Source organism: Arachis ipaensis, chromosome B3, assembly GCF_059453495.1.
Source record: "Arachis ipaensis isolate K30076 ecotype BB chromosome B3, ASM5945349v1, whole genome shotgun sequence".
Lineage (NCBI taxonomy): Eukaryota > Viridiplantae > Streptophyta > Magnoliopsida > Fabales > Fabaceae > Arachis > Arachis ipaensis.
In genome coordinates, this window is record NC_142438.1 from 42717218 (window position 1) to 42789306 (window position 72089).

The 72089-nt window shown below is 35.9% G+C and overlaps 1 protein-coding gene across 3 annotated transcripts; it reads right to left on the bottom strand.

The window, feature by feature from the left end:
• Positions 1–15298: 15298 nt before the first annotated feature.
• Positions 15299–24539, bottom strand: LOC107630379 (uncharacterized). Of its 3 annotated transcripts, none has more exons than XM_016333484.3 (24): positions 23901–24539; positions 22845–22967; positions 22646–22732; positions 22335–22574; positions 22125–22259; positions 21900–22034; positions 21680–21802; positions 21477–21581; positions 21285–21374; positions 21092–21181; positions 20538–20666; positions 20307–20447; positions 20136–20225; positions 19923–19988; positions 19543–19695; positions 19132–19335; positions 18976–19044; positions 18803–18883; positions 18586–18693; positions 18131–18502; positions 17474–17767; positions 16650–17039; positions 16302–16545; positions 15299–16204 (listed from the first exon to the last, which is right to left on the bottom strand). In XM_016333484.3, exons 1-24 carry the CDS (start codon positions 23986–23988, stop codon positions 15538–15540), a joined length of 4224 nt encoding a protein of 1407 aa, XP_016188970.1. In that variant the 5' UTR covers positions 23989–24539; the 3' UTR covers positions 15299–15537. The 3 variants fall into 3 exon arrangements, with proteins under 3 accessions (XP_016188970.1, XP_016188969.1, XP_020974463.1); XM_016333483.3 differs by having other exon boundaries at positions 21477–21587; XM_021118804.2 differs by lacking the exon at positions 22845–22967 and having other exon boundaries at positions 21477–21587; positions 23901–24434.
• Between the last annotated feature and the right edge of the window lie 47550 nt (positions 24540–72089).

Below are 72089 nucleotides of genomic sequence, written 5' to 3' on the forward strand. Positions count from 1 at the left end.
CTAAAAACAATGCCAAAAAGGGTATAAATTATTCGCTCATCAATATCTAACTGATATGTGTAGCATACATGTTCATGAGCATGCATTTGGGACTCTTAAGCACTAAACTAGAGATATTAAGACTAATCACCTTACTATCAATTGTTTGGTGTGAACAAGGACCAAATGTCATCTCACGGATCTGAGCGAGGTATTCGGAAGGAAAAACTTAGGACCGAACCGATGCAAGGACCTCGAGATGGAAGCTTGGGTGCTGGTACAAGCAACATAGGTCAATACTTTAGGTCTATGACCCTTACTGATTTCCTCAAGAGTGGTCCACCTCAGTTTAATGGAAATGCCAATGCGTTAGAGGCTGATCGGTGGTTTCGAGATGTGAAGAGGTTTTTATACACTTGGCACATACCGGAAGTACAGTCGGTGGAAATAGTGACTTATATGTTGGAGGGAGATGCTCAGAAACGGCGGCAGGAGTTATAACACATTGCAGATGGAGTTAACAGATATCCCTTGGAATAGATTCAAGACTGAATTTTACGGGAAATATTTCTTACATGCACTTCGTATTGCAAAGGAGTTGGAGTTAATGCAGCTGAAGCAAGAGGATATGTCTGTTGCTGACTATACCCGTGAATTTGACAACCTGTGTTGTCTCTCAAAAGCGTGTTAAGAAAATCCATCCGACTATGAGGCGTGAAAGTGTGCTCAGTATGAGAAAGGACTTAGGAGAGACATCTTCAACTACGTGTATCCGCAAAGGTTAACGAATTTCACTGAATTGGTTAAGAAAAGTCAATTCGCAGAAGATTACTCCATAAAGTAGGCAATGCTAGAGGAAGGCTATGCAGAGACAGCTCCAGATAGGAAACACCGGGATGCAGCCGAATCCGATTCACAGACACGAGGTAACCATGAACTAGCAGTTGAGTTTTTAGCTACCTTGCATATCATTAATGTGTAATATCCATTTGCGAAGCATGACAAGTTTTGATGATCGTGGAGTCTGAGCCGATGGTTAGTCAAAGACTATTAGTTGTTAACATGGAGCGATACTTAGCTAACTTAGAGAAGTGACTAGGTTCTTAAAGGATAAGAATCAGAGTGATGTAGTGAAGTGGGTTGGATTACAACTAAAGAATTGGAACTGTCGAGAGCTGTGCGGAGTTACCGTTTGAAACCCAATGACGTTAAGACTTTAAGGAAGAGGAATAGAGCGAATTTAACCTTTAAGTTGCTAATTGATTAAGAGACAAGTAAAGGTGAGACCAAATTTCTATATGAGAGAGTTTTTGAGACCATTCTTGAAGATGTACCAAAATTTCCACCTTAGAGAGAGAACGTGAGTTTGCGATAGAATTAATGCCAAAAGCCGGATCAGTGTTGTTTGCATCACAAGTGAAGACATCATTATAATCAGTAGAACTCAGGGCCGAGTGAAGGGAGTATTGGAAGAGAGAACCTTCCAACTAAGTGTTTCCTTGCGAGAGTGCGCCAACTAATTTTCACAACTTAATCTAATATTTCTTCTACGGCTTACCTTGAAAACTCTATCTTGAATCTTTTCCTGTAAAAGCCCAATTCATCGTTCTCCTGATTTTATTCCTTACTTGTATAAAGCTTGCCTCTCTTGGAATAAGCTTGAACTCATCCTAATATAATCACGTAATCTTTGAATTCTGGAGACCTGCGGTGCGTGGAGTTGTTCTCTTGTAGAAACTCGCATTCCTTTAAAGCCAACTAGAACCTATTTAATTTGACATGCCTTATTCTTTCTATGCAAGCTTTGATTCGAACTTCTCTCCTGAGATGCCACTAGGTTTCTCTTCTTGTGCACTCCATTAGTTTCGTACAACTCTAGTTAACTGTATGCAAGACTTTCTTTTTGAATTCTCGTGAACACCGTTCGTGTTACTCGTTCGTCCCTTTGAACATAACATTTCTCGGAGAAAATCAACTCGTATTGGATGTTGCGTCACGCATAATTCTTAGATGCAATTATTAGTGTCAATTCTTTAAGGCAAGACTATTGAACATGAAAATAAACCATTTAGGGAATGACTATGATGTATTATTGGAGGACTTAAGATGCGTGTTGATGCAACACCGTGAGTTTGTGGTAGACGCCCTAAGCAAGAAGTTCCTAAGAGATTCTTGGACGATAATTCCCAAGGAGAAAATGTTAGATGAGTTAAATTTCTAAGTTGAAAGAGTGAGAGTGCGGTTGGAAGTGTCGGTCTAAATCCATTGCTAGGTTACAACGTGGTATCGATGAAGTACGAAACACATAACGAGACTATACATCAGGGAGAAAGTGAGACTTTACAGTACGCAAATTTGAGTTAGGATTCTCACCATGTAAGCCGACAAAAGAATTAGGTAGATTTAAGAAGAAGATTTCTCAAGTTGGAAGAAAAGAGAATACCTATCTCTGAAGATTACCTCAACGAACTGGAATCGGATGAGCAATCAAAAATTAAGAAGTTAAACTCTGCTATGTTGGCCCATTCCAGTTTTTGGAGAGTTTGGTCGTCAGGGGCGTGCCAAGTAGTCTTCTGCCGTACCTTTTGAACCTATTCGACATACTCCATATTTCATAACTTCTGAAACACGCTTCTAAAATAAATTCATGTCTTACAACCTAAACCAGTTTAAATGAAAGGAGATGGATGTTTCGAGTAACGGGATCAGCTTCAAGAAATTTTGAATATGCTGAAGGACTACCCACACCTCTTTTCAGATAACTGAATCTGAATTTTGAGGGCAAAATTTCTAATTAGGTGGGTAGGATGTAAACCCCGTAAAATTAGCGAATAATTGTCAATAAATTAAATTTTAATGAAATAAATTGGAAAAGTAAATTTTATAGCAAAATAGGATAGAGCAAATTAAAATAAGAATTTTGACACTAATTTCAAAGAATTTGGACCAAGGCCCAACCCAACTCAGCCCAATTAAGCAAAACAGCACCCTCCTCACTTGTGACATTCATTTTCACGCTGAAACTCAGCATGAAGGGGGAAGGAACTCTCTCACAAACATAAACCGAGGTTGATCTTCAAACAAAGATAATTTTTTATCCGGAGCTCCGATTGACGAACTGTTTGCGACTACGCGTTCATCACGACGAGCTCTATGAAACCCGTGGAACAATTTGGTATGTAAACCACTATTTTCTTCTCAACCAGCTTCCCCCAATTTCGAAAATTCATGAACAATTATGTTGAAAATTGTTCAATTTTGGTGTTCTAGGTTCGATTTAGCTTGCGGAGCTTATTGGGTTTGAGTTGCTATGCGTGTGGATATGGTAAAGATCACTTAAACCCTAATCCAATTTTGATTTTATTATGTAAAATCTGAATTTAGAATATATATGTGAATTAGGTGTGAATTAAGTTTGTATATAAGCATTGGAATTGAAAAGTGAGCATTTGGAAGCTTGGTGGTGATTGAGGCTAAGCTTGTGGCTGGTTTCTCTAAGTTTGAGGGGCTGTGTTGTGACCTTGAGGGACTGCCTTGGACTAAATAAAGTGATTGGCTAAGGTATGGTTTAGGTTTCGTGCGTTTAATATGTAAGGTTGTGTGAAAACTTAGGCTAGAGAACTATAAGATAAGTTGTAATGGTTTTAAGCATTAAATGGTTAGTTTTGTGATGTTGATGGTAACTTGATGATTAGGCTTGTGTTGGAATTAATGGTCATAAGATGAATGGAATTAATGAGAATGTGTTATTGGAATTAATAATGGTGAATTGATGATGTTGTTTGTATATGTCAATGAGATTTTGTGGTTATGACTTGTTACGTAATTAAAACTTTAATTCTAGTAATTCATAAGTAATAAAAATTATATGTATATTTTAATTTAAGTAATTGATATTTTTAATTTAAAAATAGAGTTTAATTATTATTATTATTATTATTATTATTATTATTATTATTATTATTATTATTATTATTATTATTATTATTATTATTATTATTATTATTATTATTATTATTATTATTATTATTATTATTATTATCATCAAGTTTCAAATTTGTCGATATGAGTAAATATAACGGTATTTTTCGGTGAGTTTAGCTTCGCTAATGCTTCATCAAATATCTTTTATCGTTAAGTTACTAATGTCATTTATATTAATAATTCATATATATTTAATCTTATATATATTACTATTATTTTATATGATTTAACCTTATATATATTATTTAGCTCATCAAATATCTTTCAATTAGCATCAATATTTAATATATTCATCTTGATTCCTTCTCTTGGCTGAATGCCATAAGGAAACCAAAGGAAATAAAGCCAAACGTGGCTTATATATATATATATATATAAAAACGTATATAAAAACGTGACACCTATTCCTTTATTTCATTAAGCATATCATCATCCTTCATTTGCTTCCTGGAACTACCGAACCAAAAGAAAGAAAAACAAGAGAAAGAAAAGTCCAAAGAGTGAAATGTGAGGCCATGGGACCGTGAAGCTTCCTTTTTCGATTTCTTTTAATTCGCAACTCCAATAAAAAATCTAATCCAGTAAAAGTGTTCATATCCTCCTCCTCTACACGTTGGTGTTACTTTTGTCCGATAGAAGTTGATGGTGACGTAGTTCCTCTTCCCCTCGAGTTCGGCCAGTTGGAGTTCTAGGAGACACAGACGATTCCTGACGTTTTCTTCTTCAGCAATTCGGTGATGACATGTCATCATGTCATATTTTTCTAGGCTTTTTCATACAAGAAATTGATGATTAATGCATAAATATTGCATGCTTTTGTGCTTAAATGATATATTTCCTTGATCTTTTGATTTTATAAACTTTGTAGGAAATAAGAAGAAAAAGAAGCAAAAAAAGCACAAAATAAGCTAAAAAGGAAAAACGAAGAATTTTGGGCACACTTTGAAACTAGACCACACTTTGATGCCTTAAAAGCGTGGCCCATGAAATAAGCAAAGAGAGCGCTCATTTGCAAAGAAAGCGCTATGTTTACTTACCGAGCGTTTTCGGGCAAGTTAAAATTTGGAGGCAAAGTTTTGCAAACGACGCGCACGCGTGCTTGACGCGCACGCATCGATGGTGCATCTAGGACAAGGCATGCGCACGCATGGCTGGCGCTGAAGCGTGGAATTGAGATTTTGCTACCCATGCGCACGCGTACATGACGCGCACGCGTGGGGTAGCGCTCACTAAGCCAACGTAGCGCTCATTAAAAGAACGCTTCAAAGGACGCGTACGCGTCGATGGGCGAAAATGCAAAAAGTGTGTGCACGCACAGAGGACGCGTACACGTGGGTGAATGAACGCTGCGCTCAATTTTAAAACGCTATGTTCTCCTGGGAGCAGAATTTTGGTTCAATTAATTCTAATTCGAGCCCATTGAAGCCCCAAAGCAAGCAGAGTCCAATTGACATCACTCAAAGGCACAAGGATCATCTAGAATAGGATTTTTGCATTTAATTATAATTTGTTTTTAATTTGAATTTCATTTGTAATTTAGGAATGCCTATAAAAAGGCTTTAGTTCTGTTAGAAAAAAGGGAGCGCACAATAGGAGTAGGATTAGAATAGAAGGCTCAGGCTGGAGGATTAGAGACTCCAGATCTCTCTTGGACGATTAGAGACTTCAGAGAGCTTAGTATAGTTGATACACTTCTACATTTCAATTGCATTGAATTCAATTTACTTTTATTGCAATCTTTTGCACTTTTATTTCTCTGCAACTTTACATTTCTGCTCATGATTCGATCTGATTTAATCTTCCTGCAAATTTAAATTTCCTTTTACTTATTCTTGAGTTCTCTTCAATTGCTTGATCTATTGCTTTCTTCAATTTTCCTGCACCCAATTCCCTCTACATTTACTGCAATTTACTTTTCTTGTCATTTAAGCTTCTGCAATTTACATTCTGCACTTTACATTTCATTGCAATTTATTTTCTGCCAGTTCAATTTCATTCAATTAAATACTGTTAGCTTGACTAAACTAATCACCTCACTAAAGTTTCTTGATCCATCAATCCCTGTGGGATCGACCTCACTCTTGTGAGTTATTACTATTTGATGCGACCCAGTACACTTGCCGTTGAGCTTGTGTGGAATCGTTTTTTCCTCATCAAGTTTTTGGCGCCGTTGCCGGGGATTGATCTAGATCGACAATGATTAAGTGGGTGAGAAGTCTAGATTAAGCATTTTCTTTGTTTTTGTTCTTTCAATTTTCTGTTTTCTGCTGAAACCAAGGTGTTTGTGTTATTGCCTCACTAAGAAATTCTTCTCTGTGACATGAATTTCAATTTTCATTGGTGATGTGTTTTACAAAATTCAAATAGAGTTCAACTCATCTTTTGATCAAACAAATTTCATGGGATATTACCCACCATCACCAATTGACTATTCTAATGGTGGCTGAAAATATCACTAAGAAATCACAGATTCTGAGCACTCCAACCAATAGAGATATGCTTCAGAGCCACAAGATGAGCAAGAGAATCATATGGAATATTTTCCACCACCACAAAATGATTCAGGTCATTATACTAATGGAAGATGGGAGTATCAACAAGGAATGAAAGAGTATGAACACCTCCCAGAGCCACAAGATGACTCGTACTGCTATAACAACCACTCATATTGTGACTGGGAGGGGCAAAATCACAGGGATCTTGATTATCCATACTTTGTTCATCAAGAAACATCATCACTGGAGTGTGCTTTCAATAATTTCATGCAAGATTGTTCTCCAATGCCACAAAATGATCTATACTATAATGAATTCAACAATGATTCAAGTTGTGGTTGGGAGGACCAAAATCAGAGAGCATTTAACAATTCATACTCCACTTATCAAGAGCCATCATCACTTGAGTAAACCTTCAATTCATTTATGCAAACTTGTCCAACCTTACCTCCCAGTTCCTCATTTGAAAGTTCTTCATCATTTGACTAGGCATCAACACAAAATTCCCTTCAAGATCTATACGACTCATTTCACCAACCACAAAATTTATTCCACAACTCACAAGATTCATTCCATACCACTCAAAACAACCTCACCATAACACATCTATATCCACAAAATTTCTCTCAACCTTCATCTTTTGAGCTAGTAGCTAAGGATCCCCTTCAAAAGTCCAGAGAATTATTAGAAAGGCAAGAACAATCCTGGAGAGAACAAAAAATCCTTCTTTAAAAGATGGATGAGTACTTGGAGAAAATAAAGAAATACTCAGAACTGCTAAGCAAGGAAGAGGAAGACCAATTGGTGGATGTAAAGGAGGAAGTGGAAGAGCAAAAGGCATCTGTGTCAAGTAAATTTTCAGTGAAGAAAGAGGAGGTGATGGAGGTAATTGAACCTGAACGTGCATATCCACAGAAGCCATTTGAGATGACAAGGGAACATGAAAACTCACAACCCTCACAAACTTTCCTGAACCAAAACGTCTTAGCACTTGAATCCATGATTGAAAGATATGAAGAGGAGATGAAGAAATCTTGGGAAGATCAACAAACATCCTCTATAAAAGTGCTGTTACATCAAATGTTGAGTGCAAAAGAGGAAGTGGAAGAATAAGAAAGTGAGGAAGACAATCAAGGAAGTCCAAACTCAAGTGAAGCAGAAAGTTGCATAGAAGAAGGGCTCATTGAAATACAAATTCAAAAGGCTTTTGATGAAGATAATGCCCCAACCATCACACAACCACCATGTATTGATATCCAAGAAGTGAAGGCAACTAACAAGAGCACCGATCCTACCCTTGATCCAGCAAGCAAGCTCAATCAAGCCATTAACAAAAGGAAGCTTGCTGAGGAGAGACCAAGACAAGGGACAATAGCTGAATCTTCTCCCCCATTGAGGTCATTTCTCTTAACAAACTGGAAGAAGAGGAAGAAAGTGAAGAACAACATGTCAAGCTAATGACAATAAAAGAGCGCTTGTTGGGAGGCAACCCAACCTTAGGTAACATTTCATTCCTTTGCTTAGTTTATTTTCTCTGTATGCTTTGTTTAAATTTTAATAAATTGGCATATGATTACATTCTAAGTTTGGTGTTGCCCTGCAACAATTTGTTTTCAATCTTTCTGGATAAATTGCATCAAATCAAAAATGAAAGTGTCACACTGAGATTCTAAGTTTGGTGTGCCACTTATTTTCTATGCAATTTATTCAACAACACCACTTGTCTGCATAATCATACTGCCTCTGCAGTTTTGTCTTTCTTTTGGTTTGATTTTTTTTATTTTCCTCTTTGCTTTAGTAATTTCTTTGTTTTTAATGCTTTCTTTTATTTTGCTCCCTAACTATTTCTGTTAAATACCTTACCAAGAAATTCTTATTCATGACAGATTCTTCCCTTGGTAATTGTATTTAACATATAACAGTTGCCTTTGTTTTAGTTAAAATAAATTGACATATGGTTGCATTCTAAGTTTGGTATTGCTATGCAACAAAAATTTGCTTCCAATCTTTACTGGATACTTGCATTAATTCCAAGTGGAAGTGTCACACTAAGTTTGGTGTGCCACGTATCTTTTATGCAATGTATCATGCACACCCTCTTATTTTTGCAATCACAATGTCTCTGTTTCCTGTGCCTTCATTGTTATTTTTCATTTTGCTTGCTTAAACACATGTACTACTAAAATTTCATTGTGTAAGACACTTTGCTTGAGGACGAGCAAACACTCTAAGTTGGTATGGGAAGGGGGAAAATAGGAGGAAAATGAAAACAATAGTGAAGATGAACTACAAGGTGGTAAAGTTCTTTTTCCTCTTACTTTCTTCCAGTACTTTAAAGAGCATGATTGTCTTTATCTTCCCTATATGCATGTGTGGTATGAATAAGCATAGCCTGAATCTTGATTTGTAACATCTTGCTGTGACATCATGACTACCAACTTGAATTCTGTGATTTCAAAAGCAATAAAGTATCATGATCATAAACAAACGAGGAATTAAAGAAGAACTTAGCATGTGCATACAAGTATTGGAAGGCTAGTATGATTAACTGTTGCTCAATTGCATTAGATTTTATTTAATTGAAGTTTTCATCTAGGACATTTTATGAAATTTTTGAAATCATGAAAATCTTGAAGAAGCAAATGCAATTAAGGGAAGAAAAGCAAAAAGGAAAGAATGAGAAAGCTGAAGGCTCTGAGTACCAATGACAATCCATTTGTTAAGTACTTGTGGTGTTTATATATCAGGCAAAAAACTTGAAAACAAAACACTTAGAGTCAATGTTAGGCTTAAGTGCAAATGCACTCCCGCAAAGCTCAAGGCTCTGAGCATCAATGATTAGAGAGTCAAGAAAAGAAACAAATGAGCTTAATGAAGTCCTCTAATTAAATGTTTGTGGTACTTATGTATCAAGTGGTAATACTTGAAAACAAAGCATTTAGAATCGTAGTTTTGTTATCAACTCATGGGGCAAAGCACCCAAAAGGAGAAGATAAAAAGAAAATCAAAAGCTTGTCTCAAGGAAGAAATATAAGGAAAAGATTTCATAAAATGAGCTAGATAGAAGCATCAATCATTTACATTTCTTTTATGATTGTAGCATGCATAGAAAACTAGCCAACCATGAACATTGAGTTGCTATTCTTCTCACCTTGGTTTGTCAAAGCAGAAGATTTTCAAGTCGCCAGCTCCACTTGCTCAAGGACCAATCCCATCTAACACACAGCAGGCAGCACCAGTTCAGGAACTTCCCCAAGGACCAACTCCATCTAACACACAACCTGCTGCACAGAATCAGGAGGCTCTACCAACAACTTTACCAAGTGCATTAACATCTAAGGATTCAAAGGAGTGAAGAATCGTGCCATTATGTTATTTTGGGATAAATGTGTGCTGTTGTAATGGTTAATGGCAAATTCTAGATACAGTTTCCCTTTTTTGTTACTTGTTTTTTGGTTACCAGTTATTGGTCAAGTGAAAACTTGTTAATGGTAGCATGCCATACATGTGTTTACATTATTGGCAAACTGGTTTCCTTTTTTTATGTCAGTTCTAAACATGAATGTTTACTAATACAGCTTTAATGTCAGTTTTTGAATGTTTGATTACCTATTATTTTGCCAACTTTAATTTAGACATACATTACAACATACAAGCTAAAAACTGATACAGGGTATTCAAATCATTTATACAAAGGACGTGTTAAATTTTTTGCAAGAAATCACCACATTTATCATTTTCAACCATTGATCAATTCTTACGACTTAAAACACCAACACTCAAGACAATAAAAATAACACAAATATACCATCCTATTGGGTTTTTTTCATCTATAAAACTACTATCCTCTTCTCCAAACATGTAATTCTTCTTTTCAATTGCTTCCCGTGATGCTCTTCAACATCCCCAATTTCCTTCTCTCCCAGATACCTTGTATCAGTCATCCCAAGTCTTGCAATGTGATTATCAAGCCACAAAAAAAACTTGCAATATGGTTGTCTTACCTACAAAAAATCAGTTCACAGAACTCAGAAAAAATCTAGTATTTGAGGATAAGCCCTAACACAAATACAGTTCCACATAGTTGCTTTACATACCTTATAAAACGGACACTCCAGAAATATTCTGTTAAGATTGTTGCTCGTCTACGACATGAACAGGATTGCATTTTCTCCACAGAAGCACTTTGATGAGACGCTATCTTTGTCATCCTTCCCGTTAGGAACCGAGCTCGCAGCGCATTGGTCTTGTCTTCCTCCACCTCTACTTCTTGAGCTTGATGATACTCCATCGGATGCCATGAGATGAAATGTTTCCTTTCTTCGTTCACCCACTTCACCATTTCTGTGCATTCGAAGGATTAGGGCTCAAGAATTTGAAAGATTGGGGGTGGTAGTGAAACAGCGTCATTTTGGTGCATGGGGACTAATATGTCATGTTTTCAAGAGCTACAGATCACGTGTGATCCCGTAACAGGAAGGTCAGTGTTACGGGAGCTACGTCGGACTTTTCCATCGAATCCAACAGAGTGACTTCAATGGATGTGCACATTTGTGCACATTTTGGAAGGGTCAGGACCATGAATGTATTTTTCATTCTTTGAGGACAAAAATGTCCGTAGAAAAAAAGATTAGGGACCTATTTATCTTTTTCTCTGTCTTTAATTATTTTATTTTATTACTTGTTTTAGTTTTATTTGTTAACCATAAAAACTCTGATCTCATGGTCAATTACAATTTGCTTTTTTTGGAGGACCACCTGAATTAAAACTCACGATTTGATTTTGAATTGTAACCATCTTTTTTAGATTTCAAATTTGAGGTGAAATTTCAGTTTGGAAATATTACTACAACAACAAAGAACTTTCAATTTATTTCCCTAGTTGATTTTTATCTCACTTCTGCCTTCACTTCCTCTGAAGTCTGAATACTCACCACAATCTTGCAATGCATCACTAACAACGATAATACCAAGAACAACAACAATCATTCACAAAATAAATTTCAAAATCGATTCAACAATAAAACATAAATAGAAGTGGGTAACGCAAAAGTCGACAATAGTGAGCAAAATGATAGAAAGACAAACGTTGTTATGGCAAGTGATAGAGGAAATCGAAGTGGTTGCAAGTTGCAACATCTGCAAAAAATGTATCTCCCTTATTTAGTTATTTTAATTTTGTCAAATTAATACTAACTTTTAGAACTTCTTTAGCACATTAATATTTCAAATCATTGTTTAAGTTTACGCTTTCTTTATCATTCATGTCCACCATTAAATCATTAGTTGAATCTATTGGTAACTCTAAATGTGTAGATCACATGAAAATGGGAATTACCACAACAAAATATCACCCTTGAGTATAAAAATCAGAGCTTCTTTAGTTGGAACTTTTATGTTTAGCTTTTAATTACATTTTTATTTTTTCTTCTGCAAAATCTTAAAATTAAAAAACGAAAACCAAACAATCCCATATGCTTCACAAGTTTTGAAACACAAATTTAACATCATTACATCATACAAATACCAAATTTAACTAGAACACACAAAACACAAACCAGGCAATTCACGCAACATTAGTAGAATATGTTCTGAGAAATAAGCCATAGTTTAAATAGCAACATAATAGTAGGAAAAACAGAAAGTGATAAAACAATGAAAACATGATAAGCGTATTCTTTATCTAAAATGGCTTTCAAGCAGAAAGTAATGACTTTATCATCCAAACCCCAGAGCACTCGTTAAAGATGCAAGGATATAATTTTCTTTTAGAACTTTTTATGCACTGAATTTTATTGAAAACTTAAAAAATCTAAACTTTCCAATAATGATTTAATTATGTAATGCTTAAAAAGTTAGCTAATCTATCATTTCTTATTCATTGTACCAACTTTAAAAACACTTGGAAGTTGACAGGATGGGTATTAATTAATTTAGACACCACAAAAATTATAACTCAATTTAGAGCTTATTTGAACTCTATTAAGTTGTTAGAAAAAAAATTTTTTAGTATGTTTGACAAAATTTCAGTACCAAAAATAAAAATATTAAAAAAAATAAAAAATGTATATATTTTAGAAATTATAATTTATATTTTTTTAAAAAAAATATTTTTGATTAAAAAAAAAGATGTTTTTAACATAATAAATAAGTAAAAAAATGTTTTTATATTATTGTACCCAAACATAATTGTTACAAACAACAACAACAAAGTCTTGTCCCATTAGATGGGGTCGGCTATATGAATTAAACGACGCCATTGAACTCTATCATGTATCATGTCTACAGCGAGACTTTTTACATGTAGATCTCGTTTGACCACCTCATGGATGGTCTTATTAGATCTTCCTCTACTTTTCACCCCTTGTCCATCCTCCGTCTCATCCATCCTCCTGACTGGGTGTTCTGTCGGTCTTTTTCTCACATGTCCAAACCACTTGAGACGGGATTCTACCATCTTTTCCACAATGGGTGTGACTCTAACTCTCTCCCTTATATCTTCGTTCCTTATTTTATCCAATCGCGTATGACCTACCGCTTATCCATCTCAACATCTTCATCTTTGCCACACTTAGCTTATGTTCGTACTCCCCTTTAGCCGCCCAACACTCTGTACCATAAAGCATAGCCGGTCTTATAGCAGTGCAATAGAATTTACCTTTAACTTTTTAAGGCACTTTTTTGTCACATATAAAACCATATGCACTCCGCTATTTTGACCAATCTGTTTGGATCTTATGATTTACATCTTGTTCAATCTCTCCATTATCCTGTATGATACATCCAAGATACTTAAAACTTTAACTTTTCGTATGATATTTTCTCCAATCTTCACCTTTATTTTAGGATTTTTCCTTCGCAAACCGAACTTACATTCCATATATTTCGTCTTGCTACAGCTTATACACAGACCATACACTTCTAGAGCTTCTCCCCATAAGTCCAACTTCTTATTTAGGTCTTTTCTTGACTCTCCTATAAGAATGATATCATCAGCAAAAAGCATGCACCATGGCGCAGGCTTTTGGATGTGCTCTGAGTACTTCCAAAACTAATGTGAAAATATATGGACTTAAGGAAGATGCCTGGTGTAATCCTATACCAATAGAAAATTCCTCTGTCACACCACCTTGAGTCTTCACACTTGTTGTGGCTCTATCATACATGCTTTAATTGCACAAATATATGCGATTCTTACTCTCTTCTTTTCTAAAACCTTCCATAAGACCTCCCTTGGCACCCTATCGTATGCTTTTTCCAAATCAATAAACATCATATGTAGATCCCTTTTATTACTATGATACCTCTCCATCATCCTTCTTAACAGGTATATTACTTCGACGGTGGATTTGTTTGGCATAAAATTAAATTGGTTCTCTGTTACTTGTGTCTCTTTTCTCAACCTCCGCTTTATCATCATTTCCCATAACTTCATGGTATGGCTCATGAGCTTGATCCCTGTAAAGTTTTTGCAACTTTGTATATCCCCCTTATTCTTGTAGATAGGTATCAATGTGCTCTTTCTCCACTTATCAGACATCTTCTTTGACCTTAAAATCTAATTAAAAAGTTTGGTTGACCAATTGATACCTTTTTCTCCAAGGCCATTCTAAACTTCAATCGAGATATTATCGGGTCCTACCGCCCTGCCATTTTTCATCTGCTTTAGAACCTCTGTTACCTCAAAGTCTCGAATCCTTCGGTAGTAATCAAAGTCTTGATCTTCTTCCTTTGTGTATAACCGACCAAGGCTTGGAAGAGTCTTATGCCCTTTATTAAATAACTCGTAGAAGTAGCTCTTCCACCTTTCATTAATCTTCTCCTCCTGAGCCAACACCTCTCCGTCTTTATCCTTTATGCACTTAACCTGATCCAAATCTCTCGTTCTTCTTTCACGACTCTTTGCGATTCTATATATACCTTTTTCTCCTTCTTTCGTGCCTAGAGACTGGTAGAGACCCTCATATGCTCTTGTTTTACTTCACTTACAATCACTTTTGTCTCTTTCTTCGCCGCCTTATATTTTTTCCAATTATCTGCATTGCGGCACAAAGACCACTCTTTAAAGCACTCCCTTTTTATCTTTATCTTTTCTTGTACACTCGAATTCCACCACCAGGATTCCTTGTCTCTTGGTCATATCCCTTTAGATTCACCAAAACTTTCTTTTCCTATTCTTTTGATAACTTCTGCCATTTCCCTACATATCTCCTTCGCGCTTCCATTCTCATCCCACTTTGCCTCTTCTCCTACCCGTCTTAGGAAGCTTCTTTGTTCTTCACCTTTCATCCGCCACCACCTTATTCTTGGGTTCTTCGTATGATGTCTTTTCCTCAACTTTTGTTCAACGCAAAAATCCATAACGAGCATCCTATGTTGTGTTGTTAAACTCTTCTGAGATAATTTTACAATTAATGCAAAATTTTCGGTCGACTCTCCTCAACAAGAAGAAATTGATTTGAGAGCTTGTCATGCCACTCTTATATGTTATAAGATGTTTGTCTCTCTTTTTAAAACATGTATTTGCAATGAGAAAGTCAAAGGTCGAAGAAAAAAATATTTTATATGAGATATCTAAACATAAAATTACTTTTACTTTTTTAAAAGATCTTTTAAAAAAAATCACTTGAATAAAAAAATCTTTTCGTAAAAACTCACCCAAACAAACCCGTACTTGATTCTGCAACGGCAAGGATTATATTATGTATCATGAAATCCCTTAACGCAAAACTTAAACAGTTAAATAAAAACACAAGAATGATCGTATATTTAACATTATGTATATTGTATCTGTATTTGAGTGATAAGTGTCGCTAAAGAAAAAGAGCCAACTTCACTCATTTATCATCAAACTAAATTAAGTCATTTATATTAATGCTTTCCCTCTTCAGAATCAGTAATAGTTACACAAGATTTTGCAGTTAGAATAAAAAACATGTCACATCCTATTTACAACTTGCTTCTATTCCCATCTCAAACCTCAAAAAGGGTTCAATCAGAGTAGTGAGTGAGTTATGTCGAGTTATGAAACAAAGATTCAAAGGAAAAAAGAAAATGTAATGATTCAATTTGAACCTGGTCATAACTTGGAGATGGTTCTGTGTTCACTTACACTACCCGAAAGCCGGCTAATAACCTGCCACAACTGCTGCTTTCTTCCGGTTCTCAAAGGAGCCGAATAGGAGTGACGTCGAAAAGATCCCGAATCTTGCCTTCCAAATCTTGCTGAGGAGCTGAATATCTCAAATGATGACAAACCTTTTTCGATATCACTTCCAGAAGTATAGTTGGCGGCAGAGAATTGGCGTTGGAATTGGAAATGATCTGGTAGTTGACTAGAAACATTATCCAAATCAAGAGATAAATCCTCCTGGCTAGAATTTCTTGTACCTGCTTCTTTTGCTTCATCACATTCATTACTCACAAGTTTTAGAGCCTGAACAACTTCACCCATGAAAGGACGGTCCGAAACCTCTGGTTGAACACACATTGAAGCAATGGCTGCAACTTTGGCCACACTATCCCAAGGCACATCAGTCCCTAGAGACGGGTCTATTATCGCTTCCAATCCTTCTTTACTTGTGAGTAAGGGACGAGCCCATGCAACGAGATTCTCTTGACCGGGTGCTTGCGACATATCTACTGGTTTTCTTCCTGTTAGAAGCTCAAGAAGAACAACACCATAGCTGTACACATCGCTCTTCACAAGAAGATGGCCAGTCATTGCATACTCCGGAGCCACATATCTTCAAACATTGGAAGAAAATAGATATTACAGAGTGCACAATCGAGTTTCAAGTTTCGAATTCTAGAGAGTAGAATCAAGAAAGAAAAACTTCATACCCAAAAGTTCCCATGACACGGGTTGATATGTGTCTGTTCTCTTCGTCGGCCGCAGTTCTAGCTAATCCAAAATCAGATACTTTTGGTGTAAAATCATCTTCCAACAAGATATTACTAGACTTGAAGTCCCTGTGTATGACAGGGGGGCTTGAATCTTCATGCAGATAAGCCAGACCACGCGCAGCACCGAGAGCAATCTTAATCCTAGCACTCCAATCAAGTGGACTGTTTTCCCTGTCAACACCTACCAAGCATAAAATCAAAGCTAAACAAGTATTTAACCTGAAGAAATAAACAAGCGGCACGTTACTTAAGGCCGAAGGAAGCAAATCAGGAAAAGATAAGTACCATGTAAATGGGATTCCACGCTGCCATTTGGGATGAGTTCATAGACCAGGCAGCGGAAGCTAACCTCGGTGCATATACCAATAAGCTTAACCAAATTTCTGTGGTGAAGGCGGCTAAGCATCTCAACTTCAGCTAAGAATTCACGGTCACCATGATGATCCTCCCTTTTGAGAACCTTGATTGCTGCTTTTGTCCCATCTTCAAAAATACCACTATAAACCCGACCAAAACCACCTTCTCCAAGTATCCTTGAATCGTTAAAGTTATTGCTGGCTTTCTCAATGTCGCTTGCACTGAAAGTCTTAGCGGATCCTTTATAAGCAGCAATGCTAGATCGAAATGATGATGAGGCTGAAGCAATTCCCCCAGCTGCTAATGATTCAGTAGTTCCTGTGAAATTCATATGTTCATTGCATAATCAAGAGGCTGATACATGAAAGTATTAGTACCTTTATCTTAAGAAATTGTGGCTGCTAATTAGGTCTTGCTGTGTTACAACCCTTTTTGTTTTACAACTTTGATTATATATATATATATATATATATATATATATATATATTGATTAAATCAAACATACAAATATATTCGTTGTCTCATCTGCTGGGTTACTATTTGCTTATGTATTTTATTGGTTAATAATGGATTTTAACAATAATGATTAAGTTTTGCATAGAATTCCATTTGCAAAAGCCTGGATTGTAATTTGTACCGTTTCTCTTACTGGAATATTTTGTAGTGTTTAATGATCAAAACCAAGAAATAGTTTATGACAGGACAGTACTGCACTAATTCACCATATAACCAGATCTTACAAGCAGCGTTACCTTGTGTTTTGGTAACAGAACGTGGCGAAACACGCGGGGTTGATGTTGGCTGGCTTACATGATGTCTATACTTGAACAAGGCCCAACCAGCAGCCAATGATAAAACAAGAGCAAGAAAAACCGAGAGAGCAATAATAGCAATGATGCCCCTACTAAGTCCATCTTTGTGATGCCTCTGCTGTATGTCCACCCCAAGGGGCTTTATCATTCTTCCATTGTTGCCATTATTTGAATATGGACCACCGTATATCGACGAAATGCTTGAAGGTGGTAGAGGAGGAGGTGGTGGTAAACCTATAAACAAAGGAACCGATGAAAAATTCTCTAACCAAAATACTCATAAAGAGAAGGTGACAACTCACTCGATGTTGCGTGTGAAGCGAAGTTGATAGTCGAGAATTGTTAGATGACAATTTAGTCAAGTATGTCAAAAAATCTCACAATTCTTAACTATCAACTTCACATAAAGAACTTGAGTTCCACCTAAAAGAGAATGGTGACCGCCTTCATGTGAAATCGATAGTTGAGAATTGTTAGGTGACAATTAAATCACACATGTCAAAATATCTAACTGTCAATTTCAACTGCATGTGAGTTTTCACCTTTAAATGCAAGAATTTGAGAATCCAATCCATATATATATATATAAGTATATACCTGGATAGCTAACATACAAGACTTCATAGCTACCAAAGTAAGAAGATTTTATTGCAACCTTCTTCTGCCAAAATCTCTCAGAATTCAATAAGGCAGTAGTGTGATCAAAGCCTTCCCCAATGGGTACCAAGAAGATGAGAGCATCAGTTTTATCTGGATCTTGGCTTGCCGCTTCGGCTCCCATAATTCGAACTTGACTTTGTGTCATGAAAACCCCTGCAGCAATCTCGGAAGCAAGCTCTGAAACCAAAGGGAAGAAGGTATACAGAGAAACATCAAGGCGAAGACCAACTTTCATGGGAAGGACACATCTGCATGGTGCTCCAGGTGGAGAATTTGTGTAGGGCTCTGAACAAATAGTTGATAAACAATCTGAAACAACATAGAACGTAGGTATTAGTAAATATAATTATATAAACCTTGCAATAAGAAAATATGCAAATAAAAGAGCTAACCTTCATTAGGAGGTGGTGGAGGCAGTGTGTGAATTTGAGGCAGGACTGGCTTCTTAGGACTCTCCGCAGGAGACCGCGAAGGAGATACTTTAGGAGGATGAAATAGAACTTGCAAAGAAACATAACGAATGTTGAAAAGGATAAGTAGATGAGAATGATGAAAATAGAAGATTTTGTTAAGTAGTTCCAGTAAGTATGGAATTTCAGAACTTCTTACTTTTGGTTGGGTGAGGAGATATTATGAACCATGGAGAAGGAGCCGGAGAAACCTGGCTGGCTGGTGAGGAAAGTGTAGAGCCTACCATGTGGAAAAAGGTTCGGTAATTTAAAATTTCTACATATCATTTATTTAGTGAAATATCTTACAAATCACTGTTCTTTGTTAGGAACCTGTGTTTGCTGGTGGCGAAGCATGATGTGTTCGTTCCGTTGTCGGCAGTGGTGGAGGAATTTGGTGATCTACATAAAATAACCAAGAAAGTTATATTAAATTGCAGCTAAAATACTGGCAAAATTCGATAGATCAGGTAAGGTAACACATCAAACCTTGGTGTTCTGAAGTCGGAGGGGAAACCGAATATGATGATGTAGGAGCAGGGCTGGTGGCTATACTCCTAGAGTGATGTTTATAAGATGTGGTTAATGGTGAAGATGCAGGAGAATGATATTCTTTTTCTGATGCAGATTTAGGAGGAGACGCCGGAGGGGCAGGAGCATGATGAAACTGCCTTGAATTATGTACAGCATGGGCTACAACAGAAAGAACAACATAAATAAATGAAGTGAGGTATGTCATATGTGTCTTTATTTATAGAAGTAAAACCGTTTTGTAAATTACTCGAATAATCTGAAGCTTGAATAATATTGTTACAGAAACTTTATGCTGTTAGTATAACTCACCAGCCTCAATTCTAAAAATGCACTATGTCAAAAGTAGATCAATTTTACCATATATACCTTGAACAGGGGGATGTACTACAGCTGGTAGCGGCATAGGTGCTTTGTACAATGGTGCCGAAACTGGTTCTCCCCTACGTTTCCAATCGAAGCTTCTGGAAGGAGTTAGTGCCGGAGAGACAACAACAGGTACTGCCGGAGAGACATCAGGTACTGCACCACAGGTTTAGCACCATTTAAGTATTCACAAGTTGAAAAAGTATAGAAGAATAGACTTTTCAACAGAAAAGAAAGGAAGAAATTACAGCAATCAGATATAATGTTTAAGATTCTAGGACCATTGAATATATGAGAAACCCGTACATTTTTCGTGACAGCAGATATTTCGTTAGAGGCACTATTGAAATAACTAAATAGAATCCTTTTGTCAAACTATGAACCTGGCAATTTTGATGGAGATACTGTTGGTGGTGAAACTGGGTGGAAAGGTGGTGGTGCAACTTGTGCTGCATGAATACAACATAAGAAAAAATAATTAGGCAAATTCAAGTGATCATTCTGATCAAAGAAGAAACGTGGATACTTCAATGATGATGTCTTCACATGAAGATCACATTGTAAACCGTTAGATGGTTTAAGGCAATAAGATTTACCAGGTGATATGGAAGGAGTTATTTCTGGAAAAACAAGACCGCCAACTGATTGGTTATTTTCCATTTTCCATGGTGGGGATGCAAGAAAATCTGTGCTTCAATGAAAACCAGGAAGTTTAGAATAATATAGTTGAATTCAAAGAAGATATGATAGTCGATATATGAACATACTTGGTGATGCTGGCTCTTGGGTGTGAATATGGCCCTTATTTTCAGTTTTGTTATGAACAACAGGAGCTAAACTTCCTTGATGAATAGGTTGGCGAACTGGTGAATTTTCGGGCAAATTCACAGGAGGTGACGCAACTGGGACTGTTCGAAATGCAATTGGAAAATATATTTAGGGTCAATGAATACCAGCTCAAAATTACAAGTCAAGAATTAAAAGTAGCTCTATGTTACCTTGAACAGGGGAGTGTACTATAGCTGGTAATGGCTTTGGTGCTTTGTACAACGGTGCTGAAACTGGTTTGCCGTTACTTTTCCAATCAGATTTTCTGGAAGGTGTTAGTGTGGGAGAGACAGCAGGTGCTGCACCATATGATCATTCTTTTATTGTTACACTTTGTAACTTGTATGGAGTATTAATTAATTAGGAATGTTAAGGAAGAATTTCATATCAGTAACACATGATCATTACTTTTAGTCTCCATTCTATTGTTAGTGAATCTAATTCCATAATGTCTCAACTCAATGGCAAATTGTTACACAACATGTTAAGGATAAAAGATCATATCTCTTTCTGGGTATATCAACACTTGTAATTCAAGCCAGTAACATAGTATATTTAACCTTGTGCTTTATACCTTCATCATTTTAAGTGCTGAGAGAATATAAATTTAAAAATGAATAAATTAAATGACTAAATGAAAAATGTAGTTGTGCAATCCTTGGATACAAATAACTAAATTAGATTGGAAGGATAATTGAACAGAATCTATTGTTGAAATATGCACCTGGTAATTTTGATGGAGATGCTGCTGGTATAACGGGGTGGAAAGGTGGTGGATTTATTGGATATGCACTTTTTGGTGGTGTAACTTGTGCTGCAAGTAAAAAAGCATTTAGAAAAATCCAAGTGATCATTCTGGTCAGAGTATAAATTTAGGTTTCCCTCCTCTTCCATCAAATTAAGGTAATAAGATTTACCAGGAGATATAGATGGAGTTACTTTTGGAAGAACAGGACGGCCTACTGGTTGGTTATTTTCCATTTTTGATGGCGGGGATGCAAAAGAATCTGCACTTGAAGGAAAATGAATGTGTCTAGAAGTCTGGAACTATACAGTTGATTAGTTGAATCCTGATAGATGATAAAGACCAATAAATCGACATAACATACTTGGTGATGCTGGCTCTGCGGTTGGAGTGTGAGCAAGACCCTTATTTACAGTTCTGTTATGAACGTTGGGTGAATTTTCTGGCAAAGTTGCAGGAGATAATGCAACTGGAGCTATTCAAAATGACATAAAAAAATATATTTAGGTTCAATATCATCTGAACAGTGGCAATGAAAAAGAAGTTAGAAGAATCTAGAAGAGTTACCTTGTGAAACTGGATCCTGTTTGTGACTGTCACTGGAATTACTCTTCTGAGTAGTTGGAGGCAAGCTTCCATGTTCAGGTGGCTGACTCGGTGAAAGTTTGGGCAAAATGACTGCAAGAGGAGCTGTTTACAACACAGAATAATACCATACTTTTGGTGAATACCAATTGGAAAGAGGAAATTTCAGAAACATTTAACAAGAGTATCGTTTATCGCATACCCGGTGCAACCGGTTTCAGTGAATGACCCTTCTTTGCACCCTCTGTGTGAATATTAGGGGGGAAACTGCCATTTTCAACTGGTTGACTTACTGGTGAAGATGTAGGCAAGTTGGTAGATGGTACTGCAGTTGGAGCTGTGCATATAATCAATCAAAGAACACAATTTTGGTGAGTACATGCAGTAAAAATTCTGTGAATTACATGACAACACTTTTTTCACATACCTGGTGAAATTGGGTTCGGGGTGTGACTCTTGCTAGCATTCCTATTCTCAACCACAGGGGGAAAACTTCCGGGTTCGATTGGTTGGCTCGCTGGTGAATTATTTGGAAACTTGCCAAAAGATTTTGGAGGTTGAGCTGTTCAAAATGCAATCATGAGGCCAGAGTTTGGTCAATATCATTTGAAAGATGTAGGCAGAAGAGATGTTTTACCTCTAGAAATTGGAGATGATTCAGGAGGCCTAATAGGAGGTGCTTTCCTTTGAGGTGGACTTGGTTGTATTGATTGCAGTGGTGGTGCATTCCCTTGACCAGTTGCCGATATAGGCGCAGCCTTGTTCGATGGTGATAATGTTATGGTGGTTGGACTACTACTGGGAGATATGGATGGTTCAATTCCCTTAATCTTATGAGGAGGAATAGGAGATGAAACTGGAGTAGGCAAGAACGACCCTGGATGTCGAAAAATTCAATATTTTTATCAGATGATCCTAGGATGAATTAATGAACTAAAGTAAGGTTACCATTTGATACTTCTGGAGAGCTCGGAGAAATGGTTCTAGGTGAAGGATTCATGGGCAAAGATGCTGGATTTGGGGATAGGAGAAACCCTGAATGAAGCAATACAAGTGTCAAATAGCACCAGTGACTTGTGAAGAAAGTTAATAATTAAGTTTGAAAAGCTCAAAATTCAAACCAGTTTTGTAATATATTTAGATATACCATCTGGATCCACTGGGGAGCTCGGTGCATTGCTTCTCCAGTGTCCATGATGGATAGGCCCAAGTGTTTCTCCTCTGGGATGAATGACCGGAGCGAATGCCGGAGATGGGGATATAACAGACCCTTTAAGAAGACGGCATCAGTTTGAAAGCCGAAAATCCCATGTGAGGAAAGGAGCTAAATGATTAAATCTTTGTTCAGCTAGTTCAAACTTATCAAAGAGATGACTCAAACAACTTAATAAACCAAGCATATCTACTACTCTCATCAGCAATATTTAACATTTTATAGATAAAGCATCTCCGGCCAATTAAGAGACAAATTTGGAAACAATTTTGAATTCATGTTTTCTACATCTACAACTTCAAATATACCAGATTCATAATAAGAAACAACACTAACTTTTTACATAGGGCTCAAAAAGCAATGAATGCAGGGGTAAAATTACCCTCACTAATTTCGTCTTGCAATGATGGTGGGAAATACAACCATAAATAAATCAGTAAAATCTATACGCATCAAATTGTATTATTAGAGGAGAATATTCCCTCATATTAATCAAGCAATCATAACCTAGCACCTAGCTTAATTAGAAGAGAATTGAAACAACTTTGCCTTAGATTAATGAATTGGTGATTGGTGATCCTAGCCAATTCTTTTTCTTTATTTCAGTATCTGGACCTGATCCCCAAGAACTGGACTAATCCAACTAAAGAAACTACGTCTGATTCTCCCAATACAAGTTTTTTTGCACCCCAAGATTCAAACTCACAAACACCGAGAAGGAAACTTGCCTACCACTCAACCAGCCTGATGTTGGGATGATACAATAAGTTTTTTTTTTTATTTTATATGTTCTTTTTTCTGCTAATAATTTGATATCAAACTCACAATGATAGTTCAGGGTCTCTATAGAATAAATTACAATACCAACAGTGTAAAAGCAGAAAAATTAAGTGAGCTGATCCAGATCAAGTTCTTGTAGCTTAAGCATTACTTTTTGGCTACAAAAAAGAGACTAACTTTAACACTGAGTTCTGAAGATTAAGTTGCTACCTTTGGATCCTTGCAGTGTCACAACAGAGCCAATGATGAAGAGCTTCACCAGCTGAAGAGTCAATGACAAAACTACCCCCACCCCCATTACACCAATCTCCAAAGAGAAACCACCTCAGAAGCAAGTTCAGATAAGGAAAACTAGAGAAAACAAATCAGAGATTTGGAAGGTACCCACTTGAAGCAAGAATAGAAAGGTCTTAAATTGAAGAAGAACCTCATGAAGTTACACCATAGCAATGAGAAGGAAAGTTATGGAGCAACAAAGAAGAAGAAAAAGAAGAGTGTTTGGTGCAAAGGGTAAGAACAAGTGTCTCTTGAGAACAACATGAGAACTGGAATAATTTGCAAAGAGAGTGTTGTTGAGGAAACATTTCCATGGCAGAAGAGAAATATAGATTGGAATTGAAAGCAGAAAAAGAGTTTGAAGTGTTTCCACTTAAGAGCAAAAAAGTTTTGAAACTGAATCAAAGAAAATAAACAAAATTATTAAGTTTGTGTATTGAACAATCCATACACACTTTAAGGTAACTCAAGAAAAGAAAAAATAATAATAAATGAATGATTATATGACCCTCTCTCCCTCCCTCACAGAGGCAGTTGGGGTGGGACACGGATTTCCAGGAGCACAGTACTGTTGGTTTTTATTCTATTTTATTTTATGTTCATGCTCTTATTTTATTATTAACTAGTAATAAACACTTAGAAGAGTTCCAGTGTACCGAAAATACTGTATTAACCGTTGATTTGAATTATAAAAAATATATATAATATATATTAATTAAAATTAACGGTTAAAATAATTGGAACACTGGTGTTTTTGATATACTTAAATTTTTTTCTAAACACTTACCTACCAATTAATTTATATTTTTATTAAAAAATTTGGGTTTAAATTTTAGAAAATATTTAGCAATATAAAAGAGTTTTACACAAATAATTGATCGTGTATTGTCATGTAAGTAAAAATAAGGTTTAATTATTCTATTAGTCTTTATCATTTTACCAAATTTATAATTAAGTCTTTATATATTTTTTTCTTTTAATTTAGTCCTTGTACTTCTTTTAATTTTGTAATAAGATCTTTTTCGTGTCAAAAATTTTAAAATTAACGAAATATTTCTCCTAAAAAAATATAGTCAAAGATTTAATTAGAATCTTAATTGTGAACACCTTCAATTTGCAGAAAAATATTTCGTTAATTCTAATATTTTTTATACTCGCAAGAATCTAATTATAAAATTAAAAGTAGTGTAGAGATCTACTTAAAAAAATATAAGAACCTAATTACAATTATAAAGACCAACAAAAATAATTAAACTTAAAATAATTAATTTTCAAATTCATTAGTTAAAAAGTGTGAAATAAACACGTGAATTTGGTTGTTGATAGTATAAAACTCTTTTAAGATATCAATGCATTAAAATTAAACGTTTTAAAACATAATAAAAGTATTTTTTGTTTATATATATAATAAAAAGTATTCTAGAGATAAAAATTTATATATCAAATCTTTCTTCAATTTGGATTTAATATCTCTGTCTCTGTCTCTGTCTCTGGTACTAAAATTTCTGTCTCTGTCTCTAAAATTTCAGTATTTCAGTACCTTCAAAAAGTAGGGACACAGGGGATTGGAATTTTTAGAGATGGAGACTGAAACTTTAATAACATTTTATACCTAAAATACTTTCATTTCAATTAATTAATTCCAATTTTACCCTTTGTGCAAATTAAATTAGAATTTCATTCTTGTTTCAATTCATGTCTCCCATTTTGCACCAAACTGAGTACTGAGATTTATTTCAATCCCTGTCTTTTAGTCTCTGTCTCTCAGTCTCAGTCTTTCCGTCTCTATCTCTTCACCAAACGCTACAATGGATCATGGATGTCAGATGCACCTATAAAAATGATAAAAAAAAATGTTTTATAAATATTACAAAGTAATCACTATGTATTAATATAATGCATATATTTATATATATTGTTTATATTTAAAAAAAATCAAAGAAATCAATAAAATAATCGAATTAAGATAGAATGATTAAATTTTATATTAATTTTTTTAATTACGATATAACTAAGTATTTTATAAATACAAAAAATGAGCCACTAACTTTATACTTTTATTTTTATTTTTATTTTGACTGTAAACATAAATCTTATTTTCTATGTTCTGATATATCTCCGTATAAGAATGGTTAATTAGTAGTTTATTCTGTCTTTTAACAAGAGATTAGTGGTTTAATCAAGAATATAAATATATAACTAATCCGTATAGTGGGAGAGTAGGATTATTACCAAACTTTGATCTCAATTCAATGGAAGTTGCCTAGTTGCTTTTTTTCCTTCCCTTTTGGCCATCTTCAGATAGTGATTTATCGATGGTAAGCTGTGCCATGTGTCAAAAACTGCTTCTGACACGTCATCAATCACTACTCCCACATGGATTTCATATTTCAATTATTTTTAATTCTTTTAATTAATGGTTTAATTTGACTTTTGTGACATATACATAATATTTAAAGATATTAAATTACTGCATGTTGTTTAAGAGAAAAGCAAAGGATCCTAACCAATCATATTTGCGTGTATATATAGTGATGAAGATTAATACGGTAAAATTGATTAGGCAATTATTCACCCTTCATCCCATTCTTTCCACTCTTTTGGATCAGAAATAAAATTGAAAAGTAACAACATTTGATGCCAATTGGACTAGAGTATACTTTGTAGATAAGTGGAAAATATTACACCAATCAGAAATCTCATTATTTTTTATATAATCGACAAAAAGCAAATCCTTTATAAGATGATGATGATTTTTATCACTTAATAAAGCAATTTTTCTTCTTTTCTTTATATTTGTCATCATACTTTTATTGATTAGAAATATAGACATAATTTAATATAAAGTCATCTAATTTTATACATAAAAATTAATTGTAAAATTCGTTAAATATATAATTATTTATGTACTTTATCTAATAGCTTTAATTTTGATAAGAGATAGATTATTCATGACCTAGTATATAATTTTTTGTAATCAATAAATTGAAAATTCAATACCTAAATTAAATAAAACTTTAAGAGAGTTATTTCGTGAAAATTGGCCCCATTCTTAAGAAATTGAAGGAAGGCCATAATGAAAAAACATTGAATGCCTTTTTTTGAAGGTGAAATTGGCAGTTAATTCGTGAACATTAATGTCGAGTCACCGCACTTATTATAAATCGTGTCCCATGAATTTCCCTTCACTTGTTCCATTATCATAATGGAGAGGAAGAAGGACCGCATCTTGTGAATAATATTTGTAACTTTTTAAACCATTAATATGATTCATTGATTCCTTGGTAAACACTCTTTATTAAATAACTAATAAGTAAATAAAGAGTGTAATTAAATAAATTTTAATATTTTATTTATATTTTATATCAATAATTTATATTTAAAATTTAAATTTAAATTTAAAATATTTTTATTTTTAATAACAAGATCATTTTTAAAAAACACTCCACTCTTTTTTTTTTTTCAAGAGTACATTAGTATTTATCATATTTCTTTTATTCCAATCCCTTAAAATTTTGTGAACGTTACTAATAAAAGCTACTAATTCTATCATGATAAGAGTATTTTACGTTTATATGTCTTTTTTTTTACAGAAGAATATTCTTATAAGTCGAACAAAAATTGTTGCCTTTTTCAAAAGATAATAAATGTAGTTTGGACCAAACAAGACTGCTAACTAATAAGATTTGATGGCGATACTAATTAATCAAAAAAGGTTTATCTACATTTTAAACTTCAGTTCTTGTTTTAAAATATAAAATGTTCTTTTATCAGCTACTATTAGGATGTCAATGGGGCAGGGCGGGGCGAGGGATGCCTTCCTATTCTCCATCCCCGTCCTCAGATTTGCTCTCTATCTCTTCCCCCATTTTTCGCTGTGGAGGAATATTGTTCCTCATTCCCATTTTTCGCGGGAACCTCATTCCCCATCTACGTAATAGTTCTAACTAATTATTAATTTTCATATGAATAGAGTTGTAAGTATTTATCTTATACAAAAACTGCAAGATTTTATACAAAAAAGTCTAAATGACACTATGGTGACTTCTTTTGAAATAACGCAATGGGGGGACGCAACGACGAGCCAAAGGAAAAAGCAGTGGACGAGGTGGGAGATGCGGTAACAGAGAGGTGAATGGACACGACAACAGAGTTACGAAAAGGAACGCCACAAATAGAAATTACGACGCGGTAAGGGTGATGGCACCGTGACGTGTGACGATGCGATGAGAAGTGTGACGAGGGGTGGCTGCAGAGAGATTGGATGGAGTATGGACAGTCTTAGGGTTAGGGATCTCTGAATTGAAGAAGGGTTATGCAAATAAAGATTAGGAGTTTTGGGTTTCTATATATATGTGTGTGAGAAATGACTAAATAACATATATGAGAAATAAACTATTAAGGATAATTCAAGGAATTTATAAATTTTGGGAAATAACGGGGACGGGGTGGGGATGCCCGCTCGGGTCCCCGCGCCTGCTTCGAGGGGATTTTGTCCCCCATCTCCATACCCGCGAAAATTTTTTTTCATAATCGGATCCCCATTCGGAGCAATCCTCTCGAAAAATTTTGCCATCCCTAATATCACATAAACTTGAGTTTATAGATTGATTTGAAGGTGTTTTAATTTGCTAAAAGAAAAAGGAAAATACAATTAGTTGTTTATTTTAAGAAGTATGCTTTAGAAAATTAAGAATGCCTTTGGTTTGTATTATTTTTTATTTTTATTTTTAATATTTTTTATTTTTTAAATTTTGTAAAAAAAATAAAAATAAAAAGTGAAAATAAAAAACAAAATTTTATTATTTTTGTTATAAAATAACTAAATAAATAAATAAAGAAGATGTAACAAATATAAGATAAAGAAATATAAAGAGAGAGGAATAAGTATTGCAACATAAAGAGAGAGAGAGAGAGAGTTGTTTATTGCTTGTGTGTGTTCAAAGGCCTCAATCTATGCTCCTATTTATACATGTGCAAGGCTTTCCTTTTTCAAACTACATTAAATTCATTCATCCTTGGGAAACTCTATCTTATGGAAAATAGGCATCCACATAAGATGTGATAAGCCATTCTTATCACAACACTCCCTCTTGGATGACCATTTAGGATTATTGCCTCATTAAAACCTTACTAAAGAAAACCCAATGGGAAAAAAACTTTAGTAAAGGAAAAAAGAGTACAATATCCTTTGTGATGGGGACTGCCTCATTAAAAACCTTGTCAAGAAAAACCCAATGGAAAAAAACATGACCAAGGAAAAAAGAGTACAGTCTCCCCCTCTTGTCGACATTATTTTATATCTCGAAATCGGCGCATCCCAATCTGATGTACCAATCTTTCAAAAGAAGATTTTGGGAGTGACTTTGTGAATAAATCTGCCAGATTATCACTTGAGCGGATCTGTTGGACATCAATTGTTCCTTGATTTTGAAGATCATGAGTGAAGAAGAATTTGGGAGAAATATGCTTTGTTCTATCACCTTTGATATATCCGCCTTTAAGTTAAGCAATACATGCTGTATTATCTTCAAACAGAACAGTTGGAGCTATCTTCTGATCAATCAGTCCACATGAAGACAGAATATATTGGATCACACTCCTCAGCCAAAAACACTCACGACTAGCTTCATGTATCGCTAGTATTTCAGCATGATTAGAGGAGGTTGCTGCTATCGTCTGTTTCGTGGACCTCCATGATATAGCTGTTCCACCATATGTAAACAGGTATCCTGTTTGAGATCTCCCTTTATGTGGATCAGACAAGTAGCCAGCATCTGCATAACCAACTAGTTGTGACTTGGATCCATAGGGATAAAACAATCCCATATCAACCGTTCCATGAAGATATCGAAAGATCTGTTTGATTCCACTTCAATGTCTTCTGGTTGGAGAGGAACTATATCTTGCTAGTAAATTCACCGCAATGATATGTCAGGTCGCGTATTATTGGCAAGATACATTAGCGCTCCAATGGCACTAAGATATGGTACTTCAGGACCAAGGATATCTTCATTTTCTTCTTTAGGACGGAATTGATCCTTTTTCACGTCCAAAGATCTTACGATCATTGGAGTACTTAATGGATGTGACTTATCCATATAAAATCTCTTCAAGATCTTCTCTGTGTATGACGCTTGATGAATAAAGATCCTATTTTTTGTATGCTCGATCTGCAGTCTGAGACAAAATTTAGTCCTTCCAAGATATTTCATCTCAAACTCTTCTTTTAGAGCTTTTATAATTGTTGGAATCTCTTCAGGAGTCCTAATGATATTTAAATCATCAACGTACACAACAATTATAAGGAATCTAAATGCAGTTTTCTTTATGAAAACACATGGACAAATATCATCATTTTTGAATCCATTTTTGGCCAGATACTCAGTAAGACGATTATACCACATTCGTCCAGATTGCTTTAGACCGTATAAAGATCTTTGCAATTTAACTGAGTATAACCCCTGTGAATATTCATTGGATGGTTTAGATATCTTTAGTCCTTCAGGGACTTTCATATAGATATCCCGATCTAATGAGCCGTATAAATAGGCTGTTACCACATCCATTAAATGCATATGCAATTTATGATATGCACATAAACTGATCAAATAACGCAATGTTATCGCATCCACTATAGGGGAATACGTTTCTTCATAATCTATACCGGGCCTTTGTGAAAAACCTTGTGCCACAAGTCGGGCTTTATAGCGCACAACTTTATTTTTCTCATTTCGTTTTCTCACAAATACCCACCGGTATTCAACAGGTTTTACATCTTCTGGTGTACGGACTACAGGTCCAAAGACTTCACGTTTTGCAAGTGAGTCTAACTCAGCCTTCATGGCTTCTTTCCATTTTGGCCAATCATTCCTTTGTCGACATTCTTCGAATAATCTTGGCTCAAGATCCTTACTTTCATGCATGATATTCAATGCCACATTATATGCAAATATTTCATTGAAAATTGTCTTATTTCGGTCCAATTTCTCTCCTGTAAAGACATAATTTATTGAGATCTCATCATTTTCACAGTTTTCAAGTACCTAAACGTCTTCTGGCGTTATATCAGAATTTTGGACAACTGCAGGTGTCTTTACTATGTCTTTTTCAATAGGAATATTTACCTCTTTTCTCTTTCGAGGATTTTTATCTTTGGAACCGACAGGCCTGCCACGCTTCTGGCGTGAATTTGCTTCAGTGGCTATTTGTCCTACTGGGACATCAATTCGAATTGGGGCATTTTCCGCCCTGCCACGCTTCTGGTGTGAATTTGCTTCAGTGGCTACTTGTCCTACTGGGACATCAATTCGAATTGGGGCATTTTTCGCTGGAATATAAGATTTGGTTATCCTCTTTGTATCAGAAAATGCATCAGGCAATTCATTTGCTATTCTTTGCAAATGTATAATCTTTTGAACTTCTAGTTCACATTGCCCTGATCGAGGATCCAAATGCATCAACGATGATGCATTCCAATTAAGTTCCTTTTCAGGAAGCTTATTCTCTCCCCCTAATGTTGGAAATTTTGATTCATCAAAATGACAATCCGCAAACCGGGCTTTAAATACATCTCCAGTTTGTATCTCAAGATACCTCACTATAGAAGGAGAATCATATCCAACATATATCCCCAATTTTCTTTGGGGTCCCATTTTGGTGCGATTAGGTGGTATAATGGGAACATATATCGCACACCCAAATATTCTTAAATGGAAAATATTTGGCTGCTGGCCAAAAGCTAATTGCATAGGAGAGAACTTATGGTAACTCGTTGGCCTCAAACGAATAAGTGCTGCGGCATGTAAAATAGCATGCCCCCAAACCGAAGTTGGGAGGTTTGTTCTCATAAGTAAGGGTCTAGCAATCAATTGGAGGCGTTTAATAAGTGATTCTGCTAACCCATTTTGTGTGTGAACATAAGCTACTGGATGTTCAACACTTATTCCATTAGCCATACAATAAGCATCAAAAGCTTGGGAAGTAAATTCACCAACATTATCAAGACGAATTGCTTTGATTGGATTTTCTGGAAATTGTGCTTTTAATCGAATAATTTGAGCCAGTAATCTCGCAAACGCCAGGTTGCGAGAAGATAACAAGCACACATGTGACCATCTCGAAGATGCGTCTATCAGGACCATAAAATATCTAAAAGATCCACATGGTGGATGAATAGGTCCACATATATCACCTTGAATCCTTTCTAGGAATTCAGGGGACTCAAATCCAATCTTTACTGGTGATGGCTTTAAAATTAACTTCCCTTGAGAACATGCAGCACAACAAAATTCACTAGTTTTAAGAATCTTCTGGTTCTTTAGTGAATGTCCATAAGAGTTTTCAATAATTCTCCTCATCATGGTTGTTCCCGGATAACCCAATCTATCATGCCAAGTTATGAATTCATTTGGGCTGGTAAACTTCTGGTTTACAGTGGCATGTGATTCAATTGCACTAATCTTGGTATAATATAACCCAGATGAAAGTGAGGGTAACTTTTCTAATATAACCTTTTTATTTAAATCATGAGTTGTGATACATAAATACTCATGATTTCCCTCATTCATCGTCTCAATATGATATCCATTTCTGCGAATATCTTTAAAGCTCAACAAGTTTCTTCGAGACTTGGTAGACAATAGTGCATTATTTATTATGAATTTTGTTCCTCCAGGAAACAAAATTATGGCTCTTCCGGAGCCTTCAATCACATTGCCCGAGCCAATAATAGTATTAACATATTCCTCTTTTGGCACAAGATGGGTAAAATATATATCACTTTTGAGAATGGTGTGCGAACTTGCACTATTCGCAAGGCAAATATCTTCAGAATATGTCCTTGCTATTTTTCTTCAAAAACAAATAATAATAATAATAAAATGAGTAAAAGTACATGCACAGTAAAATTATTCACATGAATACTTAACAAAGACATACATATATCAAACTATTCCATCATTGATCAAATAGCCAATATTTCCTTCAGGATTCTCAAAGAAATTAGATACATCATAATGAATGGTGGAATTTTCATAATTTGAAACAAAATTTGTTTCCTTTCCTTTGTCATCCTTTTTCAAGGATACTTGATAAAGATCAACTAGGTGCCTTGGGGTACGACAGGTACGTGACCAATGACCCTTTCCACCACAACGGAAGCATTTATCCTCAATTGATTTACTTTACCCATTGTTTCTTTCTTTATCCCACTTCTGATGAGATCCTTTCTTATGAACATAATTTCTTTTCCTTCCATAATTTTTCTTGTTATCAAAATCTTGCCATTTACCTCTTCTAGGGTTATAATTTGCCGCATTTGCTTCAGGAAATGGGGCGGCGCCAACTGGGCGCGCTTCATGATTTCTCAAAAGTGACTCATTGTTGCGTTCAGCAACTAGAAGGTAAGAAATTAACTCAGAATATTTTTAATTTCTTTTTCTCGATATTGCTGCTGCAGGAGCACATTCGAGACATGGAAGGTCGAGAAAATTTTCTCTAACATATCGGGCTTGAGGAAGTATCACATGATTGTACCTTTCTTCAAGGTCTTTCCATAGATCTGCAGGATCTTTTAATATGGGATATTCATTTTTCAATCATACTTCAAGATGACGATGAAGGAAAAATATGACTTTGGCTTTATCCTTCTGGGATGTATTATTTTCAGCTTTAATGGTATTTTCAAGATCCATTGAATCAAGATGGATTTTAACATCTAGTATCCATGATAAATAATTATTTTTAGATATATCAAGAGCATTATATTCAAGATGAAAGAGTTTCGACATAATAAAAATTTGTTACCTGGAGTCTTCCTAAAATTTCGTTAGAGCTTCGTACTGATAACGTGTTATAAAATAAGTAAATAAATAAATAAAGAAGAGGTAACAAATATAAGATAAAGAAATATAAAGAGAGAGGAATAAGTATTGCAACATAAAGAGAGAGAGAGAATTGTTTATTGCTTGTGTATGTTCAAAGGCCTCAGTATATGCTCCTATTTATACATGTGCAAGGCTTCCCTTTTTCAAACTACATTAAATTCATTCATCCTTGGGAAACTCTATTTTATGAAAAATGGACATCACATAAAATGTGATAAGCCATTCTTATCACAACAATTTTTACTGTTTTTACTTTTTCATTCACAAAATTTAAAAAATAAAAATATTAAAATAAAAACACAAACCAAATAAGATCGATTGGTTTGGCCATTTTCGTTTTTGTTTTTAAACAAAATGAAAAAGAAATATAAAAATATTTTGGTTTAACATTTTAATATTATTTTCAGCAAAAATATTTTTGAAAAAGAGTATAAAATTGAAAATAATATTTTTTTCAATGAGAAATAATGAAAATGTTTCCGATCCAAAACACGTGTTTCCAGTTGAGGTTGGCCTTAATTTACCAAGTTTGATCCTTCATTCAATAGTACTCCTATTTTATATATTTTATTTGTTTTGTACTTATACCTCATATTTATCTTTTAATATTAATATAATTTATTTTTGTATTTAAAAATATTAATTTTAAATATTTTTTATTTTAAATTATTTTTTACATTATTTTTTCAAATACCATGACCATCTCTTCTTTAACAAAATAAAAAAAATTGTTATAAAAATAATTTGTTTAATCAATAATCAATTAATAAAGTACCAATAAATAAAAATTAAAATAAACAAACCAAGCATATTTTTATTTCTTTCAATATTTAGAAATGAATTCTCTTTTTATAAATCAATTATATTTTTTAAAATATAAAAAATTAAAAATAAAAATTATTTTCAGATAATAAATTAAAAATAAAAAACAAAAACAGAAAATATTTTCACAAACCAATCAACACTTAAACAATTTTATAGTAAAAAACTTTTAATTATATAAATTATTCCGCTTATAAAAATTGACCAACTTACTGAATTTAAAAATAAAAATATACGCATAACTCCCTTTGTTATTTTTCTCTAAAAATCCTCCATCTAAACAGATCTTATAAAAGAAAAGGTAAAAACATTGAATTACTTGTACGTGAAGTTTCAGTTTGATCTTGATTATCAACGACATTATTTTATATTATTGGTATTTGATATGCGATTGATCATATGTTCGGTAGTAAATTATTGTTAGGAAACCGGATCTATTTTTATTTTAAATTGAGTAATAATGTTCCTTTTTGTAAACTTTTTTCGTTTAGAAAAAGAAAAAAATCAGAAAAAGGTAAAAAAGAAAAGAAGCGTCTAATTAGGAGTAGTCGATGAATGTTATCATAAATTCCTACCCTAAAAACTATGCATTCCTGAGATCCAAATGAACAGTGGACCACTTGACCCAAAAGAAATTTAAAAATGGTGGTGGTACCAAAGACTGAGAGTGAGACACCCACAAATTAAAGACGATGAATGGAAAATAAGAACATCTAAAGATTTGTCTCCAAGGGACAAGGGTATTGTTGTAATTAAATATATTGGATGGCCAGCATTGAGTGATGGGTCTTGGATTGTAGTGTAACCCCGGGGGGGGGGGGGGTGTTTGGGGGAATAGCATTGAGTGGTGGTAGAGTGTTAACCAAACTTTCTTGTCCACATGCACCATTGCAAAATATCAATGTTGAATGCAAAAGGTTAGGGTTAGGAACTCAGGATTCATTTATAACTGAAAAATGTTGCACACATAACTAGTGTTTGGTAAGAGGGATTGAGGGACATAAAACTTGTTTTTATAGGAACGTGAAAATATTATTAATTTTTTTAATCTATTTTGTACGTTATATATATCTATATAGATAAGTATAATTATATTAGTTATTTTTTAGACACCAAAAAAAATTATATTAACTATTTTATATTTTGATTTATATAAGATGGTCTTACGATGAGTTTAAATAATAAAAGGACTAATTACTTATTAGATTGAGACTCATGAGAATAAAATTAATTATTATTTTATTTTACTTAAGCTTTTAGAAAAAGAGGTGATTTATTCTTGTCATAATCTTTTTAAGGGAGAGATACTGCAAAATCAATTGAAGAGAAGTGGGGTAGAGTTTGGAACGATATCATGAACATAGGAGAAGGTAAGGGAGAGGGGGAGGGGAAGGGGAAGGGGGAGAGGGGATATGTAAGCGGAATGCAAATTGTTGTGGGTCATGGCTCAAAGACAAAATTTTGGCAACACTTATAGTTATAGTTAAAGGAAGGTGTCTTAAAGGATATATTTCTGAATGTATATAGTCACAATATATAAATAAGAAGTGTCTTATAAATGAGTATGACTTTTGGGATGATCTTTCTTGGTGTTAGAGCTTACAATGAAGAAGGAGCCTTAGAGATTGGCAGGAGAAAACCAATAAGGAGTTGCATTCGGTCATTGGGGAAGGGTGGGGATTAGGAGTGATGTGTTTGATGAGCTAATATGGAGATATTTAAATTTCTGTATCTTCTTTGTCGGTTCTCTTGTGCAGGCACATTTAAAGAAAAATTGCTAGATATGAACAATGAACAATGAACAACATAAATTCTTCAATGGTTTGTAATGTTAGTAAGATTAAGAATAAAGAATATTTTTTGTTTCTAATATTTTTAATTTTTTTTTTAAAAATTCTTAATGTCTAATTTATTTTAATTTTATTTTTAATGTTTGAAATAAGTTTTTGTTTTATCTTTATTGTTAATTTATTAACAGTTAATTTTTAGTCAATATTTTTTTTTTCAATGTTATCTTTAAACTCACCTTCTCCTTCTTTCTCCTCAAACCCTTTTCTTACTCTTTTAATGTCTTAAGTATCTCCTAAACTAAAAGCGATAGAATGAGAGTGAATCTTTTTCAGTGGAAAAAAAATTGGGTGGTGTCCAGTGTTTAATCACACCCTTCATTGTTCTCTCTCACCTCTTTATTTTTGGTCCCTGACGTTGGGATTTTTGCCAGTAAAGAATGTCATAAAAACAGTCGCATTGTAGATATAGTCTCTAAACCGACAGAAATCCCTTCGTACAAACGTTTTGGTTGTCACAAGTAACAAACCCCTTTGAAATTGATAACCGAGTATTCAAATATCGGGTCGTCTTCTCAAGGAATTGCAGGGAAGTGTGTTCTTATTATTGATTATGAAAAAGTGTGTTTTTGGGGAATGTTGAGTTTGGGCAATGGCCACAGATATATTTAAATGACAAGTAAAATAAATAAATAACTGTAAACTAAACTCTTGGCAAGGTATTATAACTGGAAGTCCTATCCTGGTTATCCTTATCAATTGTAATGAGAATTGGATTTTTCTCCCACTTGTTAACCTCTAACTATGAAGGTAAGTTAAGTGGATGAATTAATTCTGATTCCTCAGGTCCTAGTCTTTCCTTGAGAAAGGCTAGAGTTATTGGAATTTGAATTAATGAGATGAAGAAATCTAACTTTCAATCAACAATGAGTTTGATAACTCAAGTGTCTCCAATGACTCAACCAAAGCCAAAAGGGAAGAGAATCTACTTGAATGAAAATAATTTGGATACACAAAGAGCAGTAATAAATTAAAGAGAGCAATCATAAGTCTGAAAATACCCCAAATTATATCAAATAAAGAAATCAATTCTAACATGGAGTTCATAAATTAAATTGAGAAAGTAAATATAAATAAAGAACCTAGGATTGAGAGTCACTCCTAAAACTAAGAGAAATCCTAAATCCTAATCCTAAGAGAGAGGAGAGAACCTCTCTCTCTAAAAACTACATCTACTCCTAAAATTATGAATTATTTGAGCCTCCTTATGAATGGATGCAATCTCCCACTTTATAGTCTCTAATCTGTGTTTTTTGGGCCGCGAATTGGGTCAAAAACAGTCCAGAATTCGCTGGTTTCAAATTCAAAACGCGCTGATTTCCGTCACTGCGACGCGGCCGCATGAATCACGCGATCGCGTCGCCTAGCGTCAGAGGAACTATAGCATATTATATATCAAATCGAAGCTCCGGACGTTACCTTTCCAACGCAACTAGAACCGCGTCGTTTGGACCTCTGTAGCTAAAGTTATAGCCGTTTGAGTGCGAAGAGGTCAGGCTGGACAGCTTAGCAATTTCTCCAACTTCTTGTATTCCTTCCACTTTTGCATGCTTCCTTTCCATCCTCCAAGCCATTCATGCCTTATAATATCTGAAAACACTTAACACACATATCAAGGTATCTAATGGTAATAAGAGAGGATTAATAATAAGCAAATATAAGATCAAAGAAGCATGTTTTCAATCAAAACACATAATTAGGAAGGAAATATAAAACCATGCAAATAGTATGAATAAGTGGGTAAAGAGTTGATAAAATCCACTCAATTGAGCACAAGATAAACCATAAAATAGTGGTTTATCAACCTCCCCACACTTAAACACTAGCATGTCCTCATGCTAAGCTCAAGAGAAGCTATAAAGATGAAGAGGAATGGTATGAAATGCAACCTATGAATGCAACTACATGCTAAATGCTTTGACTTACTTGGTTAAGAGTAAATAAGTTCTCCAAGACAAATACAAACCAATTTCCACTAATTCAAATCATACAATAAAAAGCAAGTGAACTTGTAAGAAGACAGCTTATGAAAGCAGGGAACATAGAATTTAAGCGTTGAACCCTCACTGGAAGTGTATATCACTCTAATCTCTCAAGTGTATAGGGTTATTCACTCTACTCTTCTCTAGTCATGCTTTCTAAACCTTGTTCTTCATCTAACCAATCAACAAAATTTAGTATACCAATGCAAACATCATGAGGTCTTTTTCAAGGTTGTAATGGGGCTAAGGTAAGGGTAAAGGTATATATATATGGCTAAGTGAGCTATAAATTGAATCTTTGACTAGCCAAGCTCTCACCTAACATACACATATTTTATACAATTTTAAAATACTTTACCTAACTACCCATAATTTCCACTTTTGTATGATTCTCATACTCATGTACCAAATTTTTCTTTTTAATTTATCACATGTGCATTGATTTTTCATTAACTTAACATTGGGGTGATTTTGTCCCCTTATATATATATATATATATATATATATATATATATATATATATATATATATATATATATATATATTTATTTGAATCATAAAAGCAAACATAACTTATCAATGCACATGGATTCTTCATTATTTTTCTATTTTGGTTTTTCATGAGTAGGTTCCCAAATTCCTAATATTCAAATAAATTAGAAACATGTTACATTCCCTTATCAACCCATGTTCCCACAATTTCCCCACACTTAATTGATGCACAATCTCTATCTTAAGCTAACCAAAGATTCAATTGGGATAATTAATTTGTTTTCCGCTTAAGGCTAGTGATGTGGTTATAGAACAGAAGGGGATTAAAAGCTCAAGGGGCTAACAAAGGTGATGTAAAAGGTAGGCTTATTTGGGGTAAGTGAGTTGATAATCAAATATGGCCTCAATCATACGCAAGCATGTAAATATACTAAACAAAGGACATATAGACTGGAACAAAATACAGATTACAATCATAGAGAAGGAAACACACAGGAATAAAATATTTATGGTTAAATAATGTAATCACGTAAATAAGCTCAAAGTCTCACAGGTTGTGTGTTCTTTGACTTAAAAACCATGTTCCAAATACAACTTCAAACAAGTTTTAACATAAAATTTTCAAATTAAATTAGTGAAATTTTTCAAAAAAATAGGGTCTCAAAAGAAATTTATTACTTTAACCAAGTAGTAACTAAATGCATAAAATCAAATAAACATGCAAATGCAACAACTAATTAAACATTGGTGTTGAAACAGAAAGGTACTAACCCATGGAGATCGGTATCGACCTCCCCACACTTAAAGATTGCACCGTCCTCGGTGCATGCTGAGATTTGCAGGTGGATGGGTTGTTTCAACTGTTGCTTTTCTCTAAGGATTGTGCAGATGGACTTGTCTGTCTCCCCATGTAAAATGTCTTCCGCTTCCCTTTCGGGTGGCCATCCTGAAAGAAAAAGGGAAGAAGAGTAACCCAGAAATAGAGATAAGAAAATAAAAGAAGTATGGGTGGGTTAATGCCAAATGATAAGGGTCTCATTTACATGGAAGCTTCAACATGTAAGTGAGAAAACAATAGAAGCCATGGCATACCAATGGTGCAAAATTTGCAACAATGGGGAAGAGAGTGGGTAATGAAAGACAATGTGAGTTCATGTCAATGCAAAAGGAATATCAGTATTATAAAAATTAGCATTGATTTAAATAATATTACCCAATCAGAATTAAACAAGTCACTAAGCACCAAGAAAATACCAGAAAAGATGTAACAGTTGAATAAGAATATTTGAACACCAATAAAATATGCAATGAATGAAAGTATGCAATTAAATTAAATAAAATAAAATGAAAGTGAAAAAGAATGAGAAGTAGAAAAAGAAAGTGAGAAAGGAGAGAGAAGGAAGAAATTAGGATTAGAAGAGAAAAGATAAGAAAATTGGCACTAATCTGGATAGGTTGTGCGACGCTGGCGATGCGGTCACGTGGGTGACGCGGTCGCGTGGTGCGCGATAAGGTTGGGTGACGCGGACTCGTGGGGCACGCGATCGCGTGACTTGATTTGTGCTAGTGGCGCGAGTGCAGCCTCGCGGTCGCACAACTCTTTGTTCGAAACTCTTTTTGCCAAAATTCTGGGTGACGTGGTCGCGTGGTCGACGCGATCGCACGGGTGGCCTTATTTCCAATATGACGCGGACGCGTGGGTGACGCGTTCGCGTGGCAGGGCTTGTGCTACTAGCACGGGTCCAGCCCAATTCCAGCTCAACTTTTGGCCATGCACCCTTTTGACGTCGAAATCCTGGTCACGCGACCGCGTGAGGCACGCGATCGCGTGGGAGGCCAAAGTTCCCATGTGACGCGGACGCGTCGGCGACGCGGTCGCGTGGGACGATTTGTGCCATTGGCACGCCTCCAGCGCTGCTCCTGCGTAACTTTCTGTTCAATTTATTATTCTCTCATCTCCTTGCGACGCGGACGCGTCGCTGATGCAGACGCGTCGCGTGCTCTCTTTCCTTTTTTTTTTTATTATTATCTGAAAACAAATGCAGAATGCAGTGTTAATGTGATGCAAAACTCCAGGTTCAATGAAATAAAATAAAATTCAAAATTAAACAAAACTAAATAAAATTATAATTGAAAAAAAGGAAAGATTATACCATGGTGGGTTGTCTCCCACCTAGCACTTTTAGTTATAGTCCTTAAGTTGGACATTTGATGAGATTCCTGCTATGGTGGCTTGTGCTTGTACTGATCCAGGAATCCCCACCAGTGTTTGTACTTCCAGTAACCTCCGGGGTCCCAAATTAAGCATGTAAAGCCCTTAAGAAGCTTCAAACAGATTCTTAGGCTCCTGGGGTAACAGATGTCAGAGCAGATTCCAGGATCCCAAATCTTGCTTTTACACCCGTCTTTGTGTTGATTATCATGATTCCATCCGGGTAGCAAGCAATCTGAATTCTCACTAAAGCGGCCAAACAACTTCCTAGACCCATTTAGTTGAGCTTTACACCAACCTTTGCGTTTAAACTTAAAGCTTCCAACCATAATGAACCTTGCAGGACAATTCTTACCACTGACCATCTTCCTCTTACTCTTAATGCCACAAAGAGCTCTAAGTTGACCATCCGTCTCCAGTAGCCCATATTCAAGTGGGATTAGAAAGCTATGGGATATGAATTTTACCCACTTGAATGTTGTGAAGGATGATGGCAACTTAGGGGGAGGTGTTTTTAATGAAATTGCAAGCTCCACTCCCTTGTGCTCTTCTCTGATAATTACCACCTCTTTGCAAGCTTCTTCAATTTCAACCTCTTCCTCTTGGCAGCTCTCTTCCAATTTAATCTCCTCTTCATTGCTTTCCAAGGGCATGGGAGGTTGTGCTTCTTCTTCTTGAATCTCCATCTCTTGATCAACCTCTTCTAAGTCTTTAAGTATGATATGCTTTGGAGGTTGTACACCCTCCTCAGCATCAATTTCAACCGTCTCGGAAGGAGGCTCTATGACTGGACTTTTCCATGGAGGTTCTGCATCTCCTAAGTCTTCAACCACTTCTTCTTCTTCTTGAACAATGACAGTTTCTTCTACTTGTTCTAGTACGAATTCATTCTCTGTCTTGTCCACTGGGGTTTCTGGTATCTCCTTCATGCTATGCTCTTCACTAGACTGTCCATATGGGGTTGTGGCTGATCCTTGTGTATTTAAGCGTCTAGAAGCCCATTGAATTAATACTTGCCCCAGTTGTTGAACGGTTGCCTGAAATTTAATTACTGTTTTCCTTAGGCGATCCTCTGCTTCTCGGGTTGCCGGACTTGGACATGATACAAAAGAAAGTGGTGGTGGTTGGGAGTGATTGGATTGGAATTGGGGTGGTTCTATATATGGTTCATATGGCTCATAAGGTGGTTGGTATGGTGGTTGAGGGTTAGGGTCATATAGAAGTGAATGGCGAAAAGGGGCTTGTGAGTTTGGTGGTCCAAAGTTATGTTGAGGAAAGGGTTCATAGGCACATGGTGGTGGTTGTTGATAGTCCATTGGAGGTGGTTGTTGCCATGAGGGTTGATCAAATCCTTGTGGCTCCTCCCATCTTTGATTGTTCCAACCTTGATGCCTGCTCTCATTGTAATTTCTTCTTCCTGCAACATAATTGTAACCAGACTCATAGCCAAAGGGGTGAGAGTTCATAGTAGTAAATAAAAAAAATTAAAAATGAAAATAAAAATAAATTTAAATTAAAAGGTTATTTAAATTTTGAATTTGAATTTTGAAAAAAAAATTTTAAATTTAAATTTTGAATTTTGATTTTTGAAATAAGATAAGATAAAATAAAAATAAAAATCTGAAATTTTTTTTTCGAAAAAATAATAAAAAATATTTTTGAATTTAATGAAGAAAGAGAAAAATAATAAAATGACACAAAATTTCAAATTTTTAGATCAAAATGAAGAAAACAACTAAGAACAGCTTGAAGATCAAGATGAACACTAAGAACAAATTTTTGAAAATTTTTTTTTAATAACTAAATAAAAACCAATAACCTCTTAATTTATGGAAAAGCAAAAATAAAAACAAATAAACAAGTAAAAAGTAAATATTTACAATAACCAATAATAAGGCACACGTTTGCAATTCCCCGGCAACGGCGCCATTTTGACGTTGGAATTTTTGCCAGTAAAGAATGTCATAAAAACAGTCGCGTTGTAGATATAGTCTCTAAACCGACAGAAATCCCTTCGTACAAACGTTTTGGTTGTCACAAGTAACAAACCCCTTTGAAATTGATAACCGAGTATTCAAACCTCGGGTCGTCTTCTCAAGGAATTGCAGGGAAGTGTGTTCTTATTATTGATTATGAAAAAGTGTGTTTTTGGGGAATGTTGAGTTTGGGCAATGGCCACAGATATATTTAAATGACAAGTAAAATAAATAAATAACTGTAAACTAAACTCTTGGCAAGGTATTATAACTGGAAGTCCTATCCTGGTTATCCTTATCAATTGTAATGAGAATTGGATTTTTCTCCCACTTGTTAACCTCTAACTATGAAGGTAAGTTAAGTGGATGAATTAATTCTGATTCCTCAGGTCCTAGTCTTTCCTTGAGAAAGGCTAGAGTTATTGGAACTTGAATTAATGAGATGAAGAAATCCAACTTTCAATCAACAATGAGTTTGATAACTCAAGTGTCTCCAATGACTCAACCAAAGCCAAAAGAGAAGAGAATCTACTTGAATGAAAATAATTTGGATACACAAAGAGCAGTAATAAATTAAAGAGAGCAATCATAAGTCTGAAAATACCCCAAATTATATCAAATAAAGAAATCAATTCTAACATAGAGTTCATAAATTAAATTGAGAAAGTAAATAAAAATAAAGAACCTGGGATTGAGAGTCACTCCTAAAACTAAGAGAAATCCTAAATCCTAATCCTAAGAGAGAGGAGAGAACCTCTCTCTCTAAAAACTACATCTACTCCTAAAATTATGAATTATTTGAGCCTTCTTATGAATGGATGCAATCTCCCACTTTATAGTCTCTAATCTGTGTTTTTTGGGCCGCGAACTGGGTCAAAAACAGTCCAGAATTCGCTGGTTTCGAATTCAAAACGCGCTGATTTCCGTCACTGCGACGCGGCCGCATGGATCACGCAGTCGCGTCGCCTAGCGTCAGAGGAACTATAGCATATTATATATCAAATCGAAGCCCCAGACGTTAGCTTTCCAATGCAACTGGAACCGCATCGTTGGGACCTCTGTAGCTAAAGTTATAGCCGTTTGAGTGCGAAGAGGTCAGGCTGGACAGCTTAGCAATTTCTCCAACTTCTTGTATTCCTTCCACTTTTGCATGCTTCCTTTCCATCCTCCAAGCCATTCCTGACTTATAATATCTGAAAACACTTAACACACATATCAAGGCATCTAATGGTAATAAGAAGGGATTAATAAGAAGCAAATATAAGATCAAAGAAGCAAGTTTTCAATCAAAACACATAATTAGGAAGGAAATATAAAATCATGCAAATAGTATGAATAAGTGGGTAAAGAGTTGATAAAATCCACTCACTTGAGCACAAGATAAACCATAAAATAGTGGTTTATCAGTCTCACTTATAGAATTAAAGGTGAGAGATCACACTTTATTCTCTCAAGTGTTAAAAAAACTGGAGAAAATCAATTTCCCGACAGAACAAGGCCACCACCGTCATTTCTTCATCTATCTGCCACTGTTGCCTTTGTTGCTTTCCTACACCACTGCCACACCCCCATTCATCTCCCCTTTACGTCCTCTTCTGGATTTGCTTTTGGGCCACCACCTCCACTACGACTTTTGCGCGATTTTGGAATTTGTCTTGTAGCGTCGCCTCCACCTTTGCATTGCCGGTTCACCTTCCAGATCTGCCTCGTCGTACCGCCTCCACCTCTATGTCGCCTTCTAGCTTTACCTCATTGTGTTGTCTCTGCCTTTCTGTCGTCGGTTTGCCTCTGTGTTCATCTCCCCTTCCTCCTTCACTCTGTGTGCCTCAACCATGCCTTCCTCCTCCTCCACCAAGATACCAGCATCATCAACATTGTCCTTCAAGCTGACGATTTTGCCTCGTCTTCCACCGTTCTTGTCTCTTTGTCTGTGTTTTTTTTTCTTTAAAAGAAATTAAAAGCTTAAAACTGAATGTTGTTGTTCTTTATTATTGTTGAATAATAAGATGCTAGTGATAGATGAAGCTGAGATTGTGGGGTTGTAGTGGTATGTTAAAAGGAGTTGGTTAGTGGTATTCGCAACATTGATGTAAGCGGAGGTTTGCTTTAGGCAGCGATAATGATGATAATGTAGTGGGAGAGTGATGCAGTACTGGATTGGAAGGGCTGTGATGTGGTGAGGGGTGGTTAGAATTTGCAACAACACAACAAATGTGATGGTGATGGTGAAGGTGATAGCCAGTTGTGGTTGTTGAGATGGTTGAGAGAGAGGGAAAGTAGTGTATCTGTGTATGAGATGGTGGAAGGAGGGGGTTGAAAGAAGGGTAAAATTAGAAAAAAAGTGTTTATTGTCAAAACTTTGACAGTAAGGATAAAACTAAAATTTACTAGAAACGTTAAGGACAAAATTGAAACAGATTAAAAATCAAGGATATTTTTGAAACTTTTAAAAAATATTAGGGAGAAAAAGTATACTTTACTCTAAACTTAAATACTAGGGAGAAACTCGGCAGGATAGGAGTTACTCTAAGTAATATGGGTTGTTATGTGATGTCCAGAGAGAAAATGGAAAGGATGCATCATTTGTTCTTTTAATCTAAATTAGTGTGGGAGATTTAGGAAAAATGGTTAGATTATTAGAACTATAAATAGATTTGGCTAGGTGATACAAAAGGCTATTTGAAAGTTTGGGTCAATGCTCCGGTCCTTTGAAGAAAGAAAAATGAGTGTCTAATCTTATTTCACGCTACTTTTTGGTGTATATGGAAGAAAAAAAATTGCTTAATATTCCATAATGAAGAGTTTAACAAGTAGAAGATTATTGATGATATAAATTGCTGCATATGTGTTTGAGAGTCAGATAGATGAATGAAAAAAGTTGAGAAGTAAAAACTCGAGTGATTATAATTTATTGTTATTGGTATTGGTATATCTTGTGTATGTTTATCTTTTGTTTTTCAATGTTTATGGTTTGTTTTGTTGAACGTGGTCTTACATGGTTGCGATATGATGATTGTAGGTGTGTATATAGGTTGATGTTTTGATTTTGGATCTTTATTCCTTTATTGGCCATGGGTTAAGTCTTCAGAATTTAATAAAAATGAATAACCAAATTTAAATAAAGCTACAAGAGTTTTGGTCTCCAATATACTAAAATTATCTTGAAATCATTATCCATTAAAGAGTTGCTACTAAGCCGAAAATGAAGATTTAACAAATTTTTGTATGATAAAAAATTGGAATAAAGATTTACATATTAAACATATAAATATATTTAAGAGTGACAAAAGTTAGGACAATTATGTTAGTTATAGGAGCTATAATGAGTTAATTAGTCCTACTCTCTCTCTTTCTCTCTCTCTCTCTCTCTCTCTCTCTCTCTCTCTCTCGTATGTGTGCATATGTGTTAATTTCAAGATCTTTGTTTTCGTACTCTATACTATTGAATCTAATATGATATCAAGAACAAACTTTTCTTGAATCTTCTTAATTTTTTGAATTTTTTTCTCTCTTCTTTTCCTTCTTCCTTCCTTCAACCATGGTCTTGATCATCATTGGATCACCATCTATCAAACTTGTGTTTGTTCACATCTTTAAAAAGTTCGATGAGAATTTTAATACTTGGAGACACCTTGCATGGCTTACTATTTAGACCCTAAGAATAGAACGTCAACTAAATGATACCAAGGTTCCAATACAATTCGAACATGTATCTAAATCTAAGAGTGATGCATGGCCAAATCAAATACAACAACAGCAACAGAGCAACTTTTACATAAGAAATACGTCAAAATGGTTGGTGCCAAAATGATTTAGCCTTCACCACATAGCTCATTGTGTTTATGAGTACCACTTTCAAGAATAGGGTGGTTAATTGCATCAAATTTTCTGAAATCTAGCCCATAATCATCGATTATTCCTCTATTACATAGAAAATCAGGGTTTAGAGTCTCAAATTCCAGCTAATATTGTTATCAAGAATATGGAGTTATCAATAACCAAAAGAATATGGAGGCCTAGAAGTGGGTGATATTGTTATCAAGAATACAACTCTTCTGTTTAAATGGTGGTGGAGATCTGTAAATGAGGATCAGCCTTTATGAAAGAAAATGGTGGAATCTTGTTATGAGATTCAACCATTGATTAATATGGAGGATCATAAGTGCAGTAAATCAAATAAATCATGAAAAAATATAATGGCAGCAATAAATAAGAGTGAAAAGCCTACAAAAAGGTGGCTTCAGAGGTATAAGGATATTTGTTGGTGATAGTATGAAAATTAAATTTTAAGAAAACATCTGACTCGCCAATGTGAGCCTAAAAAAAAAATTTTTAGAGTTGTACACTGTCTCAAATATGAAAGATTTTGTGATGGGAGATTGTGGGATGTGGAATGGAACCAATTGGGTTTGAAACCTCCAATGGCGTAGGAACTTTTTTGAGAGAGAAAAATGCGCTTTTGAAGGGTTTAATTTTTTTTTGAGTGTTTGTCTAAATGTAGGTAAAAAGGATGTAACAGCTTGAAATACAACATTAATGAAAAATATAGTTTCAAATCTTTCAAAGAAAATACGATTCAACTAATTCTTAGAGAACCTCAAATAAAGTACACTACTTTTGATAAACTATGGAGTGGTATGGTTCCTCTAGAGTGAAGTTACTATCTTGGTTTGTCATAGGAAGAGTCCTAAATACGAAAGATAGATAGATAAAATTTAATATTGTGAATGTTGATGAGGCTTTATGTGTTCTTTGTGGTAGAGAATTAGAAACTAAGGATCACTTGTTTTTTAATTATAACTTTGTTAATATTCTTTGATATATTGCTAGGATATTTTTTTTTGTTTAGTCTAAACCATAGTTTAGAAAATCGAACCGGACCGGTCGGTTCAACCGAGTTAACCGAGAATCGGTCATATGGTCGGTTCGGTTGACTCTAAAAACTGGCTGGCAAAAAACCGGTTAGAGAACTGGCCGAACCGGCGATTAACCGGTAAACCGCCAGAACCGGTCGGGTTTTTTAAGGGTTTTCGGTTCAGGGCTACACTCAAAACGTCGTCGTTTTTAGTGCCCTATATATGAAAGAAAACACCCTGAAGATTGGAAACCCTAGCCGCTATCCCATACCATCATCCCACCCCTTTCTTCCTCTCTGAAATTTGATCTCTGGAGAAGAATCCAGCCCCAAACCCCCTTTGGAAGCCACAACCACCATCCTCCCTCTGTTTCTCAGACTCAAAGGTGAACCCAACCCCAACCCTTTTTCCACAGCAGCACCCAGCCACCATCCACTCTTCATCGCCGAACTCTTCTCTTTAGCGGGAGGGTGCTGTCGTCGCTCAACGTTCATCTTCTCCTTGCCCTAATTCTCGTCGTCTGCTCGTGGTTGCTCGATTCTCGTCTCCGGCGACGTTCCTCCCTCGCTGTCAGCTTGGCTCTTCCCTCGCCAGATCTGCTCGGAGCTACTATTTGCATCGCCATCTCTGCCCTGGTCATCAATCCCGCCTCTGTCTTCGTCGTTGCCAGCCGCTCTGAACTCGTGTCTCTGTCATCGTGCCATCACCGCCAGAAGTGGTCTCTACAGATCGGCCCTTTTCTCGCTGTCGCCGTGCTTGGAGCTCTTCTCACCGTCGCATCTCTCTCTTCAAGCTCTCTGTATCTCTCCCACGGTTACTTACTCACAGTAGCAACCCTTGATTTCACGTTCATCCTCTGACAGTTGTTGAAGTCCACTGTCCTTCTAATTGAGTTAATTTTTCTAGCTTTGAGTTAATTTTTCTGAAATAATTTTGGTAATTGTTGATGGTTTTTTGTTAATTTTTTGTTGATTTCTGATTTTATTATCCAATTGTAATGGATTTTAACTTCTGAGTTTGTCTTCTGAATTTCTGGATGTAATTGTTAAATGTTGATGGTGTTCTGAAATTACATGTAACTTTTAACTTTTGAGTTTGCTTCTGAATTTCTGGATGTAATTGTTAAATGTTGATTGTGTTCTGAAATTGCATGTATGTTGGTTTGTTGATGTGATTAAAAATAGTATAAATTTTTGTTAATAATTCATATTTAGTTGTTGATTGTATTTAATTTGTGCAAGTTTGTGTTTGTGTTTGTGATGGTTGTTGATTATAAAAATTTTATTTTATATTTAATTAAACCGGTTGAACCCCGGTTGAACCTTGGTTAAACCATTGAACCATTAAACCGGTCACCTCACCGGTTCATTGGCCGGTTCGGTTTTCGGAACCTTGGTCTAAACAAAGGATAGACATGCTTAAGTCTAAAAAGTGCTTATGCCTGTTTTTTGGTATTGCATGGATTATCTAGAGATGCAGGAATATATCATCTTTTAAGAAAAAAAGAAATAAGCAAAGGAGTTATATGAAAAATATATTGGAGCTTGAGTAGAGCACGTAATTTGTGAAAAAAGTAACAAATGCTAAACAAAATGGGCTGACTTTGGAGGAGGTAGACTTGTCGAGTGCAAAATAAATGTGGTAGGTGTGTGTGATGAAAGAAAGTGGACAAAATGAATTTATTATTAGAGGCTATCTAACATATGCCACAGGAGTGGTGCAATGCTTCATTAGAAAAAAATAACAGAATATTCAACTGAAAGAATTACAATTAAAGCTATGGAGAAAGCAACTTGCAATTGAGCAATATAATTGTATAGTGGGATAAAATATATTAATTATAGAATATAAGAAGGTATTGGAATGGTTGCAAAAATATAATAGATGCACAGGAAATGAGGCTTTTCTGCAGAACCAATCTTCAAAAGTGAAGCCAATATTCAAGAATTTAAAATTGGAGTATAAAAGATAATTTGAGTTTCAAAATTTGAAAACTTGAAAAAGGCTAACTACCTCAAAGAGTGGATCTTGGAAGATTCAGTGTTAAAAAGATATGTTTTCTTAAAAAAAAAACTTTGATGTAATAAGGGCGATATTTGAGTATGAGAATGATAGAAAATGTGATGATCAAGTATAGCATATGTGATAGTTTCTGTTTTGCAGTATGTAATCTTTGTGCAACTTTTGATGTGACTTGGAAACAAGCCTATACTATCTTCTCTTTTGGGTCAAGAATAAACAAACTTTCTAAAAAAATTTCAGTTGAAATCGGTAAAGAAAACTAGTTCTATTATATATTATCTAGCACGAATTAGAACATTAGTTTACTCTTTTTCTGCAATTAGATAACAAGAGTACGATCACATTCAAACTACCTTCTTGGACAGATTGCCTGAAAATTATAAGGCTTTTTCTATAAATAAAATAAAGAGGGGCCAAAATTACATCTTTCCTTTAAATCAAATTTAAAAAAACAAATCCCCTCTTTTACTAATCGTCTTAGGATACCAAAATTTGAAGTTTTAAAGTAAAACATCATACCCCAGAATGATTTATATTTATATTTAGATTTTGGATTGATAATTAACTACCACAGCCTGAACAACTTCCAATTTTCACATAAATCATCCTACTCTAGGAAGATTTATGTTTTAGAAGATAAAACACAATAGTTTGAAACAATTTACTCGACTAAAGTAAAGCCATGAAGGCTGGGATGATTTATGTTTAAGAGGCTAAAGCTGAATAGCAAGGGACAATTTATGTGTATAAAAATAAACTTCATTAACTTAAGACAATTTATGAAAACAATTATCTCTGAATAACTATAAATTAAGGAATATGGTTCAATCTTGTTTAAACATGTAGTGAGATAGCGAAAAGAATGTCTGAAGGTTTGTTTATGTTAGTTTATCACTACAGACAAATTGATGAAAATACGAATAAAGGTGTTACTTTTTCTAGTAAAAAGTATGTTGGTACATTTGTTAATCCGTCAATGAGTTTAGTGGATTTAATAGTATAGTACATAAATTGAAAAAATGTGAAAAAAATATGTGAAGCAAATACTATTTCGGATTCCTATATCAATTAGGCAGGGTTATGTAAAATTTAAAAAATATGAAATTAAACCGATGATGACATGCGAGTTTTGTTTTACAGTCAAGCTACATTTCCATATTTGGCTGCTATGGAGTTGTTTGTCAAAATAAAGATGTATATGCTATTTTAGGAAGATCTGCTCCAAATCCATTAGCTTACGGAATAGAAGGGAGTTCTAGTTCCATTTCAACAAGTGAAGTGGTTACTACACATATATCGTCCCCGTTATCTGCAACAAATTTTCCAGTTCAGACCGACGATGCAAAAGATTTTGGCGAGGTGCGTAGATTTAGAGAGTTTGCAGTTGTAATGAAAGCAAAAACCATACTGCAAGGTGCTTCTGCATTCACAAGCTTCTTGGAAATTAAAGATAGGGATCTACTCGCATTGGTTGATAAAACAAAAATAGAACTCGCATTAGAATAAGGCATAATAACACCCAATCAAAATACACAAAGCACACTCAATATAAAAAATAATAATAAGAACAAATAATATATAGTTAGAGTATTCAAAAAATTGTATAAACTAAATTATTAACATACAATAACTCAATTAGAAGCCTTTGTTATTATCTCTAATATTTAACGTGAAATTCCTAATTTAACAACTCTAACATCCATCATATTCATGCAATAACCTTAATATTCTCACAAAATTTCAAACCTAAAATCTAGATATAGTATCAATCTCCAAAATAGATAACTAATTTAATTTCATGATGAACCTTTAACAAAAAATACTTATCATCAATCTCTAATATACTATCTTCGTTAATAAATCTAACCATGTGTGAAATACCATTTAAGTGATACTTATCTCCTTTATGGCTCCATCTTCCTCCCTAAATGCCAGTAACTCCTCCACAACCATGTTCTGTCACTTATTGCACTGCCACTGGTCTCTATCACCTCTGAGAGCGCTCTTCCTTCTTCCCTAGATTTCTCCTCGCTAAGCTTCATAGTGGTGACAATGGGGGACCAGCACTAAAATGTAAATCATGAAATAGTATTAAATTAATTTGATTCAGTTTTAGTTTTAGGAATTAAATTAAATTATTATTATTAGTATCTTATTCTTCATAAAAGATAAGATTTTGTTTTTGAATTTGAATTTGAATTATTAGGTAAACCTAGGATTTAAATAAGTGAACATTGTTCACAAGGGAGAACATCCTAGGAGAGGATCTTCGGATCCTATTCCACCTCTTCTTCTTTTCTTTTGCTTAGTTTTTCAATTCACCATGATTAACTAATTCCTCTGTTAAAGGGTTGTGAGCTCTATTTATATTTCTATGAATTATTAATCTAAGTTTTCTTCTATTTTAAAGCATTGCATTGATTTGTTTTATGATTGAGTATTTCGTTCTTCTTCCCTAAAGGATTAGTAGTGTCGACAAGCATACTAATCCCATTTTGAATTTGTTTATTGCTCCAATAGAACTAATATCCAAATTATGCTTGAAAACTCTTTCACATGACTTTTTGAATCGACTAGACATAATGGTTTTTAAAGTGTGCAGCACCCATACATGATTTGTCAATTACCCTAGTTTTGAATACGTGACACATAATTTGGATTAGGACAATTTTTGAAAATTGTGTTTTCTCATAAGATTCAATCGAACAGGACTAGTTTAGATACGTGACATATAATCCGACCTAAAGACTACTTGAATTTTATGAGGAACTGAATCGGTTTTTGCACTTAACCTCTTCGATTAATCGAGGAGCCAAGACATTGGAAATCGGTTAATTAATATTCTTCATGAAAAGATCTTTGCTTGCTTTAGAATGGGAAAACAAAGTTTGATTTTTCTAAGAACTTAAACATTTCTAAAACCCTTGACTTCTCCATTATATATTATCTTTCAATCAATTATACATTCATTACCTTCAAGCAATTCAACATTCAAGTCTTTCAAGTTTTCAGCAAGTTTTAACATTTATCAATTTCAGGTTTTACTGATCCAATTAGCTATTTAACTCAATGTTTGCATGCTCAGTCTTTTAATCCTTGTGGGAACATCATCCACTCACTGTGGTATTACTTGAATGATTTGGTGCATTTATTGGTATCTGTGAGCTTCACTTTTCACTCATCACTCAAGCTTATCTCCTTGACACAACAATACTACATTAGGAAATCATTTGAGTTTTGTTTCTTTTTTATCCTTTCCAGTCATTGGTGCTCAGAGCCTTAGGCCTTTCTCTTGTTCTTCATTTTCTTTTCTTCTTTTTTTCTTTTCTTGCTGATTCAAGGCTCTATAGATTTTTGAGTTTCTCCATAATATTTTTCTAAATTTTATTTCCCTGTCTTTGAGTTTTCCATACAGGTTTTACAAACATGCAACCTACTATATAATTATACTGTCAGACTCCTAAGCATTCTTGCCTCTAACAAAAATTTTCTTCAACCTATAGAAAGGAATTAGTTCAGAAGTCTTTTGTTACATGTTTAAGGAGTTTGGGCACAAGTAAATTCAAAAGTAAGGTGATGTGAAAAGGAATGGAGTCACTCTTTATCAATGTCTTTTGTTCCTTTTGGCTTATGTTTTACATAGCCTCCAACACCAAACTTAAAGTGGTTGCTTTTTTCCAAGCAAAAAAAAAAAAAAAAAGAAAACACAGGTGATTAAAATGAGGCTTGGAGGCTTCTTGGTCTTTGGCCTAGTGTGCCACTTAGAGGCTTGGCGTGGCACGCCCTTTGTTTGGGGCTAGTCGAAGGCATTGCACGCCTTGTGGAGTGGTGTGACATGCCCTTGTATGAAGGATCGAAGGCGTGGCACTTGGATGAAGTGGTGTGGCATGCCATGGCTTTGTTGGTCTCTTGGAGGTATCTTCAAGCTTGGATGGTTCTTTGGAAGTTGGGCTAGCATTGGCACTTGGAGTTTGGGCGTGGCAGGCCATGCCTAGGCCCTCTTCGAAGGCATGTTTTGGGCATGGCACCCCATGCCTTTTTTTTTTGGGACGTTGTTTTTATGAGTTGAAAGATGCTGGTCGTGTGTGGCTCAAATTAAACATCCACTATAGATATATGCATATCGTTTTAAAGCTCTGGATGATAGCTTTCTAACACCGCTAGAATTCCTCATTTGGTCCTCTATAACTCAAGTTATGCACGCTTGAGTATAAAGAGGTCATGATTGACAGTATTTACAAATTCTCTTCGAAGACGTTACACTTCTCTAGGACTTCTCTGCTTGTTCCTCTTTTTTTTTGGCATTGCCTAAAATCTTTTAACAATCTCCTAAACATATCAAATCTCAAAACAACTCCACATAAAATCAATTAAGTCACAAGAATCTCAATTATAATAAGGAAATTACTAACTTTATTCAAAGGAATGATAAAGAAAAACAACTAAAGAGTCTCATGTATCACCGACTTCATGCACGCGAGAAAAGCTCGCGCACTCGTGATTCTCGTTTAGGCGAGAAAATCTCGTTTACGCGAGATTCTCGTTTAAGCGAGAAAGTTCCGTTTGCATGAGGATCTCATTTGGGCGAGAAAATCTCTTTCGAATTGCTTCTTGAATTTGGTTTTTTGTTCCATTCTTTTCGATCCTTTGAGGCTATTGATGTACTTTAACCTTAAAACACTTAAAAAAATTTCATCACAGCATTGAATGACATAAAAAGATATTAAAAAATTAATAATTAAGAGCACAAAAAATATATTTTCACACAATTTTATCGGAAGCAAGATTCAAAAATTCAATTAATTAAGTTAAAATTGTGTAAGTTAGTTGATAAATTCTATACTTTTTAACATAATTTAAAATAATGAAATGGATTTTATCAAGGTGGATGAAAAGAATGTTGTGGAATGAAATTGTTTTATTTTATATCGAGGAAGATAGACATTTTGAAATTTTGTTGTTTCTTGTTCATTATTTTGGAAAAAAAGAATATATAGACACCAATAATAAATATTTATTTTATGTAATGATATGTAAATTTTTTACTTTATTTACCATTATATGAGTTATTATAGAATATGTCTAACACTTGTACGTAGATAACACAATTTTATATGACTATGATCCAAACAAATTATCTTCTACAAATTCTGCCAATTTAATTTTATTGTAGTGTAGCCAACAAAGAGGGAAGGACGGTGATTGATGCTGATTCTGAAACAAAAACAAACCGACGAAACGGAACCAGTAAAGACAGATTAACGAAAGAACAACAGATGAAGGAAAACGAGGCTACTTGGGCACTGTCAGTGGAGTCGGGTGCTATATTATATGATGATGATGTGGATATCATGGCAATTTTGTAAGCTCAGAATGAAGAGATAGCAGCTAAGAGAAAGATGGCGAAACAAAAAGAAAGAGCACGAAGGAGTCAACCTAAAAATCGCAATAAGGTGTGTAAAAATATGTTTAAATGATTTTTAGCTGTTGGAATATTCGGGGATTGAGGGGAGATGGAAAGTTTAGTATATGGTGAAGTCCTTGAAGAAAAAATATAACATTAACATGCTAGGCTTGATTGAAACTAAGAGGGAAGAGATCACTAGATTTGATGTTGCACGAATTTGGGGGTATAGCTCTGTGGGATGGGAGTTTGTAGAGTCTACAGGGGTTTCTGGAGGTTTGCTATTAGTTTAGGATGATGAGACTTTTAAATCCAAAGAATGTTATAAAGGGGAGAGATGGTTGTGCGTTGAAGGAGTCTTGCCGAAAAGCAATTTTAGCTGTGCATTATGTTTGGTGTATGGGGCGCATGGGAGAGAGGAGAAGCGGGTGGTATGAGAGGAGTTGAGTTATCTTGTGGGTTTATGCCAGGTTCCTTTTTGCTTTTTGGAAGATTTTAATGAGATTATGCAGGTCGAAGAATGCAAAGGGGCGAGTAGTTTATCGGCGTCAGTAGAAGAGTTTAAGAATTGGGTACATGATTTGCAGCTGGTGGACTTACCTCTTAATGATCGGAAGTTCACGTGGTTTAGGGGTCGGTCTTGTAGTCGGATTGATAGGGTTGTGGTCAGTATAGAGTGGATTGAGGAATTTCCTGATATTCGGGTAAAAGGTGGACCAAGAGGACTGTCAGATCATTGCCCGTTGATTGTAGAAGATACAAGAGTAAGAGGGGGACCTCGATCTTTTAGAAGCCTGGATTCCTAGTTTACGCATGAGGGTTTTCTGGGGATGGTGAAAAATGAATGGAGAACTTTGGAGGATGCTCAGTTCATGGGTAAGCTGAAGGCCTTGACGGTACCTTTGCGAAAATGGCACAAGGACAACTTTGTGGACATGGAAAAGAGACTGATGATGGTGGAGGAGGAGATGAAGAAGATTGATAATATGGTTAGTAATGGCAGTTATGATGGCACGACGGAGGCTAGAAGGAGGGCTCTGGTGAGCTTTTGTGATAAGTGGTATGTTAGGAAGGAGATCCACTGGAAGCAGATGTCTCAGTCTCAGCATGCTAGGAACATGGATAAGAATACTATATTCTTTCATAACATTACCTCGGCTAGAAGAAGGAACAACAGGATTGACACTCTGATGATTCATGGACGGCTAGTGCGGAATCAGGCAAGAATAAAGGTTGCTATTAGGGGGTTTTATAAGGACTTGTATCGACAGGATTATGCTCCAATGATTGGTTTTCGAGATGGTTTGGTGAGGCAGATTGATGATGCTGAGGCTACATCTTTGGAGGTTATGCCATCTGCAGAGGAAATTAAGGAGGCAGTTTGGGACTGTGAATCTTCTAAAGCACCAGGTAGTGATGGGTACAATATGAACTTTATCAAATGTTGCTGGGAGGAGATTGGTCAGGAGTTCACAACAGCCGTCATGGGGTTCTTCCAAAGTGCTAAGCTACCAACTGATGCGAATGTTACGTGGGTAACCCTTGCTCCGAAGTTTGTGGGTGCCAAGGAGATCAAGGACTTTAGGCCGATTAGTATGGTGGGATGTGTGTATAAGGTGATCTCAAAGGTCTTGGTGAGAAGACTGAGAACAGTTATGCCGGGTTTGGTAGGAGAGACACAGAGTGCATTTGTGAAGGATAGAAAGATCCATGATGGCGCCCTAATTGCCTGTGAGACGGTTCAGTGGCTCAAGACGCGTAGACAGAAGGTGGCAATTATTAAACTAGATTTTCAGAAAGTATATGATAGATTCTAGTGGAGTTTTGTCGAGATTGTGCTTCAGAAGATGGGCTTTAGACAAAGATGGAGGAATTGGGTGAAGGAGTGTGTCAATACGGCCACTATGTCTGTCCTAGTTAATGGGTCACCGTCTAAGCCGTTCAAAATGGAGAGGGGCCTAAGACAAGGTGATCTACTTTCTCCTCTTCTCTTTGTTCTTGTGGTCGATGTGTTGCATCGGATGTTAGGGGAAGCCGTACGCAATGGGCGCATTGCTCCATTAATGGTTGGGAGAGATCATATTGAACTGTCACATCTTCAATTCGCGGATGATACTATTTTGTTTTGCCCTCCGAAGACAGAGATAATTATAAATTACAAGAGGTTGTTGTGCTGCTTTGAGCTGATGTCGGGTCTGAGCATCAATTTTGATAAGTCGAGCCTGATCTCGGTTAATTGTGAGCAAGAGTGGGTGGAGCAGGGCTGTCACCTTCTGGGATGCAAGCAAGCTGTCTTACCTGTTAGGTATCTTGGGATCTCTTTAGGGGCGAATCCGCGATTGGTGAAGACTTGGAAACCGATCATTGATAAGGTGGAAGAGAAGCTAAGCTTGTGGAAATCGAAGATTCTAAACAAAGATGGGAAGCTAATTCTCATCAAATCGGTGTTGAATAGCTTACCAATCTATTACCTTAGCCTTTACAAGATGCCGAAGGTAGTCGCTGACAAGTTGATTGCATTACAAAGGAGGTTTATGTGGGGTAAGGAGGATGGAAACTATGGTATACCTCTAGTGAAGTGGGAGGTGGTTCAGGCACCAAAAAAGGCGGGGGGGGGGGGTTTGGGGGTCGGGGATGCAGTGCTCAGGAACACAGCGCTTTTGTTCAAGTGGTGGTGGCGATTTTCAAAAGAGGAATGTCCATTGGGGAAGAAGATTGTTTGTTCTTGTAATAATTTGAATCCTATTATACGGTTATCAAATCAGCCTGTACCAGTAAAGGGTGGCCCGTGGAAAGACATCTGTCAGTTGAATATAAAAGAACAACAGGTGAAAGATAAAATTATTAGTGGCATGGCGATGGAAGTAGGGGATGGTAGGAAAACTATGTTTTGGGAAGATAATTGGATTCAAGGTGGTCCTTTGAAAGTGAGTTTTCCAAGGCTCTTCTCGGGTTCAAACCAACAAGGATCTGTGATAGGAGATTGTGGGTTTTGGGATGGGTTAGAGTGGATTTGGAATTTTCAGTGGCGGAGAGATTTATTTCAGTGGGAGTTGAAACTGGCTCATCAACTTCATGAGAGATTAAGGCCAATGAAGCTATCAACTAGTAGAGAGGATAATCTTGTTTGGAAATTTGATAATAAATGTATTTTTTCTACTAACTCTTTGGTGCAGGTGCTGCAATCGGAGGCTCTTTCACAAGTGATTACGAGCTATAGTTTCACAAGTGTTATTTGGAAAGGGTTGGTACCTCCAAGAATCGAGCTTTTTGGATGGTTTGTTCTAGTTGGTCGGGTGAATACTAAAGAGAGGTTGAGTAGATTAGGCGTCATCCAGCTGAGTGACAATCTTTGTGTCCTGTGTAAAAAAGAGATGAAATCTGTTCATCATCTTTTTCTTTTTTGTGAGTTTACTTAGCAGGTGTGGTGCGCGTGGTTGAGGTGCTTTCATAAAGATTGGGCAGTCCCAGGAACCATTAAAGGTCTGTTTGAGAGTTGGACTGGCATGGTTAATAGAAAAGAGGAGCAGAAGAGGTGGCTGACTGGATTCTTTGCAGTGATTTGAAACATCTGGATGGAACGCAATGACAGAATTTTCAATAATAGAGAAGCAGGTGTTGAGGTAATTCAAAGCAGAACATTTCTGAGCTACAAGGAGTGGGCTGGTATTGATCCTTTTGGTTGTTGATGGCTATGCCGTAGATGACATGGGATTGATCACCTTCGTGTTTGGTTTTGTTTTTATAATTTTTAGTGTATCTGTTTATCTGTTGCTCCACTTTAATGTGTTGAGCTTTCTTTGTTTCAAAAAAAAAAAGTGGTCTCATCAAAGCATTGATTTATATTAATTAAACACATCATCACTTGAGTATCCTGGACGGGACGCCGGGGCAGTATCTAGCTTATAAAAAAGGTAGATCCCTCATTTTAAGTACACTAAATTAAGACCCGTGTGATGCACAAAAAACTAAATTAATTATATTATATAGTATAAATTTAAAATATTATATATATTATTTAAGAATATATTAAATCATATATAAATTAATATTAAATTTAAAAATTAATTTGTAAAATATATTTATTTAATTTGATAATTTATATATAATTTGATAATACTATTATTAAAAAAAAATATAAAAAATATACCGTTTTAATATAGATAATAATTATACTTAATTATTATTTTGTAATTTAATTGAATAATAATATGAATTAAATTTAATTGATTAAAAAGTTTAAAATTTTGTTTAGTAGCATATTAAAATTAATTTAAATTTTATAATAGTTGATGATAAATGAAAATTTAAAATAAAAATTAATTCAAAATTTAATAATTATAACAAATAAAATTATATATAAATTAGATTATAAGCAATAAAAATATTCAGTTAAAGTTTATTCACCTTATTTTATATAATTATTTTTTTTATTTTTTAGATAGTTACTTCTATTTTTTTATTTTTTTAGATATTTAAAGATTACATTACAATGATAAAACTATTAGATAAAATATAAGTATGAATATTATTAATATTTTGATAATTAAAAATAACATTCAATTTTCTAATTTTATTTTTCATGAATCATGACAATATGTATTTTTAATAATATTATTACAACTAAATAATATTAAAAAATATAAATTGTTGAAAAAAAAGAAGTGATATATAGGTGATAAAGACACTATATACCTTATGAGTATAATTACTAAAGAAATAAAAAAATTAATGAATACAATGACACAATCACTTAATATATACATTTAGCAAATTAAAAAAATAAAAATAAAAAATGATGGTCATCAACCGAGTTCTAATTGTGCAAACAATTAGTAAGAAGAGAGGGAGAAGGAGAGAGAGAAAAAGGTATGAAATTATGTGAGAGGAGATAAAGAAAATATGTGAAGTGAATATTGATTTTCATAATAAATATAGAAATGAATGATGAGTATGAAAGAAAAAGAGAAGGAATTAGATTTTAATCAAATTTATACTTATTAAAAAAAATTAACATTAATATTAAAAATAATAGTGTGATCAACATAAAAATAAAGAATAAGAGAATATGAGAAGTTAAGATTAAAAAAAAATCTATAATATTATATAAAAAAAATTATTATGAAAAGATAAAAATACAATAAAAATCCTATAATATAATGTAAAAATAAAAAATTGTGTTCAAATTATGTAAATCAGTCACTTAAATTAATGTAACATCATGATTGCACAAACACAATTCATTTTCGCTATGAAAATTTGATAATAAATGATGATTTCTTTTCCTCGTAATAAAATATCTCCACTCAAATTTATAGGTCTAAATGCTATATTATATTGATTGGATTTTCGTTTATATATCTATCATTCTTCACAGGGTTTTTCTTCCTTTCTTTTTTATTTGTTCACGAAATTTATTTTATCTATGTAAATATTTCAGTAATCATCATATGATGAATAATATCATTCATCATCTAGCTAAATCTCAAAATAGTTAAACTGTAGCTAACATGGCCATTTCATTTGACATTATAACTTTTCTATTTTTGAGATTTAAGATGCAGATATATTTTTAAAGATAAATCACGTTCTTAAATTGATTGGCTTTTAATATTATCATATTGTCTCATTTTAAATTTTGTTTTTAAAATGTTTTTATATAAATTAAAGTAACTTAAAATAATTTACCACGCACTCATAGTAAATCGTTTCAACATAAATTGATTTACTATCACCAGGTAAATCGTTTTAACTTAAATTGATTTAGTAGGAAAATAACTTGTTGAAGTAATTTGATTTAAAATCGTGTTTACTAGGGCTATAAAATGTGTGTAAATTAATTTAACATAAAGCGATTTACTAGGTGGTGCAGCGATTATAAGTTAACCTGATTAATCTTGAGGAGACGTTATATATTTTGTTTTTATTCACTCTAATTTATCATTCAAAATTCTCCACTCTAACTTTCTTGAGAGAATCCAGCAAGAACCAAAGACAATCCGACGGGAATCCAGCGATAATCCGGTAAAAATCCGACGAGTGAAGTATTGACAATAGAAAATAGGGATCAAAGGGATCGTCTCTACCGAATAGATGGTGTTACTCATATTGTTGGATGTATACACGAATAAGTTAGTGTTTAAAATTTGTATTGAAATCATATTAGACTAGAAGTTAATTATTAATGTATCAGTTTCATTACAACATTTTGGGTCTATGGTTACGGTTTTTTTGGTCATGGTAAAAAACCGTGACCATAGACCCTCTATGGTTATGGTTTTTTAGGGTGACAAAAAAAAAGCTATGGTCACGGTTTTTTTGGAAAGGGTGACTATAGAGTACCTATGGTCACGGTTTTTTAAAAAAGGGTGGCCTAAAAGGGTCTATGGTCACGATTTTGAGGGGTGACCTAAAGGGGTCTATGGTCACAGTTTTTTACAGTGACCAAAAAGAGTCTATGGTCACGGTTTTTCAAAAAAGGGTGACCTAAAAGGGTCTATGGTCACGGTTTTGGCGGGTGGCCTAAAGTGGTCTATGGTCACGGTTTTGCGGGGTGGCCTAAAAGGGTCTATGGTCACGGTTTTGGGGGTGACCTAAAGGTGTCTATGGTCACGATTTTTTACAGTGGCAAAAAATGGGCTATGGCCACAGTTTTTCAAAAAAGGGTGATCTAAAAGGGTCTATGGTCACGGTTTTGGGGGTGACCTAAAGGGTCTATGGTCACGGTTTTGGGGGTGGCCTAAAAGGGTCTATGGTCACGATTTTGGGGGGTGGCCTAAAGGTGTCTATGGTCACGGTTTTTTACAATGACCAAAAAGGGGCTATGGTCACGGTTTTTTAGAAAAGGGTGACCTAAAAGGGTCTATGGTAACGGTTTTGGGGGTAGCCTAAAAGGGTCTATGGTCACGGTTTTGGGGGGTGACCTAAATGGGCCTATGGTCACGGTTATGGGGGTGGCCTAAAAGGGCCTATGGTCACGGTTTTGGGGGGTGACATAAATGGGCCTATGGTCACGGTTTTGGGGGTGGCCTAAAAGCATCTATGGTCACGGTTTTTGGGTTGACCTAAAGGTGTCTATGGTCACGGTTTTTTAAAGTGACCAAAAATGGCCTATGGTCACGGTTTTTCGGAAAGGTGGCTGTTCATATCCTGGGTCGAGATGTACGACCTGGGCTACTTGAAGACAAAGCGACCGACCTGTTCAGGTCTGGAATCCCCGATCTCTTCTCAAAGAGGTCGGCCAAATCGAGAATAGAGGCCCGAAGCAGGCCCAAATAGAGGAACACGACCCAAATCCAAAGGCAGCCCAAGCCTAGAAGGATAAAGGCAGTTCCCTTAAAGATAAAGATGACTTCACTCAAGGATAAGATAAGATAACTATCTTATCCCCAGAAAGGTCACTCCACATCATTATAAATACACTGGAGCACCCAGGTATACTCATACTCTGATTCTACAAAATACCTGCTTAATACCCTTGCTAACTTAAGCATCGGAGTCCCTTGCAGGTACCACCACCCTCCGGTGACAAAGGATCAGCAGCATTACCCGTCTAACAAGTCGGATACACCATCTACGACCAGCACAGAAGATCTCGTCCGAGATCGACCTACAGTTTCAAGTAACCCTCGGAACATTGGTGCCGTTGCCGGGGAACCTGGAAGTCATTCTATCATCATGGCGGACAACCTTGACAACGACCACAACTCTGATTTGGAGAACAGAACACCGCATAAGAACGCGGAGGTCACACTAGATGATACTTCTCAGCCTAACAAAGATAAGAACTCGCCAAACACAGGAGTCATAGAGGCACTCCAAGATCACCTCAAACAACTCGAAAAAGAGGTTGAATATCAAAGGGAGGCCGAGAGAGACCTACGAAGGGAAGCTAGGCAACGCCGAGAGCTAGAAGACAAGCTCCTAAAGCTTGAAGCCGACCTCAAAGCTAAAACTATCCGATCCAATCATGAAGATAACCCCTGCAAGGATCAAGACCCATTCACCAAAGAGATCATGAAGGCCAAAATCCCAAAGGACTTCAAACCCCCTGACATGACTCCGTACAACGACACATCAGATTCCAGCCATCATCTCAGCAATTTTAGAAGTATAATGTATCTCACCGACGCCTCAGATGGAAGTCGGTGCAAAGCCTTCCCGACTACCTTGACGAAAACAGCAATTAAATGGTTCGACAATCTGCCCCGCAGGTCCATCTCAAGCTTTGACGACTTAGCCAAAAAATTTCTAGCCAGATTCTCCATCCAGAAGGACAAAACTAAACACGCCCCAAGCCTACTAGGGATAAAGCAAGGAGATCGGGAAAGTCTTCGTAGCTACATGGAAAGATTCAACAAAGCATGTCTGGACATACAAAGTCTACCAACAGAAGTAGCCATTATGGGTCTTATCAATGGCTTGCGAGAGGGACCTTTTAGTCACTCCATATCGAAAAAATATCCCACATCTCTGAATGAAGTGCAAGAACGAGTAGAGAAATACATCAACATAGAGGAAATAGGGTAGTAGCCTCAGCACTGGTCAGAGAGGACAAAAGTAGACAACAACCTATATACTTCATCAGCAAAGCACTACAAGGGTCTGAACTGAAATACCAAAAAATAGAAAAATTCACCTATGCTCTCATACTAACGTCTCGACGATTTCGCCCATATTTTCAATCCCACATTATTAAGGTTCGGACCAACCAGCCTATAAAGGGCATTTTGCAGAAAACAGATTTGGCAGGAAGAATCTTATAGTGGGCAGTCGAGTTGTCCGAATTCGACGTTCAATATGAAGCTCGGACAACCATCAAATCACAGTATCTGGCCGACTTCATTGCAGAGTTTACTGACACCCCGAAAATTCCTACAGAATAGAATCTCTACGTAGACAGTTCCTCGAACAAAACCGAGAGCGTAGCAGGCGTGATAATAGAAAGCAATCAGAGAACCCAAATCGAACTCTTCCTAAAGTTCGAGTTCCCTGCTTCAAACAATCAGGCCGAGTATGAGGCATTACTAGCTGGTTTGAAGCTGGCTAAAGAGGTTGGAGCTCAAAAACTTATCATCTTCAGTGACTCACAAGTAGTCACCTCACAAATAGCAGGGAGCTACCAAGCCAAGGATCCCACCATGAAAAAGTACTTGGACAAAACCATGGAACAACTCGAACAACTCGAGGAATATGAGGTCTGCCACATACCTCGAGAACAGAATGTTTGAGCTGATGCACTCTCAAAACTAGCCAGCACCAAACCAGGGGGCAACAATAGAAGCCTCATCCAAGAAATACTGCAAAACCCGTCAATTTCGGAAGAAGAAAAGGTCCTAGCCATAACAGGTCTGGATCAAGGATGGATGACTCCCATAATTAACTACCTCAAAACAAAAACACTCCTTACAGATAAGAAGGAGGCGAAGAGGTTAAAATGTGTACCGACTTCCAACACAAAGAAAGTTTTGGAAGAAATACACAGTGGCATTTGTGGCAACCATCTCAGAGCACAAGCTCTCACAAAAAAAGTACTCCGAGCCGGATTCTATTGGCCAACTTTTCAAAAAGAAGCAACAGAGTCCGTAAAGACATGTCCACCATGTTAGAAACACGCTAATTTCCACATCGCCCCACCAGAGGAACTCATCAGTGTAACCTCACCCTGGCCATTCGCAAAATGGGGACTCAACCTCCTTGGGCCCTTCCCCCAAGGATCAAGACAGGTCAAGTTCCTCATCGTTGGGATAGATTATTTCACAAAATGGATTGAGACAGAGCCCCTAGCTAACGCCACTGCTCAAATAAGTAGAAAATTCCTATATAGAAACATTGTCACAAGGTTTGGGGATCCATACTCCATCACCACAGACAACGACACTCAATTTACAGATGCAGGCTTTAGAAAATTGGTGGCCAACTTGAAGATAAAGCACCAATTCACATCTGTAGAACACCCCCAGGCTAATGGACAAGCGGAAGCTGCCAACAAAGTCATACTGACTGGGTTAAAACGGAGATTACAGGACGCAAAGGGAGCCTGGGCTGAAGAGCTCCAACAAGTCCTATGGGCATATCGGACAACTCTACACTCCACCACAAAGGAATCACCTTTCCGATTAGCTTACGGAATGGAGGCAATGATCCTAGTGGAGGTCAAAGAAGGATCGCCCAGAGTGATCCACTACAGTGAAGAGGCCAATTTCCAACTTCAAAGGGAAGAACTCGACCTACTTCCAGAAATCTGAGAAAGAGCTCGGATCAAGGAAGAGGCGTTAAAATGCCGAATGGCCTCAAGATACAATCAAAAGGTAGTACAGCAAAGCTTTTCCAACAACGACCTCATCTTAATCCGAAATGATATCAGAACAAGTCGACCGGGAGAGGGGAAGCTAGCAGCTAACTGGAAAGGACCCTATCGAGTCACAGAGGTACTGGGAAAAGGCTACTACAGGGTGTCCGAACTAGAAGGGCGAGAGCTACCAAGGTTGTGGCATGCCTGCAACCTAAGAAGGTATTATAGTTAGAGGTAATAAAGATCTTAGGTCAAGGTGCACTCTTTTTCCTGAAAAGGTTTTTTAACGAGGCACCAAGCCACGATCTATAAAATTGCCCGACTTAGAAGGGTAAAACACCCACATGTATATATTTGCATATTTTCTATTTTGAATAAAGTTTTTCAGATTTTCTACAAATCCTCTTTATCAAGATGCATTAATCTGAAACGCAAAAATTGATCGCCCGATTATAAAGCTACAGATCAGCAAAAAGTGAAAACCAAACTCACTGCTCGATCACGATAAAGATCAACAAAGATGAAAACCGAATTCATCAAAGGTCGACCAAGCGAGGATCAAACTCAATTTCTACAAAATCGGCAAGATGAAAAGCGGCAAAAACAGAATAATACAAGAAGTTATCAAAAAGTAATCCATAGGAAGAGACCTGACGAGGCCTCAATAAAAATGGATTGCTAGAAATAACTTAAAGACGGACCGACATAAAGAAGTCAGACCAGTCGACTACAAACAACAAAAGTTATAAAAAGTAATCCCTAGAAAGAGGCCTGGCCAGCCCTAAAAAAGAGGATTACTAGAAATAACTTCGAAGGGACCGACATGATGAAGTCAGCCCGACAAAACTACAAAAGTTATAAAAAGTAATCCATAAAAAGAGACCTGACAAAGGCCCAAATAAAATGGATTACTAGAAATAACTTCGAAGGGGCCAACATGATGAAGTCGGCCTGACAAAACTACAAAAAGTTATAAAAAGTAATCCATAAAAAGAGACCTGACAAAGGCCCAAATAAAATGGATTACTAGAAATAACTTCGAAGGGACCGAAATGATGAAGTCGGCCCGACAAAACTACAAATGTTATAAAAAGTAATCTATAAAAAGAGACCTGACAAAGGCCCAAATAAAATGGATTACTAGAAATAACTTCGAAGGGACTAACATGATGAAGTCGGCCCGATAAAACTACAAAAGTTATAAAAAGTAATCCATAAAAAGAAACCTGACAAAGGCCCAAATAAAATGGATTACTAGAAATAACTTAGAAAGAACCGACATGATGAAGTCGGCCCGACAAACTACAAAAGTTATAAATTAATCCATAAAAGATACCTAGCAAAGGTCCAAATAAAATGGATTACTAGAAATAACTTCGAACAAACTGAGATGAAGAATCGGCCGACAGAAGGCATGCGCTATAAGATATTCAATAAAATCAATCTACAAGTATTATATGAAAGAATGCAAAAAAAGACTAATTGAACAAAGCTAGCTTCGACTAAAGCAGGAAATAAAGCACAAAGGCAACCAAAAGAGGTCGGACAACAAGATTCCAACACTCTCAAGATTCCAGAAAAGTGTAAAAAAGATGCAGACAAGCATATCGCAAAGGAACAAAGCCAATATAACAAAAGGCTCAAGAGGCCACCCAAGAGGTCGACCTCAGAGAGCTCAAAATGCTAATTTGTTTTTCTACATAGAGTTGCTATAGAAAAGCAACCAAAATATCCAAGTCAGGACCACAAGTTACAAAAAATAAAGAGTTCAAAAGCCCACAGATCGGGCTATACACAATACATAAAGGAAAATTATAAAGGATGCAAGGACTCCCCAGTAGCAGTATCTCGGGGTGAATGAGGACGAGTCTGAAGAGGTACTGCATCTACAGTCCCATCATCCCGTTCAAGATCTGGACGTCAGGGTCAGACTCGGGCTGGCCGACCTCAGTAGCAGGAACTGAAGAAGCCGGGGCAACAGGGGCCTTGGCAGATGGCACAGGAGGAGGGTCTACATCTACATCATCATCATCTGAGCCGTCAGGGACAATCTTACCATCCATTACAGTGTTGTCCAAGCTGAATAGGGTAAGGTCGAGCTCGGGCGCAAGAACTCGAACCTGAGCCTTCAAATTCTCATAAGCAGCATTCACGCTACTTACAAGATGACCCTGGAGCTTGGCATAGTCGGCTTGGGCAGATTTCAACCTCTCCCTGAGCTCTATAATCTCCCCATAAGTTAGGACATAGCTCTCCTTATGCTTCAAAGCCATCTCCTCAGCCAAGTTCGCAGAAGCCACCGCAGTAGTAGCCCGAGTCTTCTCACCCTCCAACTCTTTTTCCAGCTTCGCCACCTTCACCTCAAGCTCCTCCTTCAACCCCTTGATTCTTTCAAACTCTGATTTAGCCTCCTCCATAAAAGCCTTTGTTGCATGAATGGGAAGATCTCAGGCAGTTTGATATAAAGCCGCCCCATATGTGCCATCTTAATACTGCTCCGAGTAATAAAATCCAGATGACGAAGAAGAGAGACATCGTCAGTAGGAACAACACCGTAAGGAGCAATCTGCTAATCAACAAACCCAACAGCATCAAAGTCAGGGGCATCCAAATTGAAGGGCTCGACAGTCCTCTGTCTTTTTGGAGAAGGGCCAATAGTAGAAGAAGTAGCAGCAGAAGTCGGGAGAGGATCAACCAAATGGACCTGAGGAGTTAGAATCATCCTTCTCGACCCAGTAGAGCTCAAGATTGGCTTCTTAGGAGGAACTTGAGAAGATCCCTCCCCTGCAGCTTTTGTCGAGATGTTCTAGGCAGTAGTGACCTTTCTCGCCTTCTTAAAGGCCCTCATGGAGTCATTGTTTTTAATCATCTTTGAAAACAACATACAGCAAAAAACCGAGTTATATATCGGAAAGGAGAGGAATGAACTCGAAAAAAATAAACAAGCACAACAAATACAAAAGAAGTCAACCACTACCTAGCTTAGCACGGAGAAGAGAGGGATTTCCTAGGAATTTCTTTGTATCAAGATGGGGAGGCTGCCCCCAGTTCTCTTCGAGCACAGTCACAAAGGCTTGCTCAACCTCATCCAATATCTCCCAAGTATACTTAGACACCACTACATTCTTTTGCCATTCTAAAGGAAAGCTGGGCTCGCCATTCTCATCCAAAAAGAAAGGCCGAGCTCCTTCAACAGCTCGGACCTTGAAGAAATAATTCTTAAAATCACAAAAAGATTCATCATACATTGAAATAACTTTCTTTCCCTGGGCAGCACGGAAAGATACCCAAGCAGCCTTTTTCTTAGCCACCCCGGGCTTAGTCAAAACAAAGAGGTAAAGAAAAAGGGGTTTGAGATGGTTTAACATCCAACTCTTGACATAGTAATTGAAAAATCTTAAGAAGGCCCCACGAATTCGTGTGAAGTTGGGAGGGAGATACATTGCACGACCACATCAAATTGGTCTCAAAAGGAGTAAAAAGAAAAGTAATGTTCAGCTGGCTGAAAAAATAGTCGCAGGCATAAAAGAAGGGACACTCCCCCTGGACTGAGGTCGGGAAACAAACCTTCTCATCGGAATCAGGCGCTACAAGTTTATAATCTTTCTCCTGGGCCCGACTACTACAAATCCTGTGATGTTTCCTCAATTCTACACAGTACTACTCAGTATTTACCACAGAGACACACATCAACACGAGGGAGTCCAGCCAGTCCGACATACCCTCAGGGACTTTGGAAGAAGTCTCGACAATATTTTTGTGAGAAGACTTGGGGAAACTAGTCCTACAGTAAGAAAAGGAAAAATGGGTTACTAAACAGCTCGGACAAATCAAAAAACAACTCGGGCTAAAACATACAAACAGCAAAAGGAGACCCCAGGACTCACATCAAGGTCCAGGGGCATCCTTTGGAGGCAGAAACAGAATAAGGTTTCAGGAAAAATATACGACCTACAAAACAAGGAAGCAAGTCTCCTTCGATAGCGACACTCCATAAAAAACACAAAATAATCTATCAAAGTCATTACTTTTTACAGCCTATTAGAAAAGTCAAACATCAAAGCATGCAAAGGGGCAATCATCAAGGACGCAACCTTTCTCAGGGTCAAACGGTTCAGCATTTTAAAAGGAACAATCATCAAGGGCGCAACCTTCTCTCAGAATCAAACAAGTTCACTATTTCAAAGGAAGAAATCAAGAAGATACAATCAAAAACAGTAAACAGCATTCAAAACCCTAAAAATGCATCAAATACCAGCAAACAAGGAAAGGTTCTACAAAAATAAAGAAACCCTAAAACAGCACACATAGCAGAAGCAAATCAGACGCAGCAAGCAAAGAAAGATTCAAACTTTCCAACTTTTTCCAAACAAAATTAAAAGGATTACAAATATCCAAACATAAAAATGAGGAGAAAAAAAAAGAGAGAGAGGCCAACCTGTAGTAGGGAAGGAACAATGAAGTGATCAAAGATTGAAAAGAAGCAAACACCAACGAGCGCCTCTTCAAAAGTAGAAGATAGAATGCAAGAAAAGTTGTGGTGAAGCAAGAAGAGGAGAGACGGAGAAGAGAAACTCTTTGAAAAATTTTGAAAAGAAGTAAGAAGTAGGAAGCAAAGGAAATGGCGAAAGAAGAGGTTAATGGGCATTTAAAACCTTCGCATGTTCTCAAGCAAGTACAAAAACGCACGCTACAAGGAGAAACGTTCCGCATTTAAAGCTACTTAAATGAAATTCTACAAACAGACCCAACAAAAGAATGCTTGAGTCCGACTTCCCCAAAAGAGATCGAAGTTCTAAAAACTCGACCTCAAAAGAAAGATCGAGCTCAAGCAGGGGCACTGTTTATATCCTGGGTCGAGATGTACGACCCGGGCTGCTTGAAGACAAAGCGATCGACCTGTTCAGGTCTGGAATCCCCGATCTCTTCTCAAAGAGGTCGGCCAAATCGAGAATAGAGGCCCGAAGCAGGCCCAAATAGAGGAACATGACCCAAATCCAAAGGCAGCCCAAGCCTAGAAGGATAAGGGCAGTTCCCTTAAAGATAAAGATGACTTCACTCAAGGATAAGATAAGATAACTATCTTATCCCCAGAAAAGTCACTCCACACCATTATAAATACACTGGAGCACCCAGGTATACTCATACTCTGATTCTACAAAATACCTGCTTAATACCCTTACTAACTTAAGCATCGGAGTCCCTTGCAGGTACCACCACCCTCCGGTGACAAAGGATTAGCAGCATTACCCGTCTAACAAGTCGGACGCGGCACCGCTGGCCACCACCCACAAGGCGGATACACCATCTCTGACCAGCACAGAAGATCTCGTTCGAGATCGACCTATAGTTTCAGGTAACCCTCGGAACAGTGGCCTAAAAGGGTCTATGGTCACGGTTTTGGGGGTGACCAAAAAGAGTCTATGGTCACGGTTTTTTACATTGAACAAAAAGGGTCTATGTATTTTTTATTATTTTAAATATTTTTTTAAAATTAAAAAATTTTAATAATTAAAAACTAATAAAAATTTTATATAATTTACTTTAAATATTAAAATTTTAAATATAATTTTATAAATATAAAATTAGGTTGAATACTATTAATAATTTTAAATTAAAAAATGATTTAAAACTTATTAAATTGATTGTAGAATATTAAAATGAAAGATTCATCATATCGTAATTAATTTAAATGATTTGAGTGGTTAATTTTATTCGTTTATTTAAATGCATAGGATAAATTAATTCTTAATATGTTGGATAAAATAATACTGTAAAAAATAAAAATAAAAAATTCATTATTACAAGATTTGTAATTTATATAATATAATATATCAATTTTATTATCTTAATTTAAAAAATTAAATACTCATTTTCCTATCCTATTGGTATAACACGGTGAACACAAGAAGTGAAGAAAATTGAAAACACCCCCTGGCCTTCTTTCTTTTTTCCCGATTCGTAACCCTAGCCCCTCATTGCCGCCGCCGTCCCAAGCTCCTTGGTGCACGAAATTGTGATGTCCAGGCTCGAACAATCCCTGGTAATGGCTCCAAAGCTTGGTGCTTTGATCTCAATACATAATTGTCACAACTTCGATACAACTAACCAGCAAGTGCACTGGGTCGTCCAAGTAATACCTTACGTGAGTAAGGGTCGAATCCCACGGAGATTGTTGGTATGGAGCAAGCTATGGTCACCTTGTAAATCTCAGTCAGGCAGATATGAAGTGATAATGGTGTTTTCGAATTTAATATAATAAAATAGAGATAGAAATACTTATGTAATTCATTGGTAGGAATTTCAGATAAGCGAATGGAGATGCTTTT

Excerpts from the sequence above, each read along its gene's own strand:
- LOC107630379 (XM_016333483.3), bottom strand. The coding sequence starts at position 23,988 with ATGGGGGTGGGGGTAGTTTTGTCATTGACTCTTCAGCTGGTGAAGCTC. Across the intron at positions 21,375-21,476 it reads CGCAGAGCCAGCATCACCAA|ATTCTTTTGCATCCCCGCCA; the intron begins GTATGTTATGTC and ends CTTCAAGTGCAG. Across the intron at positions 20,226-20,306 it reads CCAAGAGCCAGCATCACCAA|ATTTTCTTGCATCCCCACCA; the intron begins GTATGTTCATAT and ends ATTGAAGCACAG.